We start from the raw sequence: 72,089 nt of genomic DNA on the forward strand, positions 1-72,089 counted from the left end.
CTCAGAGATAAGCTACCATCGCCCTAGCTGGTTTATTTCCATTTCTGGTTGTAAGCATATTTCAGTGTTTTCCATTAATGAAATGAAGCATTATTTCCACTGCATCTTTTTGTATATGGTTATCTCGGTATTGTGTGGCGTTCCTGTTTAAATCCAGATCAATCGGTTTTAATAAAAAGTTTCTTTGTGGTGTTGCTTTTTGGGCATTCTCCTATTTTTCTTCTGGCAATGCAAGTTTTCAGATCTTGGGGGTCTCTTCCCCAAGATCCATTTCAATCTTTCAGATCTTGGGGGTCTCTCTACCCCAAGATCCATTTCAATATTTTAGATCTTAAGATATTCGATTTGCAATAATGAATTAGCCAAGTGATCTCCTTTGTTTTATATAGGCAAGCTTCTTCCTACAATCATGGATCAATACCATAGATAACCAATACAAGGGGCCATTTTCCATTCGGATCAGTGGTATCAGAGCAGGTTATGATTCCATGGGAATGAGGGTTTGATGCATATTTCAGTTTCAAATTTTGCAGCAATATTCAACAAACTTCAGGCATGTGCTACAACCTCCATAGAGCACTTTCTTGGGTCAAGCAGGAAGAATTTTTCTTTTTTCACTTTTTGCAGGAATTTTTTTTTTTTGGCGGCGACTTTGCAGATCAGATCTGAAAAATTTGGTACAAAATTTGCAAAAACAAATACCAGATCTGGATTCCTCACGAAAAATCACCCAATTTCAAAAAAAAAATGGGTCAAATCGGAGTCCGGATGTGGGAGATATCGCTAATTTAAAATCAGCTATTTTATCAGAATTTTTGTGACGGCGGAACTGTTGCAGCGTGAATCTGAGATCTCAGAGTGTCCAGATAAGGATTTCCAACTCATGGGAAGATGCAAAATGATCCTTCTGCTTCTAAAAACAGGTTATAATAAATATTCTGAGTTATATTGGCCGAGTTATGTCCATTTTAACTTTGGAGCAGCATTCGGAGTGGGTTTCCCCCTCCGACCCCACTTTAGTAGGCACCTGCTTCACATTCATCAGTTTCAACATAACAGCATTCGGCTTGGGTTATTTGGAGACGTGCCCTCCCACCCCAGGCTATGTAGGCACCTGCTACTTCATCAGCAACCAACATCACGGTTATGGGTCATCCACAAACCCACACTTCATCGAAGTCCATTTGCTAGGCCGCACACTATCAGTATCACAGTTGGTCACAAGCATTACAGGGTATCTCTATCCTTGGATCTTCATTCGTAATGGTTATGGGTCATCCACAAACCCACACTTTATCGAAGTCCATTTGCTAGGCCGCAAATGTTTGAGCTGTTCTGCAATGTCGGATGTGTCTAGCAATGGTGGAAAGTATGGCCGAAGGCGGTCCACATTGAATACTGGGTGCAGGCCAAGGAATGGGGGAATGCTGAGCTCAAATGCATTGTCTCCCATAGCCTTAGTAATGGTGTAAGGACCATATCGGAGTGGTCTCAATTTCCGATTGGCTCCAGTAAGGCGTTCCTTTTGCAAATGCAACCAGACTTTGTCGCCCACCTGAAACTTATGTGGCACCCGATGTTGATCATGTCGCTGCTTGTACTTGCCATTTGATTTCTCAAGAATGTCATGGACCTGCTAGCGAATATGTTGGATGCGCTCAATGAAGCTGGTGGCCTTATCTGTTTCGGACTGGACATGCGCTGAAAGTGGAAGTAGGGGTCTTTTAAATTGGGAAGGTGTATTGGGTTCGTATCGATAGGGGATTAAATAATGTGATTTTTAGGGGTATTTTCCAATGCATAGTCAAATTAAGGGTATTGTTTAATATGTCATGAAAGCAATAGATAGATTAAAAATTCTTGAGTGAAACCCTGTGCCAAGGCCATCTGCACCGCCGTCACATTTTAGCCCACTAGTGAATCGTGGAAATAGAAATGCAAGTGTCTTACCTTCTCTCACCCAAATTCACCTTTGCCCACGCCTCCGCTATGTACAGGGAAGCCAACAACAATACAGCGGCGGAGGCAATAGTTGCTACTGAATAACCCTGGGTCGCCATCACTCAAAATAGAATGCCTCAATGCATAGGAGGTAAAAGATATGTATGGCGATGACAGTTTGCGTTCCATCTTTACAATATGGATGCCCGTGAGGAACGCAGCTTACTTTGTACTACTCTGTTGAATACTTTATCATTATCTTGTTTTTGATCGGACAGTCATGTGTGAGGTTCAACATTTTCCTCATGGGTACTGATTAGTGTAAGCCACCTTTTCTGTTACAGGACCCAATGGCTTTCCACCACGGATGCTAAGCGTACCTTATGCGACAAACTGCAGTCTTCAATCAGTTTTTTGGTTGTGAGAAAAGATCATGATCATGGGATTTTCTTGTTGAATACCTAGAAATTTCTCGGTGGCACAACAGAGTTGAATAACTACCCTGTGCATAAATAATAAAGAAATGTAAGGTCTTATGTAAGTCATGAGAGTGTAAGAACTTTCGACATGGTTGATCATTGATTGATCGTTTCTTTTTTATTTTGACAGAAGCTTAAGTCGTCAATGACAATCAGCCTACGCTGGATTGCAAGTATTTAGATGCGATTTAAAATTCTTATTCAAAGTGGACTATGATTATGATTATGAGAGACACCTAAAATTCGCAGAGTAAAACAAAGCCATCACACAGCTCATTAGCATTGATGGTATAGTGGAAAAATATTAGTGGAAAAATATTATTATCGTAATGTAAATTATTCATTATATTAATATTTAAATAAAATTTATTCTACGTGATACTTAGTATTTAATACTTATAATCAATAAATAATTATTATATAAATTTAGGGTGAGTAATAAAGTTATTAAAGCAATTACTAATATAGCATGGGTTGTATAGACATGCATTATGTATGCAGTTTTTCCAATAAATTTATGGTTTTAACATTGATATATCTTTTATCTAGTTTTGAAAGACTTCAGAGTATGTCATTTTTTAAATAGAATTTTTTTTGGGTTTGTGACATGTTAGTTTTTGCCAAATCATAATTTATAAGTATATGTAGTTTGTAAGTTATTAAAAAGACATCTTTTTTCTATGTCAAGCAATTTCTTGAATGTAATTCCGAGTTTTGAAAATATTCATTCAAGAAAATATATTATAGTAAGTGACTACTCAAATCAAGTCATTGGTACGCATAATTCATCATAGGTGGTGGACTTTATTACATAAGGTTGTAAGGGTCTATTAGCATTGATGGTAAAATGAGTATGGTGGAAAATATTATTATTTAATGTAAATTATTTATTATATTAATATTTAAATAAAATTTATTCTATGATAGTTAGTATTTAATAAATATAATGTATAAGTAATTATTATATAAATTTAGAGTGAGTAATAAAGTTATTAAAGAAATTACTAATATAATATGGGTTGTATAGGCATGTATTATGTATGGCAGTTTCTACAATAAATGTATGGTTTTAACATTGTTATATCTTTTATCTAGTTTTTAAGGACTTTAAGTATGTAGTTTCTTATATAGAGTTTTTTTGTGGGTTTAGGACACGTTGGTTTTTGCTAAATCATAATTTATTGGTATATGTGGCTTGTGAGGTATTGAAAGGGCATTGCTAACAGCAATTTTTTTTTTCACTATTCCATCTCATACAATTCATTAATAGATACAATTTGACTTTTGAAATTTACATTTAATTAATTTGTAAATTTTAAAATTTAAGCTCAATTAATTAGTACACTTTATCAATATGGGTAATAATAAAAATTTAGTTATAATAATAATAATAAAAGAAAATCCACAAGGGATAGCTCAGTTGGTTGAGTTATCGTTGCTAAGTACCTTGTCAATTGGGAGGTTACGGGGTAAACTCTCCTTGACGCCCTTGGGCTTAGGGCCAACAAATTAGGCTGGCAGGTAGATCTCTTCGGGTTTATTTGCCCGAATTATTACCAGTGGATGTAGGAGCCACTTGGTATCTGTGAACCACAGTTAAAATAATAATAATAATAATAAAAGAAGAATTAGTATGTTATTTTTTACCCAACAAACCTATAAAAAATAATCTATGTAAAACATATGCTTAAATATTATAATTCATATTTTTCTCTATTAATTTTTTTATCTTATTCTATAGATTATGCCACTATCACAAGGGATCCATTCCCTTCTTTTTTAGGTTTTTGTAGCTATTAAAGGGTTTTGCTCCCTTGTCTCACTTGGCAATGTTTATCTCTCCATCTACAACATTTCTTTTCTTTACATTCATAACACGATGGTTACTCTAACCACCAAGCATATTAACCAGATCCATTTTGATATATATCAAAAACTCATGAACCTAGCCCGATATACCTAAACATCTTTGTTCTCAACCTCTATTGATCCGGACTTAAACAGGAACGCAACAAATTACAGAGATAACCATAAACACAGATATGTAGCGGAAATAATACTTCACTTCATTAATGTAAAATATTGAAATATGCTTACAAACGGTAATGGAAATAAACTAGCTAAGGCGATGGTAGCTTATCTCTGAGGAGAGATGTGGTGGCTACATGCCTCTGAACTGTGTTACAATGAGGCTCGGAGGCCTATTTATTGTTGAAAAACAATGGAAAACCCTTAACATTCCAAAACCTAACCCTAGAAGATGAAACGCCAAATTGTGGGCCCCGTTTGGGTAAATTGGTACACCAACTTCCCGGGGTCGTAACTTTGGCATACGATCTCCGTTTGACGCGTACAATAGCTCGTTAGAAAGATCTATCCGAGCACTGCCACTTTGGGAGGCAACAACGGTCCGTGGACCCATGTTGCCCCAGATTTCCCAAAAAACGTCGTTTAGGGCCTCAAAACGGCTCCGGAAGTTCAGGACCCGAAAAACTGCTAAAAATAGTAAGTTGTGCTACCACTGAAAATGCAAAGAAAAACAATGGTGGGGGTCCAGGTGGACTTGGCAGGTGGCCACCAATATCCACCTGGATCATTCCTCCCCCCTTAGGAAGCAATGGTCCCCATTGTGTTGAGTTCCTCCATGAGATGAGGAAACTTTTGCTGAACTTGTTCCCTGGTGAACCACTTGCCCTGGTGAAGGAGTTGGCCTACTTTGACAACTCGATACAGTTGGATATTCTGTTGGCGAGTGTTCTTGATCTGTGTATCCATGATCCGATCAGTTGTAGCTTGTTCCATGCAATCTGGATTTAATTCTGTGGGTGTGAGCTGTTCTGCAATGTCGGATGTGTCTAGCAATGGTGGAAAGTATGGCCGAAGGCGGTCCACATTGAACACTGGTTGCAGGCCAAGGAATGGGGGAATGCTGAGCTCAAATGCATTGTCTCCCATAGCCTTAGTAATGGTGTAAGGACCATATCGGAGTGGTCTCAGTTTCCGATAGGCTCCAGTAAGGCGTTCCTTTTGCAAATGCAACCAGACTTTGTCGCCCACCTGAAAATTGTGTTGCACCCAATGTTGATCATGTCGCTGCTTGTACTTGGCATTTGATTTCTCTAGAATTTCATGGACCTGCTAGCGAATATGTTGGATGTGCTCAATGAAGCTGGTGGCCTTATCTGTTTCGGACTGGACATGAGCTGAATTTATGTGAGTAGCTGCAAGTGGCATGGCCACATCAATGGGGCATAGTGGCTGGAATCCCAAACCCACCTGAAAAGGGCTATGGCCAGTGGAGCTGTGAAGAGCTCGGTTGTAGCTGTGCTGAACATAGGGGAGGCTCTCGTCCCATGTGCGTGGATGCTTTGAGTTATACATGCGCAGAATGTGCACAATCATCTTATTGACAACCTCTGTCTGGCCATCAGTTTGAGGATGGAAGGCCGTGGACTTCGTGAGTTTGGTGTCCAGCATTGACCAGAGACTGGACCAAAATGTGCTGAGGAACCGACTGTCCCGATCTGAGATGATAGACTGTGGGATCCCAAAGTGCACCCACACTCGTTCAAAGAAGAGTTTAGCAGTGGCTTCTGCTGTGATATTCTTCTTGCAGGCTGCCATAATGGCCATCTTCGAGAACCTGTCGACGACCACAAAAACACAGTCATTTCCATGCTTAGTGGAAGGAAGGCCTGACATGTAGTTCATGGAGATGGATTCCCAAGGTTGACTAGCGGTAGGCAACGGGGTATAGAGGCCTTGCTTCTTGATGGTCGGTTTGGCAATGGCACAGGCAGTACATGATCTGATGTACTTCCCAACATCCTGTCGAAGATTCGGCCAATAGAAATAATTTTGCAGTACTGCCACTGTTTTCTCGACCCCGAAATGCCCAGCAGCCCGACTGTAGTGTGCTTCCCAAATCATCTTGGCACGCTCGCTTGAAGGAACACAAAGGTGACCCAGGTGGCATAACAGGGCATCCTGGAGGTGAAAATCTGGAACATGCCGACCCTCCAAGAGTTTCTGGTATGTGTGGCCGAATTCTGGGTCGCTTTTGTAGAGAAGTGGCCAATCAGAAGTCTCGTGCCCACAAGAGTTGAGCACGGTGGTTAATGCCATGATCGGTGGTCGACTGAGGCAATCTGCAACATTATTGGTGCTGCCCTTCTTATACTTGATATTCAAGTGGAACTGTTGCAGGTATGTAGACCACTTCTGATGGCGATCATTCTGCAATTTCCCTTGTGTCTGTATGAACTGCAGGGGTCGGTGGTCTGTGTGGATGACCGTTTCCTTCCCCAAAATGTAATGCTTCCATTGTCGGCAGGCCTGTACAATGGAGTACATCTCTTTATCATAAGTGGGGTACTTTCGGACTGTGTCTGAAAGTGTTTCACTGTGATATGCCACTGGATGTCCATGCTGAGTAAGGACTGCCCCAATAGCATAGTCAGAGGCATATGTCTCGACCTCAAATGGTTGTTGTAAATCTGGTAACGCGAGCACTGGTGCCGTGCAGAGGCGATCCTTCAACTCTATGAATGCCTTCTGTTGAGATTCAGACCAAAAGAATTTTGCTTTCGCCCCTCCCTTAGTGACTTGACTCAAGGGCCAAGTAATATGAGAAAACCCCAACACAAACCTGTGGTAGAAGTTGGCAAGACCTAGAAAGCTGCGGAGCTCTGTTAGAGTGGTTGGAGATGGCCAATCCCGAATGACTTGGATCTTGGCTGGATCGACATGCACCCCGTGTTCATCAATGATGTATCCTAGATACTGAACCTGGGTCATGCCAAAAGTGCATTTCTCCAAATTGGCACATAGCTTATGTTGCCGCAGTGTTTGGAGAACCTGTCGGATGTGGTGGAGGTGCTCTTCCCAACTCTGGCTGAAGATCAGAATGTCATCCAAGTATACTACTACAAAGGAGTTGGTGAACGGCCGCAAGATGTCATCCATTAGCCTCATGAAGGTTGCAGGAGCATTCGTCAATCCGAAAGGCATAACCAACCATTCGAAAAGGCCCTCCTTGGATTTGAAGGCAGTCTTCCACACATCAGAGGGTTCGATTGGTACCTGGTGATATCCTGACTTCAGATCGATCTTGCTGAAATATTTCGCCCCCTTTAGTTGGTCCAGGAGGTCATCAATCCGCGGGATCGGGTACCTATTACGGACAGTGATCTTGTTCAGCGCCCGATAGTCAATACAGAGTCTCCATGTCCCATCCTTCTTCTGTACCAACATGATTGGGCTCCCACAAGGCGATGAACTCGGACGGATGTGACCTTTCTGCAAGAGCTCCTGAATCTGCCTCTTGATTTCATTGTTCTCCAGAACGGAGCGCCGATAAATTGGTCCATTGGGCAACGGCACACCTGGGGTCAAATCGATGGAGTGCTTGACCTGACAGTGTAGAGGAACCCCTGCAGGGGAGGTGAAGATGTCCTCGTACTCCTCCACAACCTTGTCCACCTGTAGTTGTCGTGCAGAGGGACCCTGTCTGGAGGCCGTGGCCACCGTCTTCTTCTTTCCTTGAGGGCGTATCATCAGGAAAACAAATTTCCTGGTTTTGGAAATGATCTTACTGCATTGTTTTGCAGTAATCAAAGAGATGGCAGTAGGTGGTGCTACCTCTAGTATCCTGTACAACTTATTTCCCAATGTAATAATAACAACACGGGGCCTTGATTCATACACAGCATGTCGCTTCCACAAGTATGGTTGTCCTAATAATACATCACAAACTTCAAGGGGAGCAATGTCACACAATACCTCATCCGTGAAGGGCTTGATGTTGTATGGAAGGCAACACTGCTGGCTCACGGGAAGATCTCGTCCTTGGTGAAGCCACCAAATGGTGTATGGTTGTGGATGTGCTGTGGTCGGTAAGCCCAACCGCTTCACGACCTCTGCCGAAACGAGGTTCTTTTGACTCCCGCTATCAACAATGAACTGTATCGGGGAGCCCTTTACCCACATCTGGGAGTGGAAGAGACGCTCCTCCTCCTTCGGGTTCATTTTTCTGGATCTTGGCGGTAGCAACAGTGGCGTTGGGATCCGCATCAATGATCTGCTTCCCTTTGTCATTCTCGTTATCAGTTTCTGACTCAGAGTCGGAACATGCATTTGATTCTGAAACCTCTAGCTCAGCCACCAGTGACTGCTTGGCCCGACACTCACTTGTGTTGTGAGTGGAGCTCTTGTGGAACTCACACCATTTTCCCGTGTCCTTTTTCGGCTTCGCGGCGCTGTTCTTTGCTTGCGGCTTCGGCGGATTGTCTTGGGCTGTCCCACCTTGGCTTTGTCCTTTGTTCTGTGGTTTAGGGGCACCTTTCCCCTGCTTTGGATTCGCAGATCCAAAGTCTCGCTTCTTTTGTTTAAACTTTTGCTCGACCTTGACGGCATATCAGTATGCTGCACCGAGCGAGGAGATGTTCAGGAATTGTATTTCTTCCTGGATGTACTTGTGTAGGCAGCCACGGTATTTGAGTATCAAATGTTGCTCCGAATCCTTGATACCCAACTTTGTGTGAAGGGTATGGAAAAGATTGGTGAACTGCGGCACGTCTTGGTCCCTTCCCTGCCGCAGCATGGTCCACTTTATGTATTCATCCTCATAGCTTCCAACATGGGTAGTACTGCTCCTTGATGGCATCCCGGAATGAATTCCAGGTGGGTGCAGCTGAAAATAGTGAGCCAGTACTTTCATCCTTCTGCTCGCAGTAGGTTTCCCACCAGTCCTTGACGTGGGGGGCTGCTTTGAGAAGAGCGAAAACAATCTTTTCCCGGCTCGAAAATTCATGAACGGAAAAATAACCCTCTAGCAGATTTAACCATTTATCTACAGCATCTGCGTCTATCTGACCCTCGAATATGGGGATTTCAAAATTAACTTGTACCTTAAAGGGCATGGCGTTTCCAGAGTACCTGCTGGAAGCCGATGCGTCGCTTCTGGGTAGCCGCTGAAGAATCTGGGCAAAGTTGTCCATCTTCGCGTTCCGTTGTCGCTCGAGGGCTTCTTCGAGCAAGATTTTGATGGGATCTCCTGCCCCCTCGTCTTTCTTCTCATCCGCCATGGGAGGCCGTCGGGATTTGCGAGGCTGGTCTTGCAAAGGTTCGACCAATTCAAGCCCTAACTCCTTATATCCCGACCTTGTTGGGGACATGCAAAGAAAAGCAGAGAAAAAGCATACCGCTCTGATACCACTGATCCAGACTTAAACAGGAACGCAACAAATTACAGAGATAACCATAAACACAGATATGCAGCGGAAATAATACTTCACTTCATTAATGTAAAATACTGAAATATGCTTACAAACGGTAATGGAAATAAACTAGCTAGGGCGATGGTAGCTTATCTCTAAGGAGAGATGTGGTGGCTACATGCCTCTGAACTGTGTTACAATGAGGCTCGAAGGCCTATTTATTGTTGAGAAATAATGGAAAACCCTTAACATTCCAAAACCTAACCCTAGAAGATGAAATGCCAAATTGTGGGCCCCGTTTGGGTAAATTGGTACACCAACTTCCCGGGGTCGTAACTTTGGCATACGATCTCTGTTTGACGCGTACAATAGCTCGTTAGAAAGATCTATCCGAGCACTGCCACTTGGGGAGGCAACATCGGTCCGTGGACCCATGTTGCCCCAGATTTCCCAAAAAACATCGTTTAGGGCCTCAAAACGGCTACGGAAGTTCAAGACCCGAAAAACTGCTAAAAATAGTAAGTTGTGCTACAACTGAAAATGCTAAGAGAAACAATGGTGGGGGTCCAGGTGGACTTGGCAGGTGGCCACCAATATCCACTTGGATCATCTATGTCCATCTGGCTCAATTTCTTGTAAAAAGATACAATATTCTAAACAATGGGATTCTAATCTAATATTTACCTAAATATTAGTGTCTCTACATCACTATGTCTAACCTCACCCATTACACCATAAATTATCTAGCATTTATGCAACCCTTTATGTAATAGGAGCTAGGAACATGTAACAAATTCCACCACCTTGTGTCACTTTAGGCTATGAGAGTGCTACAATCTTGCTTTGTTACCAATCTGTAACACCTCCCACCCCCTTATTCCATCTTGGGTTGTGCGAAAGCAACCATCTTGGTTGCACTTGGCGGAATAGTGGTACAACACATCCTTCCATACCTCATAAAAAATGCCACCTTTTATGGTACTTTATGGATATCATCCTACATCCATCACCGTGACTTGAAAGGGACTATAAAGGCTCAAGCATTAAAAGACCACATGTGGAACCAACAAGAGGTCCTCAAACTATTGAAAGACAATTTAGTTATGGAACAAAATAGAATGAAACAACAAGCATATCAACAATGAAGTGAACTTTAATTTGAAGTGTGGGATTAGATATTTATGACACTACAACAATATAATTTCCTTCAAGAAATAAAATAAGAACAATAAACTAGCATTGGGGTATTATGGCCCCTTAAGGTGTTGTAGAGGATTGGAAGTATGGATTTAAAATTAGAGGTGCCTCCATCTTCATGTGTACATATAGTCTTCCATGTTTATTGTTTAAAGAAGGTAATTAGTGATAAGATCCAAGCCTAAACTATTCTATCAGAGATCAATGGAGAAGAGAAAATAAAACTAGAACCAAAAATAATTTTGGAAACAAGGACTAAGCGGTTGAGAAATCGAGCAATTATTGTGTACCTCATCAAATGGAAGAACCTACTAGTGAAATAAGTGACATGGGAATATGATTTTTCCATGCAAAAACCCCCATAGATAGTCAAGTGTTGAGGAAAACACTTCTTTGAAAGGGAGGGGCATGTTAAGCCCTATATAAACCCCATGTTCACCCTAAAAGCCCTTATTAAGCCCTTGATATTGAGTGATTACATTTTTGTTGTTATATTGTTATGGTGCCTAGAAACCCTCATGGTCCTATTTTATTATAATTGTACCCTTTCTCCAACACACACACGCACACACAATAAATACACCTAGTCTTAGGATCATTGAATATTGTCTTTGTACATTGTATTCATTGTAAAAGAATGCTTCAACCTAAAAGAGTACTATAATGATTGGTTTCTTATCATTTTTAAGGTACAAGATTTTATAAAAGTACGCCTCTTATCCTCTTGAATAAAAGCCGCTAGATGACATCATTGAGCTAGGGGCTCATGTGTTAACTAGAAATCTACCTTAGGGTGTCATATGGACCCTTGATACCACATTACCTATGATGTGAACCTTATACAGAAGGTCATGTGGCTCAAAAGGAGAAAATATTAACATTAGGGGAATTTTGAGGTTTAAAATGGGCATCCTGAAAATAATAAAATAATAGTAAAAAATAATAAAATATGAGTTATGAACTTTTAAAAGAAAAGAAAGAAAACTACATTTTTTAATTTAAATTTTTACTTTTCTCCTTGCAGGTTTACTCAAATTTCAAGTGTGTACAGTGGTTGGATGTGGAATTAGAATTAACATCCAATAAGTACTCACTCTGCATACTTTTGAGTAGATCCACACCAAGAAAAATTCAAAATACATGATAAACATGTTTCAAATATGTTTTTCATTTATTTTGATTTTTTTCTCAGTGTGGATCTACTTAATAGTATGTCGATTGAAATTTGTTTTTCATGCATTTTCAATTTTTCTTTGTGTGGATCTACTAAAAAGTATGCATGGTGGGTACTCGTTGCATGTGAAATCTAATTCCACATCCAATGAGTGTACACACTTGAAATTTGAGTAAAGATACAAGGAGATAAGTAAAAAAATATGATTAAAAAAAATCTTCATTTCACTCCAAAAATATTCTCCCCTGGGGATGACATCATATTGAATCGTATTGTTCTCTTAAAGTTGATTTTTCTAGTATATTTTTCATTTTGAGGCCCTTTTTTAACCTCAAAATTCCCCTAATGGTAGGCCATATTTTTGTGTCTAGAACTCAGAACAAGAGGAAATTTATATTATGGAAAGCTCTTATCTAGCAGAAGGAAAGGATGGTCTTAGAACTTTCTTTTGTGTGTAATGAAAGAAGAAAAATGTTTACAACCCTCATCTCCTTAAGGTGACCTAGGAGGTTGAGGGTGTTGCAATGATTCTCACACCCTTGCCTTCCTAGCAATTATTTCTCTAGGAAATATGTGTGGAAATATATAGCAACCTTAGCTATCAATTATTATGTATTTGACTCTTCAACATATGGTTCCTTTGAATAATTTAACTCCTTAGCTTCCTCTTCCTTTTTATATCCTTCCTAGGGATCTTATTCATGTGCTTCTATGGGTTGTTCTTATAATTTAGCCTTAGTTGTTGTTTCTTTTGTCCTTGATACTTCAACATGTGGTTATTTTGATTCATTTAGCTCCTTAGCTTATTCTTCATTTTTATGTCCTTCTTGGGGATTTTCTTCATGTTATTTTGTAAGCTCTTTTCTAATTCAACCTTAGACCCTTCATCTGATGTGTTAATGGGTACTACAATTAGTTTGTCTCCAAGGAATTATTTACGTTCCCACTTGAGCCCTTCTTGTTTAGTAAGAGAAATTGTTGGGTGTGGAGCCTAATTATCTTCTGTATTCAAATGTTTCAGTCGGATGTATACCCTAGGAAGACTGTACACCACTCCGCGCGGGGGGTTGTGGGGGGACTTGTCACCCCCGCGAGGGTCCGAGGGCCAACTATCCCCCGGCGAGGGTTTGGGGGAAGCGCCCCTGAAGCTAAAAATAGATGTAAAATTCCCATGTAAAAGTCTAGTAATTTCTAGTCAATCTGGGTCGTTCATTAGGTGGATGATCTGACGGTAGAAGTTATGTTTAATTTAGGGTTTTTTGCCCTAGAAGGCAACCCCTCACTATATATGAGGGAATTGTATTGCATCTATGTATATCTGGATTTTGAGTGAGGAATAGAGAGGAGATTAAGAGCGAAGAGGGTGTTACAGCGGATCTGTTGTAGGTTGTATCTCTTCAATTTGCTGGATAATATAAAAGGAAGGACTACTTGTTTCTCCATGGACATAGCCCAAACTGGGTGAACCACGTATATCTGTGTCTCTCTTGTTTTATGTGTTTTCTGTGATTATATTTCTGTAATATTTTATGTGTTCCATTGCTTCGTAATATATAATTTTCTAACAACTGGTATCATAGCTGAAGGTCTATTTGGCTGATAAACTCGCAAGAGAGAAGGGTTCCTAGTTCGAGTGGGAGCAATGGCAGAAGATGGTAGGTTTAGGGTCGAAAATTCAACGACCAAAAATACCAGCTATGGAAGATGCAGATGGAAGATTATCTGTATCAGAGAGATCTGTACCTACCATTGAGCGGAAAGACAAAGAAGCCGACGAGTATGACAGACACAGAATGAGATATTCTGGATAGAAAGGCACTTGGAACAATACGGCTGTGCCTAGCGGTGTCAATAGCGTTAATTATTTCAAAGGAAATGACAACACAGGGTTTAATGTTGGCATCGGCCAAACTATATGAAAAACCCTCGGCCTCAAATAAGGTATTTATTATGAAGCGTTTATTTAATATGAAAATGTCAGAAGGTGGATCTGTTGCAGATCATTTAAATGATTTTAATATTGTTACAAGTCAGTTAAGTTTTGTAGGGGTAAATTTTGATGATGAAGTTAGGGCTCTGTTATTTCTGTGCTCATTGCCAGAAAGTTGGAATGGTTTAGTTATGGCCATTAGTAACTTTGTCTCTGGATCTAGTACTTTAAAGTTTGATGATGTTGTCGGTGCAATCCTTAGCGAGGAAATGCGACGGAAAAGCTCCGGTGAGACATCAGGTAATGCTTTGATTGGAGAGACTAGGGGAAGAAAAATGGAAAGAGGAAAGATCCCAGGATATTGCAGTAAGTCGAGAAAAGGCAGATCCAAGTCTAGATCGGGGATAGTGTGCTGGAAATGCGGGAAGAAAGGAAACCTGAAGAAAGACTGCAAGTCTCAGAAGAGAAAAGAAGGAGATGCACAGTAAGAAACTAATCATGAAGCGAATGTAATAGGTGATGTGTTGCAAGATGCTCTGATTATTTCATTAGAAAATATTATTGATGCCTGAGTGGTAGATTCAGGGGCCTCATTCCATGCCACACCTGATAAGAAACATTTTCATGATTATGTTCAAGGAGATTTTGGACAAGTTCGATTGGGTGATGATAAACCCTGTAAAATCATTGGAATGGGTACAATTTTCATAAAACAGTGAAATGGAAATCAGTGGCTATTGAAGGAGGTAAGGCATGTTCCAGATCTGAAGAAAAAATTGATTTCAACAGGGAAATTGGGAGCTGAAGGTTGCGTAACTACTTTCACAGATAAAACCTGGAAGGTCACTAAAGGATCCCTGGTAATAGTGAAAGGAGAAAAGGTTGGTACATTGTATTTATGCAATGGTATTTCTAATTCTGTTAATGCTTTAACCTCTACAGGAGAAGATACGACATTGTGGCATCATAGGCTTGGGCACATGAGTGAGAAGGGGATGCAGATTCTTCACTCAAGAAATTTGTTACCAGGTTTGAAGCATGTTGATTTAAAATTCTGTGAGAATTGTGTTTATGGAAAACAGAAGAGATTCAGATTCCTTAGAGTTGGGAAAGAAAAGAAAAGCGAAAAATTAGAGCTTGTGCATACAGATGTATGGGGACCTGCTCAGGTATCATCTCTTGGTGGCTCTCGTTATTATGTTACTTTTATTGATGATGCAACCAGAAAAACCTGGATTTATTGTATTCGAAATAAATATGATGTATTTGATACTTTCAAGAAATGGAAAGCTTTGGTTGAAAATGAGACAGGGAAAAGGTTGAAGTGTCTCAGATCAGATAATGGAGGTGAATATTGCAGCAAAGAGTTTGATAGGTATTGTTCAGAGAATGGAATTCGCAGAGAGAAGACAGTTCCAGGAACACCATAAGAAAATGGTGTGTCAGAAAGGATGAATAGGACAATCATGGAGCGTGCAAGGTGCATGAGATTGCATGCAGGATTGCCTTTACAATTTTGGGCAGATGTTGTAGATACTGCTGTTTATCTAATAAACATAGGGCCTTCAAGTTCCTTGGATGGTGGTATTCCAGAGGAGGCATGTACAGGTAAAAAGGTAAACTAATCATTTTTAAAGACTTTTGGTTGTGAAGCTTTTGTCCACATTAATAAAGAAAATAGAACAAAGCTTGAGGAAAAATCAAAGAAATGTACCTTTATTGGATATGGTGTTAAAGATTTTGGTTATCGCTTATATGATTATGAAAATCACAAAATCATTACGAGCAGAGATGTAATATTCAATGAAAAGGTCTTGTATAAGAATCAGTTGCAGGAAAAGAAGCAAGAAAAAGAAAACAGAGAATACACAGTGCTTGACGATATCACAGGAAAAGTGATGGTGCCTGAAAATCATAATGATCAACAACCAGAACAACAACCACAATAGCAACAAGCACTTCAAACACCTGAAAGTGGTGTTAGAAGATCTACCAGGATAAGTAGACCCCCTGAACGATACTCTCCTTCATTATATTATGTATTGTTGACTGATTCTGGTGAACCAGAATGTTATGAAGAAGTAGTGCAGGTAGAAACCAGGAAGAAGTGGGAGCAAGCCATGAAAGAAGAGATGGACTCCTTAGCACATAACCAGACTTGGGACTTAGTCAGGTTGCTTGTAGGTAAAACAACATTGCAGAATAAATGGGTTTACAAGTTGAAGGAAGAAGATGGAGGAAAACAGAGGTACAAAGCTAGACTTGTGGTGAAGGGGTTTACAGAGAAGAAAGGTATTGACTTTGATGAAATATTTTCTCCTGTTGTTAAAATGTCTTCAATCAGAACTATTTTAAGTCTAGTAGCAGCTGAAGATTTGCATCTTGAGCAGTTAGATGTAAAGACAACCTTTCTCCATGGGGATTTGGAGGAAGAGATATATATGCAGCAGCCACAAGGATATGAGGTAAAAGGGAAGGAGAAACTAGTGTGTAGGTTGAAGAAGAGCTTGTATGGCTTAAAACAGACTCCAAGGCAATGGTATCTAAAATTTGACAGGTTTATGTCTGAACAAGGTTATACTAGATGTCACTTTGATCATTGTGTTTATCTCAAAAGGAAAAATGATGGCAGCTTTATTATATTGTTATTGTACGTAGAGGACATGCTTGTTGCAGGTTCTAACATGCAGGAAATAAATGTGCTCAAAAGGAAATTGGCAAACTCATTTGCAATGAAGGATTTGGGTGCTGCAAAACAAATCTTTGGTATGAGAATAACTAGAGATAGGAAGAATCGCAAATTAACATTGTCTTAAAGTGAGTACATAGAAAAGGTGTTGAAAAGGTTTAATATGTAGAATGCAAAACCAGTTAGTATACCTTTGGCTAGCCATTTCAAATTAAGTAAGGAGGCGTGTCCCAAGACTCAGGAAGAAATGGCTCATATGTCTAAAGTTTCATATGCATCAGCAGTTGGAAGCTTAATGTATGCAATGGTTTGCACAAGGCCTGATATTGCACATGTAGTGGGAGTTGTACGCAGGTACATGAACAATCCAGGAAAAGAACATTGGATGGCAGTGAAGTGGGTTCTCAAGTATTTGAGAGGTACCACAAATCAATCATTATGCTTTGGTGGTTCAAAAATTTCTCTACATGGATATGTTGATGCAGATATGGTAGGTGATAGAGATAATAAGAGGAGCACAACAGGGTATGTGTTTACTGTAGGTGGAACAGTGGTCAGTTGGGTTTCAAAAATCCAAAGTGTTGTTGCACTTTCAACAACAGAAGTAGAGTATGTTGCTGCTACAGAGGCTAATAAAGAAATGATTTGGTTACAAAGGTTTCTGGATGAATTGGGCAAGAAGCAGGAGTTGGGCAGGTTATATAGTGATAGGCAGAGTGCCATACATCTTGCAAATAACTCTGCATTTCATTCCAAGACTAAACATATATAACTCAAGTACCATTTCATACGGTCAGCATTGGAAGATGGACAGTTGAAGCTGGAAAAGATACACACTAGCCAGAATCTTGCAGATATGTTAACAAAAGTTGTAACCAGGGAGAAACTGAGAATCTGCTCAGTTTCAATTGGTCTTCAAGTATGACGAAGAAGATGAGAAGCAGCCAGGTCCAAAGTGTAGTCATTGTCTAACAAATGAAGCAGCGATGGAGTTGCTATAATCAGTCTCCAAGTGGGAGATTGTTGGGTGTGGAGCCTAATTATCTTCTGTATTCAAAGGTTTCAGTCGGATGTATACCCCAGGAAGACTGTACAACCCTCCACACGGATGATCTAATGGTAGAAGTTATGTTTAATTTAGGGTTTTTTGCCCTATAAGGAAACCCCTCACTATATATGAGGGAATTGTATTGCATCTATGTATATATGGATTCTGAGTGAGGAAGAGAGAGGAGATTGAAAGCGAAGAGGGTGTTACAGCGAATCTGCTGTAGGTTGTATCTCTTCAGTTTGCTGGATAATATAAAAGGAAGGACTGGCTGTTTCTCCGTGGACGTAGCCCAAACTAGGTGAACCATATATATCTGTGTCTCTCTTGTTTTATGCATTTTCTGTGATTATATTTCTGCAATATTTAATGTGTTCCATTGCTCTGTAATATATACTTTTCTAACAGAAATATCATATAATTTTATTTTATTTTTCTTGTACCAAAGTTTGAAAAATTCTTTTACTACATTGATATTAATTATACCAACTAAGTCCATCTAAGGATATCCTTAAAAAATAACCATATATATAACATGAAAATATGAATGCAATTCATATTTACTCATAGTAATATTAAAATATTAAAAAAATTAACATTCTTTCCCTCACCCTATGTGCTTTGAATATGTTTCATTGGAAATTGCAATCTTTTAGGAAAATTAACATTTATGAAACTATAGTTGTTTCTAAGGTTTACAGAAATAATATTTTTTTCTTGTTGAATATATTTATGAACCTATAATAACAATTTGTGTATGAAAATAAACATTTGGTGTTCTATTTACCTTTCCTATCAACATAAAAACAATTGTTTAAAAATATTTTCTCTTACTATTTATCTAAAAATGCCTTCATCTTATCATGGTTCAACCACGTATCTTGTTAAATAAAGAGAGAAACAAATTTTCCAAAGCTTTGTGCACGAGAACTTCATCATTTTTGTGTGTTCTTCAATACTAGGACCATCATCTTTCCTATAAAATGCATGTTCCTCATGGAACCCCAAAAATTAAAATAAGGTTTTGAAAAAAATAACTTACTCCCCAATGGAGTTCATTTTTATGGTTTTGGAAAAATAACTTACTCTCCTCTAGAGTTCCCTTGTTTGGTTAAGGATTAAGGTGGCTAATGTAAAATGTTTATATTTTATATGATACTTCTTGGATTGGCTATTATGGCCACAATTATAAAATGCTATAACCACTTTACAAATACTAACACTAGTTTGACTAAAATTCCATGCATCGTTAAAATATCTTTGATTTGAAAATCACATGATTCTCTCTCTTGCGCGCACACACACACAATCCCATAATCTAATTTGGATTATTTTTTTTATTAAACCAAATATTTTTCAAAAAGAACTCATATCTACTACTAATTTATTTGAAATATACATATAAATTCTCAAAAATCAAATTGAATAATTTTATCCATTTTTTTCTTTCAAAAATCTATAAAAAGAAAAGAAATATCTTCCACTTTACTCTTGAGAAAGAGTTATAAGACCATTTATAATGAATTGTGATAGATATAATATATAATATAGTCATCTAAATCAAATATCTACTTTTAAAAATCATCCACGCCATAAACAACACATAAAGAGAAGAAGCCTTAAAATATAGTAATACAATTAAGTTTTAGTTATTAAAATGATTATTTCAAAAGTCATGCTTGTTACAAAAATCAACTACTAATATATTTCAATAGAGTATACCAATGTGAATTTATACTTTTTCATGAGTATTCATAGGGTTTATGCTAACTACTCATTATTATTATAATATTTTCCTTTAAACATGTTATTATAGAGAAAACATTTGTTGTGGGGGAAAAATTCTAAGGTAACCTCTAACTGCTTTGGGATTGAAGTTGGCCCCTCAATCCGAAGGGGATCTCTCCTCAAACTTAACTACCTTAGGTCACAATGGTAGTAGGCATGTTAAACACTCTATGGCCAGATTAATGTAAAAGTTGCTAATGCTGGTTGGAGTATGGGAAAAAAGAAACACCATTGGGCAATGGAGTCATAGTGAAATTAATGAAATCTTCAAACTATACAAGGAAAACCTATCACAGAGGCATGGTAGTCCATCATTTCTAGACTTCACAATTTATAGATATGAAAGAAGAAAAGGTAACATTCAAGGCTTAAAACAGATCATCTCAGGATGAATTTTGCATGAGCCTATCATACTGAATACATTGATTTCCAACATCAAATATATAAATCATGAACCATGAATTATATATCAATGACATCCCATTCTAATACAGAAGAGAACATGTAATGTAGAGGTTGAAAGATTAACAACACTATTTTGTCAAGATGTAGAGGATGAAATATCTTACATCATCATTCCCGCACCTCTGCCCCTGCTCCTCCTAATTCTCTCCTATATCACATTCCCCCTCTTCTCCTAAAAAATTCCTTATCACCCTCTCATGCTCCATCCCTGTGAATTTTATTAGGCCCACCCCCTTTTGAACCCCTCCCTTCTTTGACCCAATCCTTTATTAACCCAGCTCTACCCCTAATAATAATATTAAGTATTATTAAGTAATATTGCTTATATAATCTAGTAACATGATTTGATATTAGGTATAGTTAAGATTCATATTAAAATATATTATCAATAAACTAATAACATAGGCTTAAAAAAATAAAAAATCAAAATATTAGTAAAGTAATATATTAATACTGCTCTTCAATAAATAGAAACAAAAAAACTTTATAATTTAATTAAAATGAAATTTATTAAAGAAGTATGAAAAAAAAAAAATATTACAAAAAAATTGAAAACATAAATTTAGTAATGAATTTAATAATATCAAGATTTATATTAATTGAGTATAATATAACTTATATCAAAATATATTAGCAATCAATTAAAGAATTAATTTATAAAAATCATTTTTAAAATAAAACAGAATATCATAAGAAGATATTAAATGACAAAATAATAAAAATTGAATTGAAATAAAATTATGTTTAAATAAAAAATTGATTATTCACCTTGAGCTGATCGACTCCCCGCCTTGACATCATACCAGATCATATTTATAACTCTCAGTTCTCTTCTTTGTAGAATGAGTCTTGTTCTAGACTCGAAACGTAGACAATATAAAAATGCAGAATGTGGAATATCCGAGCCCAGAATCTCAAAAACCACACCACAAAAATCTACAAACCATTAAATATATGATTATTTAAGATGAAAATAGTGAATTAACATCATCAAAGTTTGCATATCAATTATATCTTACTTTTTGTATTTCGTATTAATTATATAAACTTTGAGTTTGTATAAACATTTTAGAAATTTAACTTTGATTTACAAATTTTAATTAAAAATATAAGTTTTGTACTCCATATTAATTATATGAATATAAATTTTAAATTTATATCATGTAAACCTAATAAAGTAGTTTGATTAAAATTATTTTTTGAATTTTAATTTTATATAATATAACAATTGATTGAAAATATTTTAACTATTTATGCTTTTTTATTATATTCTTATCTTCCCAAACATATAATTAATTAAAATATAAATTTTGTAAAATTTCATATTTACTATATACCTCAGATGGGGGTGGAGGCACAAAGTTATGTTAGGGAAGGGGGGACAGGAGGGGGGCCTTATCTCTCCCTCATAATTGCATCATCACATATGTGTCATTTCAGCGGCATGAAAATGATTATGAGAGGAAGCTTTCAGATCTTGGGAGTTATTTTTATGTGTGGGTTGGTAATGTTGATCTCGGCATTTGCAAGTCTGGTTATGGGTGTGAGCGAGGGTTGTGAAGAAACTGAATTAAATGCATATGTCATCAACCTGTGCATGCTCCTTAGGGCATGGTTTCTAGTGGTGGCGAACTCTATGTGCAAGCGGGGATTCATTTATGGTATTGTTGGAGGATAGGAGTGCCAAGCCTAGGACCCTGAAGAGGTAGATAGTTGAGGTTGGCTTCGATGTTGGGAAAGCTCATTCTCAACGAGGTTAAAATTGGATTCGAAGGATGATGGGGTGATTATAAGTGGTATTTTTGCAATGGTTACCCTAGTATGCTCCCTCAACCCCTTAAATGGGTTATCCTGTGCTTTTCTTGATTCAAGACAAAGTTTTGTGTTTTCAAGATATATTTCTATCTCAACATTTTCATTTCTTATTATTGAAAACCTTGTATTTCATGGCTATAAGTCCAATTTGGCTAGTAATTGTGGGTTTAAATACTGTGCATGGCTTTTGTGGTCTGAAATTGGGTAATTAGTGACTTGTCTGAACATTTGTGGCCTTTTAGCTAAAGGTGGGGATAGAGGCAAATGGTATTGTGGGTGTGGATAGCCCAATGATTTTAATTTGTTATATTATGGTCTTTGTGCATATGTTTTGAACCTGATTTGTCAATTTGTAGCATTCAAAGGTAGGTTCACTCTTAAGTCGAAATGAAATGGGTATTTTGACCCTTATGTTGAGTTTCTAGAGAGATGTTTACACTTTGGGGTTTAGGGGCTACTAGTGCTATCATAGGTGAGTCTCGTAAATTTGGCAAGAGATGAGGTTGTTGAGGGGTGGAGAATATTGCTTTACTGTGAAAGCAGTATAGTAACCAAGGGAGGTTTCTCTTGGTAGGGGTTGCTTTGGCTATGAGAGGCTTTGTTTTGGCCTTGCGAGAGCGGTATTGCAGAGTACTAAGGTATGGTTTGTTGAGAAATCTAAAGGGTTGCAACTAAGATGATTTCTCTTAAACTTGATAATTGTTCGTGATGTATTTTTTTTTTTGTTTTTTTTAGATTCTTCTCTTGTTATTATGTTTTTCTTATCATCAAACAACTACCCGAACAACAAGATCAACAATACATAAGAACATAGGATGTAGGTTGCAAGCCAGGGCCAAAACCTCTCCACTTGAGAGGAAAACCCACAAATCTCTTCTCTTCTTATAGATTCTTCAAATGGCGAATTCCAAGATCTATGGACCAAGACCAATACCCTTCCAATACTAAGTATGACCTTCTTGATGATGTCCTTCCTCTATCCAAGTCAAAACTCAGTCAAATCTCTTCCAGCTACACAACTTTGACCCCCAGATACAGAATTTTTTCCTCCATTGTAGGTCTAAAATTTACGGCCCTTGCAATAGTAATTGCTTGCATAATTGTGAGAAATTTTAGGGCATCCTAGGATTCCTTTGACCTTCGCTTGGGTTCCTCCTTTTAGGGCTTGTATGTGATCTAATAGACCTTCCTTTGACCTTCTTTCTACAATTTCCTTAACTTTGATATTGCAGCATCAAAACCCTAGCCATCCTTCTTCGCAGGTGTGAGAAAGAGAGTGAGAAATAACGCAAACCTTCATCCTTCCTCCTTATTCCTTCTTCGCTAGCCTTCTTCTACTTCTCCTTCTCTTAGATGATGCGAAGTGAGTGTTTTCATAGGAGGTTGAGTTCCCTCCAATATATAGGCTTCCAAGGAGGACAACATGCCCTAATGAGGCCAACTTCTTAGCTGTCAGGCTGACTTCTCCTTGGAGGGCATTTCAACACTTTTAAATACAAAAATAATTCTTTTTACATGTTACAATGTGCCCAATGGGGTCTTCTTCATATGACAATGACTCTTTTTACTTCTTGACCCTAAGACAAAACCTAGAAGCACTCAGCGGGTGCTTGAACTCTAAATAAAAATACCTTGAGCATGAAACCCATGCTACAAAAATAGCAATAATAAATTTTATTTCTTTTTACAATTTGCAAGAATAAAAAATACATTTCATATTTATGAAGACCGGACCTAGTTACACATTATAACACTCCCTCTTAACTATGGGGCTATTCATAATGGTACATGGACATTCTCAAACTGAAGAGATCTCATAAGAAGAGTCAGATTGGTAAGCCACATAAGCTATCATTTCAACTTATCACTTTGGATCATACCAACCAACATTGTCACATGGCAAGGCCTTGACTAACGACTCTATCTCTCCATAAGATCATATCATAATGCTGGGAAGACTAATGACTGATAGACATCATCATCATTGTCTCTCAAGGCACATACACCACCTAAGTGTTCACAAGGCATGTCCTTTTAGGAAAATTTCTATCTTGGAATAACACATCCTCAAGGAATTTCCTCTTTGACTACTCTTACCTCTTCGATTCCCTACCTCATCCTCAAAGTGTATCAGAAACCAAATGCTTACCCAATCCTCCATTCTTTCTTCACAAAGTGAAGACAAGAATGACGTGTCTATCTCTCCCTCTCAATTAGGGGGGATATATCAACCAAGCCAAGCTTGTCTCTCAAATACATAAGATTCTTATTAGGAAGATATTTTGTCAAGATGACATATACCTACTCATTGGTGGAGATACATTGTAGTTGCAACACTTCATCTTTCACCATCTTTTGTATGTATTGATACTTGTTATTTATGTGCTTTGTCTTTCCATGGAACACTAGGTCTTCAGAAAACCTTATGTAGTTGGTTTTTTCACAATGTATCACCATATCGTCCATCGGTCCTTCAAACAAGTCGAGCAGCAACTTCCTCAACTACAACTTCTTTGCTTACTTCACAGGATTCAATGTATTTAGCCCCATTACTACTCAAAGCAATCGATTATTGCTTTCTTCTCATCAAGGATATTATGGAGGATCCCAAACTAAAACATCCTCCAGTAGTGCTTCTCCCATCCATTTCACTACCTCCCTTGTCAGAATATGTATATCCAATCAAGTGGACATCATTATTTCGATCATACTCTAGGAAAGATTGGATTGTTCCTTGCAGAGATATCATTATATGCTTGGTTTCTATCCAATGGTCATGCTTGGGCTCTACCTAGAACTGACTGAGAATATTCACTACAAAACAAATGTTTGGTCGAGTATTTACCAAATACATCAAAGAGTCAACCAATTTCCTATACCTTGTCAGATCCACATGGCTTGAATCGAAAATTATTAGCTTCTTCAAGTTTGTGACCATAAGTGTTGTCATAGGTTTGAAATCCATCATGTTAAACCTTTTCAACACCTCAATTACATATTTACCTTGACCTAGATATATCTCATCAGGTCCTTGCCACACTTCCAACTCCAAATAATAGTGCATCAGTACTAGATCCTTCATATCAAATTCTACTGCTTGTTGCTTCTTGCACTCTTGAATACGACCTTCCATTCCTATCATGAGAAGATCATCCACATATATAATAATTATTACCGGCTCATCCTTCACAACCTTGATATAGAGATTCATATTAGCATAACTCTTCGAGAAGCCCAATCTTTCCATATATTTGTCCATTCTAGCACACCAAGACCTTAGAGCTTTATTAACTCCATAAAGTGTCTTCTTCAGCCTACAAACATGAGTCTCTTTATCATTCACTTGAAATCCCAAGGGTTGATCTATATAGACTTCTTCATCACTAGTACCATTCAATAATGTTGTCTTGACATCCATTTGATGGATGTTCCATCCCATTGCTACTACCAAAGAGACCAGCAAATGTATAGTTGTATACCTTGAAGTTCATGCAAATATCTCTTCATAATTGATGCCTTCTTTTTGGGAGAAACCCCTAGCCACAAATATTGCTTTATATTTATCAATACTTCCATCTGGTGCATGTTTAATCTTGTAGAGCCACTTGGAAGTTACCAAAAAAATGTCTTCAGGCCTAGGAATGATTTCCCAAACTCCATTTTTCATTATTGATTGATGTTCTCAATTCATGTAATATTTCCATTCTTGATGTTTGATAGCCTCTTCAAGGTGGAAGGTTTTTCTTCAATTAAATTTTTCATATAGGCTACATACCGTGAATATATTTTAGGCTTCTTACTTTCCCTAAATGTACTCTTGCTTTCTCCATGTACCTCCACGTCTAGAAGAGTAGACTTTAACTAATTAGGTCTCTTTCTACTCTCGTGGATGATGACTTATTGCACAAGTTCATTGGGACCTAATTCTTCATGATTTGAATCCTCTTCCTCCCTAGTGCATTCTTCTTCAAATATTGGAAGTTATTCATCATCAGAGTCAAGTGGGAGGTCCTTAGAATTCTTAAATGCAATACTTTCATCAAAGATCACATCTCGACTTACTTTTATTCCATTCCCTTCCTTTATGTAGATCCTATATGCCTTTGAAGTGATACTATAGCTAAAAAAAATTCCCTTCATGCTTGTAGGATCCAACTTCTTTCTCTTATCTTTCGGAATGTGAATATAGATAGGAAAACCAAATATTTGGATATGGTCTACGCTTAGTTTCTTCCCAGTGAATTCTACCTCAGGATTCATGTTGTATAGTGATCTATGAGGACTTGTATTTTGAACATACACATTAGTTTTTGTTGCTTCACCCTGTTAGCCTTGCTGGAAAAAGGCCCAAAAATGGATCCATTAATGCTCTTGAAATCTTCAATTTTTGCTCAAAGATCGTCCAATGATCAAAATCAAATTAAAGGAGAGCCCTTGGAAGGGTGGAAATACACTATCGGGAGGCAAAAATGCTTGAAAACCATGAAAAAACCACAACCGCAGGCTTAAACAGAGGAATGAACAGCTGCCATTAGATCTGGCCGATCAACAGCCCTGATCTAGGTAGCTAATCGCAATCGGCTGAGCAGAAGGGACAATTTAAATAAGGGCGCATGACACCGCCGATCAGTGATCGCCAATGATCGGATCGGCAGGGAGCCTATGTTATGTTATATAAAGGCCCTGGGAGCGAGCAACGCGTGATTGCAATTTATCACATCGTTGATATCGCATCGGCAATATACCACGGGCGGGGCCTATGCACATACATATGGGTGACCCGATGAGTCGGACCCAACGACGTTAGAGTTGGGAATTAATAAATTTTGAGATCCGCACCCAAACAATTTTCAACGTTTTTTGTGTATTTTCGTTGTTTCAATGAAATGCAAAGGGACAGTTGGCCAGTGTCGATTGCAATGAAGCTCGGACCCGAAAGGGTCTGGGAAGTGGAATATATGATATCTGAAGCCCGCCAAAGCCATTTTTTCATGCATTTTTCAATAGTTTCGCATATTTCATTATATAAGGGAAATACACAGGCCAGGCCAAATGCGACTTGCGATGGCGATGAGGGCGGACCTGATGGATAATTAAACCATATTTTAAGACTTTTGAAGTCCAAAATACACAGAAAGGGTGGGATTTTTATAGTATTGATGAGTTTTTTGTTCATAACAGAACGCAGTCACTATCCGCATTTTAAAGGGATTTCATAGGCCCAAAGAGCCATTCCACCATAAAACAGAGCCCGAAAATGGAAACAGAAGGGCCACAACACGCTGCAACCCGAAACAGAAAGATTAGGGAGCACAGACAACGCAACAGCCATCATGGAGCATCTCTGGCACAAGAGAACGCCCAGATAGTGCAATAAGCTACCAAAAATATCTGAAAACGGTTACTCTGCTGTCAGAAGCAAAAAAACTCCGATCCCATGCTTGCCTAGAGGGCATCAAATCAGTTAATAATGCAGATCAGAGAGATTAGGACTCTGAGCCTCTTAGAGCTCAGGATCATTGTAAAGAGCTATAAATATCTGAAAGAAAAATGTAATAAGGGTTCAACTTCTGGAGATTATTCCTCCTTTGTTTTTCCAAGCTTCTCATCTTCATTCTAGCAATATAAGCTTCTTTTGTTGTTACATGTTCAATTCCATTTTCTCTGTTGTTCTATGCTTGCACATGAATAGGTTATTCATGTTTTCTGCTGTGTCTAATGCCAGATAACTGTCATCTTATCTCTACATTGATAAACTAGATTTGCAAGTTTCATTTGCTTCCTGTAGCTGGCCATTCATATATGTTTATGTATGCATCTACTGGTACAGTCAGTATTCTCCATCTTTCCATTGAATCTATAAACTATTGAGCATTAGTAGTCTAAAGCCTTGTATTGTTGAGGGTGTTCATGCATGTCTTGAGTGAGAATAGAGCTGAAATGATTATCTGACTTGATCCAAACCATCATTCATTCCAACAGTTCAGAGAAAAATATTAAAGATTATATGCTACCAGGCATCTCTGATCTGCAACCTAGGAGAGTTTCCTGGAGTGATAACATAATTTGCGCCATTGCCGGGGATACGAAACTGAAGCTCAGCTTCCCTGGGAAATGACACAGGTCCATCTTTGATGATAGACAAAGTATGGGTACATTTTTGGTTGTAATCATCTATCTGGTGACTCTACTGGAGGTCGAACCTCTTGGCGACTCCACTTCATAGTTCGGGCTCAGTTTGTGAGGCATTCTCGGAGAAATCCTCAGAAGCTACAAGCTGACCCAGTACCTAACCCTGAAAAAATTATCAAAGAGAGAAAGGTTTTGTAGAAAGGAACATCAGGTTCTGGTAAACCTAAACAATCTCCTATATCTCTTCAAGAAAGGCCTGTAATAGAACAAATACATGTTGAGAGTATAACATCTAACACTAGCAGTGAAGAAAAACTATCAGAGATTCATAAAGCTCCTTATTCTTTAAGTTCTCCTTTTGTTGTAAGCCCAAAGGAAACCTCACCTCCTACCCATCATACTCCTTTAGTCTTATCAATCACTCCTCAGCCCTCTATCATTCAGACTACCAGTACTCTTTTAGCCACCACAGCTATGGCAGGTCCACAAGCACCTACCAAAATGGAAAGAATCATAGCTGCTAGGTATGGACCTCTAATACTGCCCACTCCTTTGAATGCCATGCCTACTGGAGAATATCATAAATATAGGCCTAAGTTCACTGGGACTGAAGGTGTTACTGCTGAAGAACATCTTGAGTCATTCTATAGCTATGCTGATAATCTGGACATTAGTGAAGATGATGTGTGGATGAGAGTCTTTGTCCAAAGCTTAGATGGAGAGGCTAGAAAATGGTTCAGAGAACTAACCCTAATATCTATAGCAAATATTGAAGCTTTAGATGATGCATTCCTAAAGCATTGGGGGGATAAGAAGGATCTCCTCTACTACCACAATGAGTTTGGTAACTTAAAGAGGGAAAATGGTGAGTTGTTGTCTGATTTTAATAAGAGGTTTAACCGTATGTACAACAAGATACCAGCTGAAGTAAAACCCACTACTACATCTGCTAAACTCACCTATGCCAGTGCTTTTGATTCTGACTTCTACCTCCTGTTAAGGGAGAGGCAATGTGCTACTTTGGCTGACATGCAGGATGCAGCCTTGGAAGTGGAATCAAGCATCATGGGTGCAGAGAAGCTCAAGGGAAATGCTGATAGAAGAAGACAGAGGGGCAAATATTCGTCCTCCTCTGATCCTAAGATCGATAAAATGACAAAAATGATCGAGTCATTAGCCTCTGAAATCCCCAAATTGAACTTTGAACAACACCTGGGGAAAGGAAGAGTGTCTAATACCTTTGCTCCTAGAAATCCAAATCCAAATCCATATAGAAGAACTAATGAGTAGTTGTAGATTTTGCAAAGAAACAAAGATGCTAATGAAGACCAAAGGGTGAAGGCTCCTTTTCAAAATGCAGTCATGGAAGAAGAGTAGTTTGAAGAAGATGATGAGATCCATTGTCTAGAAGACAAAGGCAGTGCTTCCTTTTTGACCTTAACTGCCTATGAAAAGTCATTATGCAATGACTAGATTAGCCAAGAATGGGATGGTAAAGCTATTCTACAAATTGTAGATCAACAAAGATATAATTTGAGGTCAAAGATAAATAATGCCAAGGAAACTCCTGTTCAAAGAGTTGTTGTCCCTGCAGTACAGCAAGCTAATAAGCAAAAACAACTGATAGTTGATCCTGTTGTCCTCAAGGCTCCAGCTCATGAGGTAAGAGACCTTGACAAGTCTCCTTCTCCTTTCAGTTTTCAATCAGAAATCCAGAAGCTAAGAATACCTATGCCTCTAATTGAACTAGTGAAGAATGAGTCCTTCAAAAGATCCATCCTCAAGGCCCTTGAGCCTAAAGCCATCCAAGCCTCCACTGACTATGTAAATCTGCAAGATGACAAGCCAGTTGTTATTCTCAGCCCAATGATTGGAAATTGTGAAGACAACTCCCCATCATTCTATGTCTCTCTAACTATTCATGAAAAAATCATTCAAAACTGCCTTCTGGACACTGGAGCTAGCCATAATCTAATGCCCAAGGCTATCATGGATAAGTTGGGCCTTGACATCACCAAGCCTTATCATGACCTGTTCTCTTTTGACTCTAGAAAAGTGAAGTGTATAGGATTAATCAAGGACCTAGCCATCACTTTGTCTCAGCTGCCTATGAAAAGCATGATGATGGATATTTTGGTAGCAGATGTACCTCCCAAGTTTGGCATGTTACTTCCAGAGGTTGGATCAAGAGACTAGGTGGATCATTTCAAAATGATATGTCCCATGCTATTGTCCCAATTTTCGGAGGTGAGAGTAAGAGATTATACAAAGAGGCGCAGTTGGCTTATATCATCAATGATGAGAAGAACCCTATTAATCATCCCATCTATGCTGTTGACACTGATTTTGGAGCATGTATTCTTCATATTGAAGAATCCCAGTTGGCCACCACGCAGCTTAAAAAACCAGTTTGCCAAATCACTGAGAAAGAAGGCCCACAAATTTGGGACGTGTTCTTTGATGGAGCTTGCTATAAGGAAGCTGTTGGGGCAGGTGTAGTCCTTGTGTCCCCCACACATGAATACATTCATTTATCTTTCAAATTAACCTTTCAAGTCACAAACAACATAGTAGAGTATGAAGCTTTGACTCTGGGCTTAAGCGCTGCTAAAGAAATGGGCATCAAAGTCCTGAAAGTGTTTGGAGATGCAGACCTCATTATTCAGCAGGTAAATAAAACTTTCCAAGCAAAGCATCCAAGGCTGAAAGCATACAGGGATGAGGTATGGAGGCTCAAGGATTCTTTTAATGATTTCAACATTTCTTATATTCCAAGAATGAAGAACCAGCTTTCCGACTCCCTTGATGTGTCTGCTAGCACGTTTATTCCTCCTTTGCCTCCTAAATTGACATATGAAGTTCAGGTAAAATATAGACCATCTCTTCCAAGCAATGTCAAATATTAGGGAATTTTTGAAGATGATGAGGAAATTAATAGGTTTTTTACAAGTCGTTGGGGAATTTGGCAAAACGCACATCGACCAAGAAAATGAAACCATGGAAGAATGCAGTCAGTCCAATCTAAAAAGCGAGATCGACCGAGGAAGCATCGTCCAGTTGCCTAGTAATCACATACCAAAAGGATGGGTGCCTCTAGAAAAGCTTTTCGATCATAATGACATGCCCTATAAGTTGGCCAAAACAGAGAATGAGTTTGTCGTATGTAAACATAAATAGGGAGCCTAGCCCATCCGAAATTCATCAATCTGTCCACTCATTTGTCTTCTGCCCAGAATTCCGAGTATTGCACTCTCATGAAGCAATTCACTGATATTTTTTCCTGGGAATATAGTGATCTTAAAACCTATGATACAAACATCATTCAGCACAAGATCCCACTGGAAAAGAACACTACCCCTTTTAAGCAGAAATTAAGACCTATCAGCCCTCTCTTATTGCCTTTGATTGAGAAAGAGATCAAGAAGCTGTTGGATGCCAAAATTATAGTTCCCCTAAGGTATTCAAGAAAGCCATCATGGAAGCTCCCACTCTAATAAGCCCAGATTACACTGAGGAGTTTTCTCTATTCTCTTTTGCCTCTTATGATACACTTGCACCAGTTCTGTTGCAAAAAAATGATGAAGGCATAGAGCACCCCGTGGCCTTTTTCAGCAAGACTCTAAGGGATGTTGAACTAAGGTATGACCTTATTGAAAAACAAGCTTATGCTCTCATAAAATCTTTAAAAGCATTCAAAATTTATATTCTGCATTCCAAAGTGGTTGCATATGTACCTTTAGCCTCAGTAAAAGATGTCTTAACTTAGCCAGATATTGATGGGAAGAGAGCTAAATGGATTCAAAAATTCATAGAGTTTAACATAGAGGTGAAGCCCACTAAGCTTTTCAAAGGCTAGGGCTTGGCTAAACTTATGGCTGAAGAAAATTGTAGCTTGTTAGACATAAACTGCATGGGTCTAAATTCATATGATGAGCAGACAGAGGGAGCAGCAGAAGAGCAAAAGCAGAATCAGTCTTTGGTTGAAAATCTAGCCACATGTGAATGGTACTACAACATAGTTCATTTTTTGCAAAAGCTAGAAGTCCCTCCAGGGCTTAGCTCAAGTCAAGCTTGTGCCATTAAACTCAAATCAGCCAAATTCTGCATAAATAAAAATCTGCTTTATTGGAAAGACCCATCAAGAATCCTCTTGAGATGTCTAGATAAAGAACAATATGTTGAAGTCATACACAAGTTCCATTCTAGCATTTGTGGAGGGCATCATTATTGGAAAACCACATCTCACAAAATCTTGAGGGTTGGATATTATTTGCCTACTATGTTCTCTGATGTCTTTTATTTTGTGAAAGCTTGTGACAAGTGTTAGAGGTTTACAAGAATACAACAGCTAAAATCTCTGCCCTTGAGACCAGTACATGTCAATGGTCCCTTCCAGCAGTGGGGCTTGGACTTTATAGGTGAGATCAACCCACATTCCAGTGGCCTACACAAATGGATCTTAGTAGCCACTGATTATTTTGCCAAGTGGATTGAGACTATACCCACTAAGAATGTCAATCATCAAGTTGTCATAAAGTTCTTGAATGAGAATATTTTCACTAGATTTGGTTGCCCACCAAACTAGTCACTGATAATGCAGCAGCCTTCAAAGCAAAAGAATTGGTGGACATGACTGAATCCATGGGAATTCATGTGGTGCATTCTACCTCATATTATCTTCAAGGAAATGGCTTATCAGAATCATCTAATAAGAGTCTGGTAAGGGTAATCAAAAAACTATTATAGGAAAACAAAAAAAGCTAGGATTCCAAGTTCAAGTTTGCACTATGGGCTGACAGCGTTACCATCAAAAAATCCATAGGGAATTCTCCATTCAAACTGGTTTATGGCGCTGATGTTGTTTTCCCCATCCAGCTAATTCTCCCTGTGGCTAAGTTCATGCAATAAGAACAAGATGAAGAGAATGACATGGTAAGAAGAATGAATAACCTGGTTGAACTACAGCAGATCAGAGATCAACTGGTTGAGAAGTCAAGAGCTCATCAGAAGAAAATCAAAGAGACCTTTGACAGGAAGGCAAAAGTGGACAATTTCCAAGTTGGTGATTGGGTGCTTAAATGGGATGCATTTAAGGAAAAGAGTGGTAATCATGGCAAGTTTGACTCCTTATGGACAGGTCCTTTTGTCATCACTCAAGTTCAGTAGAACAATACATTCATTCTGCACAGTCTGGAAGGAGGAGATACTTTTGGTAGCCCAATAAATGGGCAGTTCTTGAAACTTTATTTCATTTAAGGCTTTAAAGCCTTGTCATTGTAAATATGTTTTTCCAGTTTTTACTTTTATTACAAAATAGACTGCATGCCCAATGGAACACTAAAGGAAGATTTTACTTTGTTTTTTCAGGAAAGGCATTGATCTGTGATCCTTGAAACCTCACAGGGACGATTTCATCCCCAGAAGGAGCCAGTGTTAGCCTTGCTAGCAAAAGGCCCAAAAATGGATCCATTAATACTCTTGAAATCTTCAATTTTTTCTCAAAGATCGTCCAATGATCAAAATCAAAATAAATGAAAGCCCTTCGTAGGGTAGAAATACACTATCAGGAGGCAAAAACACTTGAAAACCATGAAAAAACCATAACCGTAGGCTTAAACAAAGGAATGAACAGCCGTCGTTAGATCTGGCCAATCAACGGCCCAGATCTAGGCGGCTAATCGCAATCGGTCGAGCAGAAGGGACAGTTTAAAATTGGGCACATGACACCGCCGATCAGCGATCGCCGATGATCGGATCGGCGGGGAGCATATGTTATGTTATATAAAGGCCCGGGGAGTGAGCGACACGCGATTGCGATTTATCACATCGCTGATATCGCATCGGCAATATACCACGGGCGGGGCCTATGCACATACATATGGGCAACCCGATGAGCCGGACCCAACGGCATTATAGTTGGGAATTCATAAATTTTGAGATCCGCGCCCAAGCAATTTTCAACTTTTTTTTTGTGTATTTTCGTTGTTTCAACGAAATACGAAGGAACCTTTGGCTAGTGTCAATTGCGATGAAGCCTGGACCCGAAAGGGTCCGGGAAGTGGAATATATGATATCTAAAGTCCACCAAAGCCATTTTTTCATGCATTTTTCAGTATTTTCGCATATTTCATTATATAAGGGAAATACACAGGCCAGGCCAAATGCGACTTGCAATGGCAACGAGGGTGGACCTGATGGATAATTAAACCATATTTTAAGACTTTTGAAGTCCAAAATACACAGAAAGGGCGGGATTTTTATAGTATTGATGAGTTTTATGTTCATAATAGAATGCAGTCACTATCCTTGTTTTAAATGGATTTCATAGGCCCGGAGAGCCATTCCACCATAAAACAGAGCCCGGAAAGGGAAAGAGAAGGGCCACAGCGCGCTGCAGCCTGAAACAGAAAGATTAGGGAGTAGAAACAACACAACCGCCATCATGGAGCATCTCTGGCACAGGAGAACACCCAAACAACGCAACAAGCTACGAAAAATATCTTAAAATGGTTACTCTGTTGTCAGAAGCAGAAAACTTCGATCCCATGCTTGCCTAGAGGGCATCAAATCAGTTAACAATGCAGATCAGAGAGATTAGGACTTCGAGCCTCTTAGAGCTCAGGATCATTGTAAAGAGCTATAAATCTCTGAAAGAAAAATGTAATAAGGGTTCAACTTTTGGAGATTGTTCCTCCTCTATTTTTCCAAGCTTCTCATCTTCATTCTAGCAATATAAGCTTCTTTTGTTGTTACATGTTCAATTCCATTTTCTCTGTTGTTCTATGCTTGCACATGAATAGGTTATTCGTGTTTTCTGCTGTATCTAATGCCAGATAATTGTCATCTTATCTCTGCATTGATCAACTATATTTGCAAGTTTCATTTGCTTCCTGTAGCTGGCCATTCATATATGTTTATGTATGCATCTGCTGGTACAGTTAGTATTCTCCATCTTTCCATTGAATCTATAAATTATTGAGCATTAGTAGTCTAAAGCCTTGTATTGTTGAGGGTGTTCATGCATGTCTTGAGTAAGAACAGAGCTAAAATGATTATCTGACGTGATCCAAACCATCATTCATTCCAATAGTTTAGAGAACAATATTGAAGATTATATGTTACCGGGCATCTCTGATCTGCAACCTAGGAGAGTTTCCTGGAGTGATAACATACCCCACAAAAATTTAGGAACATCTTGATCATGCAACATGGCTCTAACACTTTCCTTAATCAATCAATTATTTCATTCATCAACTCCATTTTTCTCAGGATTATATGGGACTATCATCTCCCTCTTAATCTCAACCTCCTTATAGAAAGCTATGAGTTCATTTTATGTGTATTCTCCTCCATTGTCAGATCTTAGTATCTGTATCTGCTTTTCTGTAAGGTTCTCTACTTCAACTTTGAATTCTTGAAATTTTTCAAATACTTCATCCTTAGACTTTAGAAAATAGATCCAAGTTTTCCTTGAGTCGTCAACGATGAATGTTACATAATGTAGATGACCTCCAAGAGACCTCATAGACATAGGACCATAGACATCAAAGTGAATGAGGTCCAGGATTTCTTTTGACCTTGAAGCACTACTTCCAAATGGTCTCTTAACATTTTTACCTAATGCACATCCCTTGCATACTCCTTCATGATCCTCCTTGAGTTTAGGGATGCCATTCACCATCGAATTTAGAGTTGGTAAGGTTTTGTAGTGAAGGTGTCCAAACCTTCTATGTCGAAGTTCACATGGACTTACTTCAATGTGAACCAAAGCTTAAGAGAGAGGGGTTGGTAATCTATAGAGTCTTCCTTTACGAATTCCAATTATTTTTGCATTGTCGATGTTAGAGATTTTATTCCATACCACAACCTTTCCATCTATAAAGGTGACTCTATCTCCCTTATCTTCTATACATGAAATAGAAAGTAATTTCTTTTGCAAACCTGGAGCAACATAATGTTATTGAGATGAATGTTTCCTCCATTTTCGAGCTCCATCGAAGTTGATCTAATTCCTCTTGTTGGATATCTCTTCTTATCTACAAGTTCAACAGAGTAGGAAGGTTTTCCTCTTGAAAAGGTATTTAGTTGTTTGTGCTCAGCTGTCATATGTCTTGATGCTTCATTGTCAATTACCAAGAATATTTCATCTTCAAACATACCTGTAAGTGTCGAGGATAACCCTTTGTCCTTTGTAGAAGTATTGGTCATATTATTCTTGATGGATAATAGGAGATTCCACATTGCCTTGATACCTTTCCTTAGATGACTTGCCACCATAGAACATTTCTTCTATGAATTATTCAAGTATGTAGTGATCTTCATCATGCCCTTAGCCAACCTTAGCTCTGATACCATGTTGAGAAATCTAAAGGGCTGCAACTAAGATGATTTCTCTTAAACTTGATAACTGCTTGTGATGTATTTTTATTTTTCTTGATTATTAGCTTCTTCTCTTATTATTATGTTTTTCTTATCATCAAACAACTACGAAAAAAAGAAGATCAACAATACACAAGAACACAGGATGTAGGTTGCAAGCCAAGGCCAAAACCTCTCCACTTGAGAGGAAAACCCACAAATCTCTTATCTTCTTATAGATTCTTCAAATGACGAATTCCAAGACCTCTAGACTAAGACCAATACCCTTCCAAGACCAAGTTTGACCTTCTTGATGATGTGCTTCCTCTGTCCAAGTCAAAACTCAGTCAAATCTCTTCCAACTACAAAATTTTGGCCTCCACTATAGGTCTGAAAATTTTGGCCCCTACAACAGTTTTTGCTTCCACGTGTGTGAGCAATTTCAGGGCTTCCTAGGCTTCCTTTGACCTTCTCTTGGGTTCCTCCTTTTAGGGCTTGTAAGTGACCTAATAGACCTTCTTTTTGCTATTTCCTGAACTTTGATCTTGCAGCATCAAAAACCTAGCCTTCCTTCTTCACACGTGTGACAAAGAGAGTGAGAAATAACTCAAACCCCTGTACTTCATCCTTCTTCCTTCTTTCCTAGCCGTCTTCTGCATCTCCTTCACTTAGATGATAAGAAGTGAGTGTGTGTCCATAGGAGTTCCAGTTCCATCCTATATATAGGCTTCTAAGGAGGACGACATGTCTTGATAAGTTCAACTTCTTAGCTGCTAGGCTGACTTGGCCTTGGATGAAAGAGATTTTCACATGTGTGATCGTAAGAGGATTGAAGATGAAAAGTACTTTCTGTTACATTTTCATCTTATACTGAAATTCTATTAAATTTTCAAAATATTTGTTAGACTATCAATCTTCTTGACTTTTTAAGTCAGCAAAACTATGGTGATCTGCTAAAGCTTTTCTCACTACTTTTTCAACAGAAAAATAAAATGTTAAAGAATTTTGATTTATTTCTTATTTTTTTAAGATCTTGTAAACCATATAGATCTTAACAGATGTTAATCAACATCATATAAAAAGATCACAATCAAATATTTCATTATTAATATTATTAAAAATACTTGGCAAAAAATAATAAACCATATCAATAAAATTATAAACCATATAGATTTTAATAAACATTAATCATCTACCATCATATAAAAATATTACAATCAAATACTTCATTTTATATATGATTGAGATTATTAAAAATAATAAACCCAAGTCAAAATAAATAAAATAAAAACATAACTTTGTAAAGCAACAAATTTTTAAATAATTATATTATAATAAAAAATAATATATATTTATTTTAATTTCAAATTTATAATAATCGAGAAAAGCAACATTTAAAAATATATTAATATAAATTTTATTTATTAAAAGTTAAAGAATGCGATAAAACTGTACAATAAAGATAAACGAAGGCTGAAATTTTTCTGCCCACAAAATTTATCAAATCGCCAGCCACAAAAACAAAAGGAAAGTTATTATATAGTCCCGTAAAAATATACTGTCTATCAAACTATTGAAATTCCCTATGAAACTCAAATTGCAGATCTCGCCATCAACTAAAATATAACTAAGGAGACAAGTTTGGAAAATTTAAAAAGCTGTTGATATTCCATCGTTACATGAAAAAGCGTTTACTGTAGCAAAACTTGAAATGGAAAGAAAATTTGCCGCTCCTCAGACAGGCACGACTACAGAAGGCCTAATAATGGAGCACGGTTACATTGTATTCAACGACTGCGTTGCCGGTCTTGAAATCTATGGAATGGGTGCGGGCGAGTGCGTAGCCTCGAGCAAACCGAAACAATCCGCTTCCTCCCACGATTGGCATTTCTCTCACTTGTTCCAGCACCGCATTCTTTCCCACCATAGCGAGGGTGCTGCCGTTGTACTTCCCACTCTCGAAAACAAACGTCGTTGCCATCAACAGATGGAACTTTTCTTGGCACGCAGAAACATAGATACCTTGCGCTCTGCCCAACATTTTGGATGTTCCCTCCGGCCTCTCGGTAAGCCAGTCGTCCATAACCCTCACCATGCCGAACTGAGTAAAGTAATTGTTGGTCGAGGGAGCCGAGGCCACCTGCACGGCCGTCACATTTTTGCCAACCAGTAAATCATGGAAATAGAAATGCAGGTGGCTAATTTTCTCGTTCCCTAATTTCACCTTTGCCTGCACCGCCGCTATGTGCAGGCACACAAACAATAGTACAACGGCCACAGCAATAGTTGCGGTCGAATAATCCTTCCCCGCCATCTCTGAAAAAAAGGAGAACGAATGGCTCAGTACAGAGAAAGAAATGTGTGGTGATGAAAGTCGAGTTCCACTTTTATAACGTGATGCCCATAAGCAACTTTCTCGCTTTCGGTTGAATATTTGATTACTATTTTGTCTTTGGTCGGGCCGTCTGTAACCAAATCCTTTCAGTATTACAGAATTCCACCGCTGGACGTAACCAATGGCCTTTCACCGCAACCGTTGGACGTACACTTTTGCAGCTTCCGTCCGTTTTCTGATCATGGATTCTGTAACACGGCGACACAAGTCACGCCACTACCGTGGGGTTGAATAGTGACCCAGAATATAATAATACAGAAATCCGAAAGTTGTGGCATGTTCGTTGAACGAGCTTAAGTTGGCCACCTACCTTCACTATCGATTTTTGTTTCTTTACTGCAATTATTTAGATGTGGATTTCCACGCGTGAAATGATATTCTCACGACTATGGACTAAAATGCCATTCTAGAACAACAACATCACGATGAGGAGACCGACCTAAAACACCGGAGATAAAATAGAGTCTAAAAAATTATGATAACCGCGCGCGGAGCTGCAATAGAATTTAGAAAGTAAGACATAAAAGGTCCCGGCCCGACCCAGCCACCTATCGAAATTGAGTAAACAATAATGAACTCCAATTGTCTGTGAAAGTTATAATGGACCGTGTTGGTTTGTTTCCATAATAATTTAATTTTTAAATCGCATGTTCCAAAACCGAAAATTAATGTATAATATCTTTTGAAGGTTCTTTATATTGGTGTGATTTTCATGTTGGAGTCCTTTATTGCGTCGGGTATACGGCAATCTTTCAATGGTTTGATTTTCAAAGATATAGTGTCGGATCTATATTATATTATACTTCAACTTTTTGGTTTTTTTAGGAATATACCCGAGAGCTTTTTCAGTTCAGGGTTTACTTGGGCTTTTTATTCCAGTGTTTGAAATTTATGAGACTTCTATAAATTATATTGGGGCATATATATATATATATGCGTCGGGTATACGGCAATCTTTCAATTCTTTGATTTTCAAACATATAGTGTCGGATTTATATTATATTATACTTCAACTTTTTGGTTTTTTTAGGAATATAACCCGAGAGCTTTTTCAGTTCAGGGTTTACTTGGGCTTTTTATTCCAGTGTTTGAAATTTATTTATGGGACTTCTATAAATTATATTGGGGCATATATATATATATATATTCCAATGGTAGCAGGTTAATAAAGGTTTGGCTAAACACGAAGAGATCATCAAACACTATTGCTAAATTGATTGCAGCATGGGAATCACTGTTTATTTGCTCTTCATATGGTGTTAAGGTCTTTCAAGTTTTAGGTGATTCTATGTATGATTCTATTTATGTGATAAATGGGCTCTGGGGGCGCTCTTCTCTACGAGCTCTTTTTATTCACAGTGGGACGCAAAAGATCCTACTACTAAAATTTACCTTTGCTTTTTCATTATATTTATCGTGAATGGAATGCACAAGGGGATTATCTCTCAAAGAGGGCCATGATAGTAGAGGGAGGATACATTTATTTTTGAGGAATTTCAAGGCTTATCAAGGATTAGATGTGGCAGAATTGGAATTCTGACAAGCCATCAACACTAGGTCTTTCTCTAGGAGTAGGTAGTTTTTGTTGATATTGGTTTATGTTAAGTTTTTGTTTTTCCAAGTTGATCTCAAGGGTCTCGTCTATTTGTATCAAATGGGCGGTCATTTCCTCTGGTGTGATGTTCTGTATTTTGTATAGTTTATGCTCTTCTGGGTGATTGTCTTTATTTCTATTGGCCAATACTTATTAGTTCAACTTTCTCTTATGAGTTTGTTTCTAAGCATATATAGATGTCCCTCCTCTATATGATCAATTTTATAAAATGCTCTATGGCATCGATACAACATTATGAACAAGCTTTCATGATACCTTGATGGTAGATGTATTCCAATTGTAAATATTTCATTTAATCAAATTAGTTATTTTCCTTTTCTGGAAAAAAAATCATATGGTGTTAGCCTAGTTAAATTATTTTATGTTTTAAATTTATTTTATAAATTTCTTTGAGATCTAATAGAAATTTTTTATAACTATAAATTGTAAATTTAATTGTGAATTCTGCACACTTTAAGTATTTCAAAATTTCTCAAAATTCTAAATTAGCATATCTACCTTATTAATTCCTAACATACAAAAAATTTCAAAATTTTCCTCTCAATTCTGAAATTTCTATTAAGTATTCTTTGTCAATTTTTCTCAATCTCCCAATCTGGTTTTGTTGCCATGATTTTTTTTATACATTTGACACAAAATTCAGCCCACAAAAACATGGTCACCATGTGAACCCTTTTTTCCTGAGTAGTGTGGCTTTATACTTAATGGGTAATTTTCTTATTTGTTTAATATCTTGGATGAAATACATTAAATATTATATAATAAATCAATTTATTACTTTTTTATATGAAAATATTGTTGACCTAGGTTGTCATTGATGTCAATATGGCAATATTCTGGATACTAAAGGATGACATGAAGCCAAGGGGAAGCAGAGTAGATTCATGAAGAGACAGGAGCAAGGCCATCAGGATAGCCAAGCCATAAGCAAAGCGGAGTTACCTAAGGAGGCAGATCAAAGCATATCACAGGATATCAGAGCAAGAGAGGTGTTCATATATGCAAGGAGGTCTTTGAAAGACACTGCCAAGCCAGAGGAGCAGATGGAGAACAGAGGAGTAGACAGAGCATCAGAGGAAGCAGATTACGCAATCGGGAGCTATCGGAGGCAAAACCCATCTATATATGCATTAACAACGATCAGAGCAACAATCCAAAGGAAGACCGATCAAAGGAGCATAGAGGAAGAGCGAAAGACACAGCGATAGAGCAAACAGAGCCATGGGACGCAGCAAACACAGCTGTCGGAGCCACAGAGGAAGCAGACATAGCTATCGGGAGCCATATATCCACAGATAACACTATCAGGAGCTATTGGAGGAGTAGAGCTATCACATATGCCAAGAGTAAGGCGCATAAGTGGAGGAGCATATAAACAAAGTTAAAACAGCGAAGCAATATATATAAACAACGGAGCGGGATTATGTATCGGGAGTGGTAAAGGCCCTGCCACATTAAAACCTCTGATTACGATATACAATTGCGGACCCGATGATCCTATTATATCGCGCCTATTGTAATGTCGCGTCCGTCGCTATATCGCAAGCCGTAAAGCCTTGCCACATGAAAGCGCCGATTGCGATAGAACTGTGGACCCGACGGACTTATTATAAATAGTTTAATATAATATCGCATCTGGTATCAGCCATCGGCCATCGGCAATGCTTTAGGCTCAACTTATAGAAGAACCTCCAAAAGTGGCGATTGCGATAATGTATATGGACCTGATGGTCCTATTATATAGCACCCTATTATTATATCGCATCCGCAGGAGGATCGGCCCATCGGCCATTGGCGATGTCATGGGGTCGATATATAAAAGACCCCCGGAAGCCTCATCTCGCCGATTGCGATTGTAAGACCGGACTTGATGCAACATTGAAAGGTGGCTTAATGTCTTATCACGTCCATCGGCCATCGGCCATTGGTGACTGCCGATTGCGATTACAAGGCGGACCCGATACATTATAGACTCAAGTGAATTAAAATTGAAGTCCGCCCTTAGCGCTTCACTCGTGTTTCTTCTCTGATTCCCTGTGTATTTGATATTTGCCGTGCGCTGGGTTTTGAGGCAAAAATACATTAAGGAATGGTCCCGATAGTTCAGGAGGCTGAATCATGGCGATTATGATTGCGATAGAATGTGGCTGTCCGTTAAATGAAGTGGTCCCTGTGTATGCCTGCTATCATGAGAAAATAGGAGCGTTGTTACAGTTTTCTGAATATGTGTCCTCTGCGTATGACTCGGTCCTCACCATTGAATCAACGTGTCCTGTGAGCACGAATAGATAGAGGAAACCGAAAGCTGGGAAGTTGAAGAAGCAAGCGAGCACAGAGGAAGTCTAAGAGGCGGTGTAAGCGGAAACGAATGGACGAAGGCATGGGAATGTATAAAATAGTAAAAACAGAGGACTGTGGGGGCTGTTGGTGTTGCGAAGAACCAGAACATGAGGTAGCAGAAGCAGCAGAGATGGTTAAGCATTGTATGAAGTTGCTGGTGAACACTGGTGAAGGCTGCTACAGCTGTTGAACACTATTGAAAAGTTGGAGAAAACAACAGAACAGAAAGAGGGTCCAGCAGAACAAAAAGAGGGCTGAAGGACCAACAGGATAGGAGGAATTCGAAAAGTAGAAGTTCCCAGAAGAGAAGCAGTCTTGCTGAAACATTCACCGTGACATTAGAACATATGCTTGAACTGAAAGTAGGTTCTTATGCAGAGTTTTAGTGCAGTTGTAGTGGACTCACTAAAGTAGTGTGAAGATATGATCAGAGGTCAGCTATTGGAGACTCTGTGTGAATGGTAGGAAGAGTTGTAAAGACTCCTTCAAGAAAATATTAGTTGTCATTGATGTTGTAGCTTGGAGACTACAGAGAAACTATAACCAGACAGAACTCAGCAGAGAAGAGTTTTGAGAGTAGAACATTATTATCAAAAGTGCCTTGACAGGATTGGAGTCCTTGGGGCTAGTGCCTCAAAAGCAAGAAGGATAGGAGTCCTTGGGGCTGGTGCCTCAGAAGTAAGTAGGATTGGAGTCCTTGGGGTTGATGCCTCAGAAGTAGGAAGGATTGAAGTCCTTGGGAGTTTGTGCTCCTAAGTCCAAGATTGGTGTCTTGGCGAAATAGAGTTGGTGCTCTGGAGGTTGGAGCCTCACCAAAGTCCAAGTTGGAGCTTGGCAACTGATTGTAACCATCTATATATTGTATCTATTTTACTGCATAGTTTATATTAATAAAAGCATTTATTCTTGTTGTTCATCTTGTGTTCTGAATATATATGTTTTAACTGGTAAAACAATAGTGGGAAAAAGAAACACTGATTCACCCCCCTCTCAGTATTTCCAACAATTATTGTGATATTTGATAAAGAGGTAGTCTAAGATCAAATAATTTTTTTTGGTAAAAATATAATTTTTAGAGAGATTGTGATTTCTTATTATTTAAAATGCATTTATAAATATATAAATAGATCTAACAGCTTGAAAAATCTCAAAAGTACTTCAACTTTACAAATTAAACAATCTAAATTGATTATTCTTAAAAATCTTTACCAAATTTATTTTAGAAAAAATTACCAAAAAAATAATAATAATAAATCTTTCATCCATTAATTAAACTATACATTTAACCAATAATATAAAAACATAAAACTTGCTGCATAATGCTTAGTATTCACTCAGTGTACATATAATATATCTCATTTTTTTACCCAAAAAATTATAAAATGCAACCATTTATTGAAACTGCATTTATTCCTTGATTAAAATAAGAAAATTTAACGTTTAAATTGATCCATTTTCCCACTAATTTTTTAATCAATAGCATGACTTTCTTTAGCTTAATAAATTTGGTCATGGATTTTGTTTGTGGTTGATAATTCGACCAACAAGCACATTCATCAACCAATATACCTCATTTAGTCATCCAGCAAAGAAGTCATTGCGAGATCCTATATTTTAAGCGATTTGCAAATCTTTCAAACATTAATTTACCTTTAATTTATTCATTTTACATTATTTACACACATTAATTTACCTTTAATTTATTCATTTTACATTATTTACACGCGGTTTTAGTCTTTGTTAAGCGAATTTCCACGTATTACTTTGATTCTCATCCATATCCATCCGACGAAGAAAGTAGCAATTCAGAAAAATATGATAGTTAAAGATGTAAAGAGAGGCGGATAAGTTTTTTAAATTTGAAAAATGTTATGAAAATTGGAAAAATGGTATGAGGAACACATTTGTAGATATGTATGCCATATGCCATTTGTAGATATGTATGCCATATGCCATATGTATTGGCAAATTTAAATTCTACATAAATATTGTAAAGTATGAGGAACACATTTGTAGATATGTATGCCGTATCCCATATGTATTGGAAATTTTGAATTTTATATAAATATTGTAAAAGATGATATATTTGATAATTAATTACAAATTACATTACAAAGTATTTTTATCATTTATATTTATAGGTATAAGTTATGTAAATTTTAAACCACCCTCGACCTGTCTTAATTCGGAATTTACCAAGAGATTAAATTTTCTTTCACTTTAAAAGAGGTTTGCATATCAAGAGATTTGATCCTTCTTGGTTTGGTAGATTCAAAGTTATGATGGATCTAAGCTGGTTTAATTTCTCCCTTTAAATAAGCTTCATTCCACATGAATATTATGGATTCTCAATGCCATGAATAATTTGTATTTTTATTATTATTTTATTCTTATAGAGTTAAAATATTTACATTACATTTATGTTATTATTTAACTTTATTTTATTTTTATATAATTTGACATAACCAAAATAATAAATATTACATTACAACATCACTAAAAAGACATAAAAATAATTAATAAATGTAAAAATATTATCATTCTTAAAGGACCTTTTTCCACTTTAATTTATTTGTTAAAAGGACCCCTTCCACTAATAGTAGATGTAACTGATCCTTTGTTCATAATGACCTATAAGTTAATGACCATAGGAAGGATGGTCTTCTTAACAAAGAAACTAATGTGAAAGAACGTTAAAACGTAGCATTGTAAGGTCTCGATTAACTTCTATGTCTGCTAAACTTAATCTGCAAGTGATTGATGCATTTTGAATGGTTCTTTTATATTTGCAATATTTTTTTTCCTTTTAATGTGAAAATAAAGTGTGATGAGGTGTTCCCATACTCGAGGCAGGAACTGGATGAACTCTACAGGTAATTCATTGTTAAGATGGGAGGCAACGAAATGGATGAGCCCTACAGGTAATATAACAAAACAAAGTGCAATTTTTAAACAACAATCTACAATAATTTGCAGTACTCGAGTGATTTTCAGCCAAACATAAAATCAAATAGGGTTTTGATCGAAACCAAAAGTTAGAAAAGGGCTTTAAGCCAATTTTTCTGCCTACTATTTAAATGAATTTTTAGCTGGTCAATTTTTTTTATAACATGTTGGGCTGGACCAAAAAATCAAAGAGTATTTTAGAACAGGCCCGGAATTCGGGTCGCAGTTCAAAAGGTATTCTACAAAGTTAAAACAGAGTTTGGACCTACAATTCTTGGGATTAGGTTCTGAATGGCCATTCCCATTGGTCACCGAACTCGGACTTGGCGAGGGATGATCGAAAAGACCATCGACTGGAACTGTGAATGTCTTGGACTTAACCTAAAATAAATACTTAATCAAATTACAAATGATTAAGTTATCCATTATACACAAGCAGGGCCTTGGTTCAGTGCCCACAAACACGCGTTAGGGCACACATAGTCGAGGGTCATAACAAGTAAATAACTATACAATTACATACTCTATAAGCAAAAGTTCAACACGGGTGTCCTGACAAACATATCATGACAAGTTAAAAAGGAGATCCTCTTTCTCAATTTAAGCAAAAGTTCAACACTGGTGTCCTGACAAAAAACATAAAGCTGCCTTTTATGCACTGCGTCTATTTAAAAAGGACAAAATCTATTGCACCTTTTCCCATGCAGAAATACTAAAATTTATCAGAGACGTTCAAGGCCTGAAGTCGTGAACAACGCCTATCATCATTAGAATTATAAACAACTTCAAAGGAAAATTAAAAAAACCCTTCCAAGCCCACATGCTTTAAAATCATCTATCCAACAGATCCAAGTTGAACTTTGAAGTCAATTCTTCTCTACCCTTCTAGCTTTCCGACCAAGAACCAAGGAAAACACATTTACAGAAGGATCATATAGGATAATGAAACAGAAACTCTTTATAAATCTTCTCTTTTTTCCTTTTTTGGTGTATATTTAAAAGGGATATTTGTATCCAGGGAAAATGATTCAACATTCTCATCAAAAGGCAAAATAGATTCTACAATCCGTATGATTCAGTTCTCCAATTTCTAGTGATCACAACATACAAACAACAGGATGGCTACAGAAGTTTCCTTGCTCTTCATGGGTAGCTTTTCAAGGGGTGCATAAAATTCAAAAACGGTTATAATACAAAGCATGCTTATTTAATTGCATAGAAATTCTCTGACCCCTACAATTAAACAACAACATTATGTACTTCTTGCCTTCTCTTTAGATGCTTGTCCAGTTGTTCAACTCTCTCACGCTCCAATTCCTTCTCTAAGGCTACTTCTTCCTGTAACTGTTTTAGCTTGATCTCCCTCCTCTTGTTGTCATGCATTTTAACAAGTTCTTGCCTCTCACGTTCATATTCTTCAGAATCTTTGAAGCTGCCTTCAACTATCATTTTTCTTCTTGCAATCTCTTCATCAATTCTGCAAGACAGCAAGATCACAAGCAACGCTTGACACCATTAAAAACAGAGAAGACATATATCTGGTAAATTAAAAGTGATGCCTACAAATAACCATATCATAAGAAGTGCAGAAATCCATAACCATATCTTAAAAAGTGCAAAGATCCTTGAGCCCCTCAATAGGCAAAAATATTTTCAATGATATCTTAAAAAAATTTCCTGGCCTCTGCCTTCTAAGAAAACAAAAAAAGTTAGTATAAGAATGTCACAAATGATGACAATAGGAGAGAGACATGTGGCCAAAGCATAGCTATGAATACTTCGATTTTAATGGATCTAACAAATGTATGGGCAATTATAAAGTATCATTGAAAAAATCTAACATATTATCTTTACCTTGCAATCTTCTAGTCGGTTGTCAAGTAATTACGATGGTACAGGACCCAAGCAAACGATTCCAAAACTTATTGAACTCTAAATATTTATGAAATATTTTAGCATTTTAAACTTTTAAATATTTTAAAAAATATTAGAAATATTGTTTTCTTATTTCCTAAAATTTTGAAAAGTTTTGTTTCCAAAACCAAAATCGTTTCCCCGCTTAAAGAGTGTTTGCCTTCAATTTAATTTTCACATTCCGATACTATCCATCACCTTGTTCTATTTTTCACCTTCGGGTGCTATAAGATTCAATAAAAAATGGGGAACTTAAGATACCAAAGATGAGTCAATTTAACAGGCTAAAGTTGCTTTAAAGAATGAAGTATTGGGTTTGTTGGTCTCCCATCACATCATAGAGGTTAAGATTAAACTTCAAAAAACTGTACTCTCAAACTCTTGTATTTGATTGTTGGTTCCGCATCACATCATACAGATAAAATTAAACTTTAAAAAAATGGCCCTTAAAACTCTTGTATTTGATTGTTGGTTCCGCTTCACATCATAGCAGTTAGCAGTTAAAATTGAACTTCAAAAAATTGGCCTCTCAAACTCCTCTTGTATTTGATTGCCAATAGGAGGAAAGTCAGGGACACGAGATTATGAGTGTCCAACATGGGACACATAGACCCCTAAAACAGGCACATCAGAACAAGGTCACATTTTTTAATGTTCTGAGATTTTTTTTAACATTTATTGGTGCCCCAAGTCTTAAACATGTCGAGGCTTGCATTATCCGAGTGCCAAACCCGCATGGGCATGTCTTGCATAGGGCACATTTCCCATGAGTGTCCAATATACTAGGGATGCAAGGCTGCGAGGACATTTCTTGCCTAAAGGGAGGTACTTTTAGGTATCCAATGTTCAAATCAAGACCATATAAAATATGTATATATTGGGTGAAAATATTCACATTTTCTAAGCATTCATCTCCATGGGTAGTGTATGGAAACTACGCTAAAAGGCATGCGTCTACATACGAAAGGCCAGCAATTGATTTCCAAGGAAATTTTCATTATTAGTGGAGTAACCAGCCGATCAATTTCATCTAAATCTTGATGTTTCCCTTTCCTCCATTTTGACTTGCATTATAATGTATACATGTCAGTTTCAGATGAGAGGCCTACATCAACTAATTGATGGATTTGTACAGAAGGATCACTTGTGCTTCCTTTGTTGGACCAAGTTCAAAGTCGGTGCTTCCGGCATGAATGTTGCCTATATTAACTTTAAACCAAACTCGTGACATATATTTCCAGCAAGGATGTTGATTATGCTTAGCCTTGTTTGGTTGTGTATGAAAGTGGTTTGGACCAAGTATGTAGCTGGTTGGAGCTGAGTATGCAGCTAGTATGGTACTATGTGGTTGATTATTGGTGAAATCTCAAGGCAAGAGTACTGAAGGAAAAATGGCTTCTATTTCGCAGGCATATACAGAGGACAAGGAAGTCCAAGCAATTCTTTCCCCAAGAGTAAATGATTCATACCAAAGCCAAAAAGAATTGTTTGATCGCACAGCATTTTTAATTTTAACGCTTGACTAGTTCACTCTTCAAGATCTAAGTAGTTCGACAAAACATTTTGCAAGCCTGTTACAGCACTGACCACTAAGAATAAGTGTATTCTACCCTGCTAGCACCCTGAACAAAGCAAGGTATTATTACAATAAGATACAGGCCAAAACAAACATGTTGGTTGCTCTAAACTTTAGGAACTGAAGGGAAAAAAAGCACTGTGCACAGATGACATATAATAAGTTATTTCCTAGAAAGAGTAAATAGATGAAAATCAAAGAAAGGTCCAGAATAGAAAGGAAATTTACTTGATCTGTTGTTCCTGTTGTTCATCATTCACAACTTGTGCACCTTTTGGGAGCTTTGCAGAGTTAACTTCAAGTTGGTGACAACGATCTAAGTGTGCTTTCTTGAACTCCTCTTCCATCTCTTCCATCTCTGATTCTCTTTTTGTAATATCGACATTCAGCTGATCAATTTGTTCTCTATAACTTTGCTCCAAATAATCCACCTGCCCGCAGTTTTCAATTAGCATAGCACTCGTGGGAACCTCAAAAAAAACAAAAGAAGATCAATTCTGAACAAGACATATATAGTTAAACATATTGGGTTTTAACATTAAAACTACATGTCCAAAGGACAACAACAGTTTAAGCCTCACATAAAATTATACACAAGGTGCAAGTCCAAGACACTAACTGAACTACTATAGGTTGTTGTGTTTCAACTTCCATGTGCTCTAGTCTCAACCATAAATTAATCATACTTCTTTCTTACATTCCTCATGCTGCTTTGTAGCCCTCTGTCTAATAATCTTAATTTCTTCATCTTTCATACGCAATTTTGATGAGACTATGCTAACTGTCTCTTCTAAATTTTTACTGTGCTCCTGTTGTTTAGCAACTTTAGTCTTAAACCAAGACAACTTTTGATTGTCCTCATCCATTTGTTTCATGGGTTCCACAACCATTTTATGATATGATCTCATCTCATACTTCAACCTTGCTTTGCCTGCAAAATACTCTTGCACTTTTATAATAGCTCCAATAAAAAATAAAAAATTACTCACTAGCATCAGAGTACATGAACCAAAAAGCATCTCCCACCTAATGCGTCTTAGACATTACACAATCAATCAAAGAATCCTCCTGTGCGTAATCAGACTTTCCTAATAAATAATGTGTCTATGCTTAATGAGCTGTAACTATGTTAGGAGACACCCAGAAATTTGTTGCACGCTTTAGAAACAAAATTTCTGCAATCCACACCTTTGTGATACATGTCATATAGACTTCAAAGAAGTAAGTAATACAAACCTTTTGAATGTCTGTTGAAAATCTCCATCTCTTCTTTTGTTGCAAAGTAACCATATAGTACACGTTTTCCACCTGGATAAAACAATACACGACGTCGCTCCCAGTCATCTTTTCCTCTCCCTTCCTTTAAAAATTGTTTCTGTAACCGCTCTGCCTCCAAGTATCCCATTGCAGATTCCTCAAATATAAGAACACTCATTCCACGATGTCCCTTTGGGCCATATGCATGTCTTGCCTTCATGGCTTTATATCCTTTGAAATACTCCAGTAATTATTTATTTCCCATTCCAATCCACTGGAAAAAATAAACAATTTCATGAAACCAAAGCATAAGAAAATAAACAATGCACGCAAGGACTACACTGCGGCCTTCTCTGCGGGAATCGATCCCAGAACTCGCTGAAAAATAGATTTGCCATGACTTTCTCGCGATTAAGGGATTGAGCAGAATTTAAATCAAACCCATCACCATGCATATCCTCCACCACAGATTCTGCACCCGTCGAACCTCCCCCTCTTATCGATTTTCCAGCTAATATGACATCTACCATTTCTTGCAGATTAACAAGCTCATAAATTACCGCTTTCCTTGATTCCCTCACAAATGAATTCATGCCCTGCAAATCAAAATGTGTAATATACAATTTTCTGCCACAATCTAAAACATTAAAAATGTGACCAGACAGTGAAAAAGATGTTAAGATCACTCAATGTTGTTGAACTCTTAGCATTCAAGATATTGAAAGAGTATAAGCTATAAAGAACTGATATAGAAACTAAAATAGGGGTTTATACGAAAATTTAAAGAAGGTTTTGATCCATAATTCAAAAAGGGTTTTGACCCAAACAGAAATTCACACTGGGTTTCCAGCCAAACATAAAATCAAATAGGGTTTTGATCGAAACCAAAAGTTAGAAAAGGGCTTTAAGCCAATTTTTCTGCCTATTATTTAAACGAATTTTTCGCTGGTCAATTTTTTTTATAACATGTTGGGCTGGACCAAAAAATCAAAAAGTATTTTAGAACAGGCCCGGAATTCAGGTCGCAGTTCAAAATATATTCTAGAAAGTTAAAACAGAGTTTGGACCTACAATTCAAACCGAGTTTTAATCCAACATAGGACATTCAAATACATACTTGAATTGCGTCAAGTTTAAGCAACAGTGACATTATGCCCTCGGTGATCTTCAAGCGTTCCTTCTCATTCTGAAGGATCGACTCACCACTTCACGATCAACAAAATGCCATCATATATCTTCGGCCTTTGCCTTCACATCCCGTATAACCCTTAAATTCTTTAAAGGTGCACCCTTCCTGGTGAAAAACCCTCTGAAATCCGACTGAATTTTGTTGGCTGTAGAAGTCTCATCCAATAGAGGAACCAAAACCTTCTTAATCCCTGAAGACGATACGGGAGTCTCAGAATTGACGGGTATCGAAATAACCTTCTTGGGATTAGGTTCTGAATGACCATTTCCAATGGTCACCGAACTCGGACTTGGCGAGGGATGATCGGAAGGACCATGGACTGGAACTGTGAATGTCTTGGGCTTAACCTTCGGAGCGCCCCAGAAATCATATTCGGGTTTTGTTGGAGTCACATTGGATGCAGCGTAGGGATGAGAAATGTAAGGACTACACTGCGGCCTTCTCTACGGGAATCGATCCCAGAACTCGCTGAAAAATAGATTTGCCATGACTTTCTCGCGATTAAGGGATTGAGCAGAATTTAAATCAAACAAAATCCTGGAAATGTTGTTGTTATCTGGATGCCTCTGCAAAGTAAATATTTATAGAGAATGAGTTCGATTCTGGAACTTTCTGGAGGCTCATTTCGCTCAGGTTCAGTTCAGTTCGTGGAAGAGCAGAAAGCGGAAAGCAGGTCGTGGTGAAGGAGCAGAAATCGGGAAAGCAGTTTTGGGTCTGAGATATTTAACCAGAACAAAAATCGGGAAAGCAGTTTTGGTGAGGGAGACGATATAAAATGTGGACGCCACGTGTCAACGTCAGAAACAAAAGGACGACGAAAGTCTCTTTCAAAGGAAGGCCTATCGGCCTAATTATGTGAAAGTTTAGAGACCAAAGCAAAGCCGTACAGAATTTGAAAACCACAATTAATATAGTCGAAAACTTAAACATAAATGGTTAACTAAACTACCCATATTTAGTTAAGGCAGTAACGAATTGCATGATAATACATACATTACTAAACTGAGGTATATCAATTTATTACGAATTTATTATATATAATCTTTTATATGTTATTTGGTATTAATGGTTTTTTTTAATATCATATTTATTAAGTATTTTTCATGTTTTGTCTATTAATTAAAAGAAGAGATTTGTATTTTTAAATTTCGGTAATTTGGATTTATATATATATATATATATATATATATATATATATAATGGTCATTTTTAAGGCATTTTTCTAGTTAATTTTAATCAATATCTAGATATTTTTAAAAATTTGAGTTTAAGTTGTTTAATTTTTAGAATTTTAGTGCCCAATGGATTTGAATCTATTTATGCATTCAAAAATGTATTTTAAATAACAAAAAATCACAATCTTGCTTGAAATTGTATTATTGGTGAAACAAACTATTTAGTCAAGTTAATATATATATATATATATATATATATATATATACTAGAGGTGGTTCACGGGTGGCCGCTACATCCACGGAAAATCTAGGCAGATCAACCCCGAAGGGAATCTTTTAAAGCTCGTCAGCCAAACTAGCAGGGCCTAACCCCAAGGACGTCGAGGAGAATTGAACCTGTGACCTCCCAATCGGCGAGTTACTTAACAACGGGGACTCGACTAGTTGAGCTAACCCTTGGGGCTAGTCAAGTTAATATCTATATATATATAGATGTATGTTTTACCAAAGGAGTTGGTTCCTTGATGAGTGGGTTTGTTAGCATAGAATTGGTTTGGATTGCCATGTAATTAATTTCAATTAGATAAGTGTTGGGATTTTGTTCATTTTCACTAAATTGGCTCATTCTATCTTATTTCTATGGATATGGAGCAACTTGTAGAGATGTATTTATTTAATGATTAATTTAATAAAAATAGTCACACTGTGGCGAGAGTGATTTTCCTAATAAAGTATTGTAATTGGTCCTTCTGCAATCATTTCCTTTTAATTCATTCTTTACACATATACATATATATTGACAATATCACAGGGGTTTGTGTTACGCATTGGCTTTGTTTTAGTTCTCGTAACCAGAGACAAGACAAATTGAATCATTTTTTTTAGACTGTGTGAGTGGGAAGCTTGCAAGAGTGACAAAGGAGCATGAAGATCCTTAATAAAAGTGAGGTCGAATTATAGAGGCGAAGCATCCAACAATTAGTTTTTTGAAAGCATCAACAGAAGCCATCAATTAACGAAGGTTGGGGAGACAGAACTAAGTTTCTGTAGAGACAATCTCGCCAATTGACATGCACCGGGGTGACATGTCTCAAAAGGTCTTCCCTGGAAGATCAAAAGAAGAGCGCACAAGGGAGTAACTGAGGTCATCCTTGAGGGTTAGCTCAATTGGTTGAGGTCTCGTTGCTAAAGCACCTTGCTATTGAGAGGTCATGGGTTCAATTCTCCTTGATGCCCTCAGGGTTAGGCTTGGATTTTTTTGGTCGAGTGGTGTGGTCCCTTCGAGTGGACCTACTCTGATTTCCACGAAAAAAAAGGGGAGAAATCGGGGTGACAATGACCGAGGTTGACATGGAAGCTAGCTGACGTGAAAGAGGATGGGTGATTTGAAGTTTTTTCATTGGACAACAAGGCTGACAAGGGGCCCACGAATAATGTTGACTCCTCTCAAAAGGATGAGGCATGCACGTTTCTAAAAAGGGACAAAAACAACCTTTGACAGAAGCTGGAGATGACATTTAACGTAGATATTCATGTCTAGAAGTCTGTCTCCCATAAGGTAAAGTTATTGTGCACTTTTGGGATAGGTCGATGTGACGTAAAGCCGAGAAGACTATGTCTTAACAAATAAAGAATTACACATTAGTTAGAAGCACTAGGGTGACCTGTAGAAGTCGAAAAATAAAAAGAGTGGGGACCTCGATGTTATGATTCAGTCATATTACAATAGAGTAGGAGGATAGTATTAAGTGTTGAGGGCTTACAACATAAGGTCACACAGGTTAATCACACATGTGGTTTTTATAAAAAGGTAAGCCCCCTCCTCCTTTGATTATTGTTAAAAGGATTGGCTATGGTGTTTATGGCTTGGACATTTGGGGCCTTAGTGATATTTTTAGCCTAGCCACCATATAGAAAATTTCAAAAGGTTAAGGCCCTCATTAGTTGGTATCAGAGAAGATCTTGCATTTTCTCTAGGAACAATTAGTTGACCATGGTGCACAAAGTTGGAAAAGGTGCTAGCGGAGACCAGAGAGGAAAAAGGCCTGTAGCCAATGCTGATGTGATGCAAGCTATGCAATAGTTAGAAGAGAAAATGGCGGCCATGTAAATTAGCAAACAAAGTGAACCTGAGGCTAGAGATATAAGCGAAGAAGAAGAAGAGTCTCCAAAGAAAGAAACAAATGAAGAGCCTATAGAAGCCAACATATTAAAATTAGTTTTATGATCTGTCACAAAGGAAAATACTGATTTATCTCCTTACATCAATAACATGAATCCAAAGGAGCTCATAGACTGGATTATAGAGATGGATAAGACCTTTGAGTCTGAGGAGATGGATGAGGAGAAGAAAGTTAAGTTTGTTGTCGCTAATTGAAGGGACATGCAACCTTATGGTGGGATGGTGCATAGGCTAAAAGGAGAAGGAAGAACAAGCAAAAGATTAAAAGTTGGTAAAGAATGGTAACGAAGCTTAGAGGCAAGTTTTTTCCAAAATATTATTGAGAGAGATGAAAAATATCAGGAAGAGATTAATGGCTGTGAGGGAGTATACAAGAGAGTTTCATTAGGTGAACATCATGGATGGATATACAAAAGAGTGTATAGAGAAGAAATACAGATATATTAATGGCCTTATATTAGACATCCAAGATGAAATTAGTGTTTAATCGCCTAGAATAGTAGAGGAAGCATACCAGCTAGCTTTGAAGCCTAAGGAGAATCTTGCAAGGATGTAGTCTAGCAAAGGAAAAAAGTATTGCTAGATGAAAAGGACAAAAGTAAAGTATAGGAAGATCGAAAACACAAAAAGGAGTTAGTATCTTATGTCCACAATGATAACAAGAGGGAGACTTCAGAGGCAAAAGATACTTTTTCAGAGGATGAGGATGAGGCAAAGGAAGAGAGGCTCATTGCTACAGGTCTGGAAATCTTGGACATATGGCATATGAATACCCAGAAAATAGAGATGTAATCCAATGAAGTGTTTTTGTTGCCCCAAAAGAAGAAAGGGAACTACAGGTAAAAGAGGCAAAGAATGTACTAGAGATAGGAGACTCTTTATTTCTTAAGAAAGGGTTGTTGAAACCAGAAAAGGAAGTTGTTGAACCAACCCAGAGGAAGGCGTTGTTCACGATTGTTTGAAAATCCCAAGGGAAACTGTGCAAGGTGTTGATCGATTATGGCAACACAAACAACTTGGTGTCTACAAAAGTGGAGGAGAAATTGAATATGAAGAAGATGAAGCATCCAACACCTTATAAGGTGTCATGGATTTTCAAGGGTCGTCAATTGTTAGTGAATGAACAGCCTGAAGTGGAGTTGCATATAGGCAACTACAAGGATAAAATCATGTGTAATATCATGCTGATGGATGTGTACCACATTCTATTGGGGAGACTGTGGCAGTTTGAAAGTGGCGTTGTGCATGGACAGAAGAAGAACATTTATAAATTCTAGAAGGATGGCATCAATAATACAGTATTTCTATTCCAAGAATAGGGGATATCAGGAAACAATGATTACAAGTCATTGTTGTTAAGTGGGAAAGAATTTTTGCAGAAGATGGAGGATAACGAGGTGAGTTTTGCTTTGGTTTGTAAACCCAAGGGTAATTCTTACTTCCACTATTGTGACTGATTTTCCTTTTGAGATTCAAGATATGATGAATGAGTATAGTGATATCATAGTGGATGACTTTCCTAATGAGAAATATAAGTCACTATATTGACCTGATACCAAGAGCAAGTCTACCAAATAAAGTTGCATATAGAATGGACCCTTAGGAGAGTGAAGAAATTAGAAAGCAAGTGTGGGAGCTAGTAGATAAAGGGTTGATCACATAGATCCTTAGTTCATGTGCAGTGTCAATAGTGTTGTGTCCTAAGAAACATGGACATTGGCGCATGTGTACAAACTCCAAAGCATTGAACAAGATCACAATCAAGTACAAATTTCCTTTATCTCGCAAAGATGATTTATTGGATTGTTTGGGTAGTGCTATTTATTTCTCCAAGATTGATTTGAAGAGTGGGTACCATCATATTAGGATTATAGAGGGAGATGAGTGGAAGACAACCTTTAAAACCAATGATGGTTTGTATGAATGGTTGGACATGTCATTTGGGTTGTCCAATGCACTGAATACCTTTACGAGATTGATGAATGAGGTGTTAAATGAATTCATAGGGAAGTTTATGATTGTGTATTTAGATGATATCTTGGTTCACATCCACTCCAAAGAAGAGCACTTGAGGAATTTGAGGTATGTATTAGAAAAACTGCAACAAGAGAAATTGCTTATTAATTTGAAGAAATGTACATTGCTAAAGACAAAGCTTATTTACTTGGGCTTTGTCATATCCAACAATGGGTTGAAGATGGATCCTAAGAAGGTAAGAGCTACTGCTTATTGGACCTCTCCTAAAAGAATTTTTGAAGTTAGAAATTTTCACGGTTTGGATAGTTTTTATAGAAAATTCACGAGGAATTTTAGTAAGATGAGTGCTCCAATTGTGGAGACCATAAATAAGGATAAACAACCATTCCAATGGAATATTGAAGCAAAAAATGGCTTTCAATTATTGAAGAATAATATAATAGAACAACCTGTGTTGATCTTGGGCTTTGTCATATCCAACAATGGGTTGAAGATGGATCCTAAGAAGGTAAGAGCTACTGCTTATTGGACCTCTCCTAAAAGAATTTTTGAAGTTAGAAATTTTCACGGTTTGGATAGTTTTTATAGAAAATTCACGAGGAATTTTAGTAAGATGAGTGCTCCAATTGTGGAGACCATAAATAAGGATAAACAACCATTCCAATGGAATATTGAAGCAAAAAATGGCTTTCAATTATTGAAGAATAATATAATAGAACAACCTGTGTTGATCTTGCTCGATTTTAGCAAACCTTTTCAAGTAAAGTGTGATGCTATTGGAGAAGTGATTGGCTTTGTGCTCAGCCGGGAGGATAAACCCATAGCATATTTCAACAAGAAGTCGAATGAGTCAAGAAGGAAGTATACTTCTTATGAAAAGGAGTTTTACGTTGTGGTTCAAATTCTAAAGAGAAGGAGACATCCTTTAATGTATAAAGAATTTTTTTTGTACATAAATAATCATGGCCTACAATACATTATGTAGCAACCCAAATTAAGTCAAAAAGATGTAAAATGGATTAAATATCTCCAAAGTTTCACTTTTTTTTAAGCACATTAGTGGCCAAGCTAATCAAATTACCAATGCTTTGAGCAAGAGGAATTTGATTATGTGGGAAATTCAAGTCGAAATCATGGGGTTTGACTTCATGAAGGAACTATATAAGGAAGATGTTGATTTTAAGGAGGCCTATAAAGCTTGTAAAAACCTAGCAATCCAAGATTGGAATATTTGGCTTGATTACATGCTTCAATAAGGATTATTGTTCAAACACAATCAACTCTATGTTCCAAAGTGCTCAATGAGGGAGAATTTAATCAAAGAAAAGCATAGTGGAGGTCTTACAATACACTTTGGCCATGACAAGACATATGAGCAGCTGAAGCATTTTTACTATTGACCAAATATGAGGACTGATGTGTAGAATTTTCTGAACAAATGTATAATTTTCCAACATGCAAAAGGGAAGAGCCAAAATACAGGGTTATATACACCATTACAAATTATAGACAGGCCATGGGATTCGGTAAGGATGGACTTTGTTTTCTGAAAACTCAAAAGGGTAATGATAAAATCTTTGTTGTAGAGGAAATATTTAAAAAAATGGCCCATTTCATTCCCTATTTTAAAACCAACAATGCTACACATGTTATCATTTTTTTCTTGATAGAAGTGGTGAAATTGCATGGAGTCCCCAAGAGCATTGTCTCTAATCGAGATACCATATTCTTGCGGAATTTCTGGAGGACTTTGTGGAAGAATTCAAGGACACAATTGAACTTTAGTTTAGTCTATAACCCTCATACTAATGGGTAGATTGAGGTAGTTAATAGGAGTTTGGGGAATAGATTGATGATCTTGGTTGGATACGATCCCAAATAATGGGATTAGGTGTTTTCCCAGGTTGAATTTTCCTACAATGACTCTCCAAATAGAAGCACTACTCAAATTATTGTTCATATTATGTATGGAATGCATCTAAGAGGATTACATGAACTTAGAAATTTGGGGAGAGAAGAGAAAAAAAGTACAGTAGGAGAATACTTTGTTTCGACTATGCAAGAGATCCATGAGCAAGTGAAACAAAGATTACAAGAAAGCAACATCAACTGCAAGACCAAAGAAGATCTCAAGAGGAGAGAATAGAGATTTGAAGTAGGAGAATTAGTATTGGCAAATTTTAGGAAGCAAATGTTTCCTAAAGGAGATTACAATAAACTAAAATGAAAGAAAATTGATGCTTGTAAGATCCTTAGGAAATTTTTGTCTAATGTGTATAAAATAGATTTTCAGCCACGGGTTGGCATCTTTCCCATCTTCATTGTTGTAGACCTATACAATTATCAGCCAAGAGAGGAGGTAGAGACAACAAATGATAGTGGACAACAACAAATTAAGTGGTAGAAGTAGTTACCAGCCGCAAAGCCTTTGCAGCTAGAGAGGATTTTAGACAAGAGACCGATTAAGAAGACCCGAGGCAAGGAATATTATGAGTATTTGGTCAAGTGGAAGGACCATCTAGCAGCTGATGCAACATGGATAAATGCCACATTACTACAAAAAAGTGGTAGAACTCTTGAAAACATCATGGGCAGGAGCTCATAAATTATTTTTTCCTTCGGAGTATGATGCAGGGCATCCATAAAATCTGACTGATCGAGAGATCAAAAGCTTTTACCAAAAGAGTTGGTTCCTCAATGAATGGGTTTGCTAAGATAGAGTTGGTTTGGTTTGCTATGAAATTCATTTAAATTATATAATTGCTGGGATTTTGGTTCATTTTCCCTAAATTGGTCCATTCGATCCCATTTCTATGCATCTAGAGCGACTTGTAGTGATGTATTTATTTAATGATTAGATTACTAAAATAGTCAGAGTGTGGTGAAAGTAATTTTCTTGATAAAGTATTGTAACAAGTCCTTCTGCAATTGGTTCCTTTTCATTCATTGGTTAGACATATACAAATATATTAACACTATCACAAGGCTCTGTTTTACGCCCTGTTTTTTTTTAATTCTCGTAACCAAATATAAGACAAATTGAATCGTTGATTTTATATTTCCTCAATGGGAAGCTTGCAAGAGTGGCAGAGGAACATTGAGAACCTCAATAAAGTTAAGGTCAAACTACAGTGATGGAGCATCCAACAATTAGTTTTTTGAAAGCATCGACAAAAGTATTCAATTAACAAAGGTTAGGGAGATGGAACTCAGGTTCTATCGAGACAATATTGCTAATTGATAAGCACTGGGGTGACATTTCTTGGAAGGTCTTCCATGGAAGATCAAAAGAAGAGCACACAAGGGAGCATCTAGGGTGACGAGGACCCGGGATGACATGGAATCCAACTGACGTGAAAGAGGTCGGGGTGATGCAGACTTATTTCATTGGATGACAAGGATGACAAGGGGCTCGCGAATAATGTTGACTCCTCCTAGAAGGATGAGGCGTGCACATTTTTAAAAAGGGATGGGAAAAAACTTTGACGGAAGTTGGGGATGAAATTTAATGTAGATATTCATGTCCCAAAGTTTGTCTCCTAAAAGGTAATGTTATTATGCACTTTTGGGATAGGTCAAGGTGACATAAGGCTGGGAGGACATTTCCCATTAGATAAATAACTACTCATTGGTTAGAAGTGTTAGGGTGACATTTAGAAGCTGACAAATAAATAGAGTGGGGACCTAGGCCTTATGATTCAGTCATATTGAAATAGAGTGGGAGGAAAGTATTAAGTGTCGAGGTCTTAAAGTTGTGTGAGCTATTAACAAATGTTAAAAATGGTCAGACTTAATGGCTATTATAACAAAAGGATTGAGCTGATGGTTTTTATGAATAGGTAAGCCCCCTCCTCTTTTGATTATTGTTAAAAGGATCTGCGGCTGTGGTTCTTGCTTGGACATCTGGGGCTTTAATGATATTTTTAGCGTAGCCACCATATAGAAAAATTCAAAAGGTTAAGGCCTGCATTAGTTGGTATTAGAGCAGATCCTGCATCTGCTCTAGGAACAATTAATTGACCATGGTGCACAAATTTAGATGAGGTGCCAAAGGAGGCCAGAGAGAAGAAAGGCATGTACCCAACCCTGATGTGAAGCAAGCTATGCATCAGTTAGAAGAGCGAATGGTGGCCATGGAAATTAGCAAACAAATAGAACCTAAAGCTAGGGATATAAGCGAAGAAGAAGAATAGTCTCCAAAGGAAGAAGTAGCTAAAGAGCCTATAAAATCTAAAATATTAAAAGGCAAACCCTAATTTATCTCCTTACGCTAGCAGCATGACTCCACAGGATCTCATAGATTGGATTGCAGAGATGGATAAGTTCTTTTAGTATGTGGAGATGGATGAGGAAAATAAATTTAAGTTTGTTGTTACCAAATTGAAGGGACACGTACCCTTATGGTGGGATGGTGTATCGGCTAAAAGGAGAAGGAATAACAAGGCGAAGATTAAAATATATAGAATGGTCGCGAAGCTTAGTGAAAAGTTCTTGCCAAAATATTATCAGCTCACTTTATTCAGACATATGCAAAATCTCTAGAGGATATTAATGACTATGAGGGAGTATACATAAGAGTTTTATAAGGTGAACATCAGGGTTGGATATAAATAAGAGTCCACAGAGAAGACATCCAGATATATTAATGGTCTCAGGTTGGACATCCAAGATGAAATTAGTGTTCTATTGCCCAGAATAGTAGAGGAAGTGTACCAGCTAGCTTTGAAGGCTAAGGAGAAGCTTCAGTAATACACACGGGTAGAAAATCCGATGAAGCAATATGATGGAATGAATAAAATCAAAAAAATTGTTAGAAGTTAATAGTATCTTTATTTTATTTTTAATCCCGACGGTCGTCACATATCCGATGGGAGTTCCTTTATCGTTGGATATCCGACAGGAGTTCCTTGACCTTCAAATATCTAACAGGAGCCCTTTACCATCTAATATCTGATGGTTAAGGAACTATCGTCAGATGTCCGATGATTGTTAGGATTTTAAATCAAAATGTAATAATATAATAATTGTTTCAGTAATTTGGAATTAGAGCATGATTCAAAAATACAACAAACACTATAAACCCTACATCAAACATAAACCAATCATGAAGCAAGGCATTAACTGAGCAGGGCAATTAAAGTAGGGCATAAGGGCATGAGTGCATTCGACAACGCGAGGGAAGGTGGTCGTGGCAGGTGTGGGCAGGTGGTGGCATAGAGGCACTGAGAAATATGGTAGTAAGGTCTAATATTTTTGTCAATGAAGGCTCCCTCTTGTTATTGTATAGATTTGGACATCATTCAAGGATTTCTTCCACTCATTAATTGTAATGATAGATTCTTTAATAAGGGGTAGAACCACTTGTATGGTGGGTCATATAGGTAGCGAAACCTAGTTGTTATGCCAGCTTGGTCCCATATAAATATTTAACCTCTATGATGCCCTAGATTCTTCTCTGAACATGGGAAATTTATTGAAAAAAAAACACAATTATTCATTCTTCTAACCATTCATGGTTTCACACAACACAACATAGATTGATACCATAGCATTCCATTTCGATCTATATTTTGTCTTAGGTACAGTAAAATGCAACAAGTTGTTGGATTATATTGGAATAGTTTAAGTTGCGGGCTTTGATTTGATGTTAAAGTCTTCAAGAATATGGAGGCGGGGAGAAAGAGGTTTTGTTCATCCATGAAAATTGTTGTTCTTCTCCCACAAAGTCTCACCATCCATGAAAACCACAAAGTCCTCCTCCCAAAATTTTCAACTAATGAACCAATAGTCAATCTAGTAGTGCAATTCATCCCTTCTCTCAGGGAATGTTTGGGTCGATGGCGATTGTATGACCAAAAGGATTTCTTAGAAGCTTTGATCTAGTGGAGGCAATCTTTGCTAGAGTTTTCCATCAGTTGGTTGTCTTCCCAGGTCTATATCTTCTACTCATTGTTTTTTTCTTCTCTTGAGCTGAAACTTTGGACATCGAGAGGGCGGGTTCAAATTCTTTTAATTTTTATTCGAGAAACATGTAATGGTTAAGAATGATAAATTTATATGTTTAGAAGCTGGATTCTAGTCCAACAGGCTCCAAACTAGTTGAATGTCTCTGTAAAAGGTAAAAAGATGTTTCATTTAGGAGATCTAGCACATTTATTTACTGTGATATGTTGTTTACAAAAAAAAAACCCATTATTGGTTTCACTGAACTTGGTTTGCATTATAAAGAGCCCCTCATACCCTGCACCACTTTCGACACCTTCACCTTTCTACATCCATAGGACAGGAATTGTTCACAACTTATACCCACTATGTTGCCATACTAGATCTTACCTTTGGGAAATTGTTGGTACCTTCACTTGAAGAAATAGAGGCAATAAGGTTGCTTTAGACCAAACGTAGACAAAATTATTGTTATCTAATATAAGTAAGATCTCTCTAAATGGGAAAGTAATAATCGATGAGTTACCTTAGTGGGCCTATGCGCATTACTTGCACCACTGTCCTAAGATCCCTTAGTTCAAAGATTCCCTTGTTGCTTATCGCAAAAACCTAACTACAATTATAGCACTTAATCAAGGATGGTGGCAAGGAAAAAAGGGAAAAGGCCATGTCATCATTAGTCAAATGTTACTTTGTTTGCACTGAATAATTTTCAGGAGTATATGAAAAAGGTAAATACATTTTGTTTAAAAAATCTATCCATGAGGCATGATGTCTGTTAATGCATGTATATATTGTTTCCAGTTTGAAGAAGTATATAGCTCGTTTTACATTGATTCCTTCAAGAACCATTCCCTTTGGAGGTGATATCTGAGATGTAAATTTTATCTGTGTGGCAGATATACCATGTTTGGAACAGAGTAAAAAGGAGGTTTATGACTTGAATGGAGAGCTTCTAATACATATTTATGGTACTTGATTTATATCTGAAAATTTGGCTTCACAATGCCCAAAAAATATATTTTAAGTAAAACATTTAAGCAATTTGATTTTAGATGCCTACCCCTTGCTCATTCAATGTCACCTTTTTTATAATGGCTATGCAGTCAAAGGAACATTTCTTGTTAAAGGAAGATTTCCTTGTAAACACTGAGATTGGTACACCCGCTGAACCATAATTTGAAGTAATCTTTCCTCGATCTTCTAGTGTTACTATCACAGGAACACAACCGATTACACTTTTGGTAGATGATGACCATGTCCCCGTGAAACTAGAGAAACTTCCATGTATTTAAGAAGTGTTTTAAATAATAAGAACAATCTAATTGAAATTAATGGATATTCTGTGATTATTTTAAACTAATGATAATATTGTTTTGCAGGAAATAAATGCATCTGATGTTGTAGGCAATCAATTAGGATTAGAAATCAACATCTACACTGAAATTAATGAATTTAGTGCTAGCAATCAAATAGGATTAGGAATCAACATCTACACTGAAATCACTACATCTAATGCAAGCAATGAAATAAAATTAGAAATAAACATCTACATAGAAATCAATGCATCTAATTTGCAAGAAATCAAGTAGGATTAGAAATCAACATCTATACACTTAAATCAATGCATCTAGTGAAAGCAATTTTCTTTCCTTTCTCTCCCCCTCCATCTATGTTGATATATCCCTCCATCTCTCCTTCTTTATCTCTCTATCTCACCCCCCCCCAAGAAACACACACACTCTCTCTCTTCATATATATCTATCTCCCTCCCTCCCTCTATCTCTCTTTTATTCCCTCTCTTCCCCTTACATCTATATCTTTATCTCCCTCTATCTCTCCTTCCTCATCTCTCTATATCATGCCGCAAACATACACATTGTTTCTCCATATCTATCTATATATCCCTCTCTCTCTTCCACTTCTCTCCCTTTGTCTCCCTTTCTATCTCTCTTCCCTCCTACTGTCTTCTCTCCTGCTCTATCCATATCACTTGTCACTCCCTCTCTCTTTCTTCATCTCCCTTGCCACTCCCTCTCTATCTCTCCACCTTTCTCTCTTTATATGTCTTTCTTCTTACCTCCCTCTCTCTCCCACTCCAAATCCATATATCTCTCTCCTTCCCTCTCAAGTACTCTCTCTCTTCCTCTCTCTCTCTCTCTCTCTCTCTCTCGCGCGCGCTTCATCCTGCAACTTTGTTGACTATCTCACTCCCTCTCTCATTCTCTCTCCCCCTTTGTTATCACTCAAAATTAACCTCAAGGCTGAGAAGAGGTAACTCTGAGGTAACCACAAACCAAGTTTTCGATCTAGCATCTAGCCCTGCCAGACCAGAGAGGGCTCTCTCTTTGCCAACAAGATGTGGCTGCAATAAATGAAATTTTAGGCTAGCTATGGAGTGTGAGGATTTGTTTGAAAGGTTTTGGGTCGAAACAGCTAGAGAAAGGCCGATTGGGCTATGAAGTCAATGCCAGTTTTTGCCTGCAAACTTGGAGAAAATTAAGTGCCATGTTTAGCTAGATGGAAGATTGCAAATGTGAGAAGAATAGAGGGGAGAAAGCCCGCCGCCTTGCAGGCATCAAACAGGGGATGGATCTCTAGTAGCAGCGTTAGACGAAAGAGAAACACGAGGTTGCTCAAGAGAGCATCTAGAAAAGGATGAATTTTGCAAAGACAACCATTACATCTAACGGCAAAATCATCATGAAAGGAGCATCATAGGGGATGGATTCCTAACACATCTATTAGATAATGTTGTAACAAGGTAGAGAAAACAAAATGTGTGAGTGAATTACACGAAAACATACTGAACAGTAAACACCGTGATGGATCCTAGGTCCAAAGGGCAAAAACTGCTTTATTAAAATGATATTTAGGAAAACTTTACACAGTGCCAAGCAGCCTCTCTTTGCTACAAAAATCGAACCTCTATATTTTAAAAATAATTCTATATATACTAAATTACAAATCTATTTTGATTCCTATTACATATTAATTATGAATTCCTAAACATAGGAATCAAAATAATTAAAATAGAAAAAACAAACAAACACCTAAATATATTTTTATGCAGTCAAATAAAATAAATCTAACTTATAACTAAGGAATTAAATCACATCAAAATAGAACAATTGATTTGCTACCACAAGTCGAATTGCCAAAGTTTGTTTTGGAACCATCGCTGGAAATCTGGAAGTTAGTTTTGAAACCATCGCTGGAAATCTAGGATACTGATCAAATCATCTTCCACCTGCGCCTTGTAAATGCCTCGAATGCCCAAAATCTTTGCCATCTTTTTATTAAATGATTTGAATGCTGCCACATATTCTATATTTATTAAATAGTTATCCTCAATTTTTGTATAAATAGGAGTGCACCCTTCATACAAAGGGTGCAAGTTAGTTGCTAGTTGTTAGGTTGTTAGTAGAGGTTGCCAAGTTGCTAGGCAGTTAGTTGCTAGTTGCTAGTTGGAGGTTCCATGTTCCATCAAAGATGTGATTTGTAAAATGAGGATAGAGAATTCTTGTAATATCTTGTATCTCAATTTATGAAATACATACTGCTACTTTGATCTCCAAGTTGTGATAGTTGTTCAGTGTGCTTGCTGAGGAATGGAGGGTCCCCATCAACCACGGTTTGCATACCTTTGTACATATTGGTAAAATAGTATAGTTATGATATTTCATTTCTTTTAAGCAAGTGTGTTTTCATTTTATGTAAGTGTTCTTTTCCTTTCAACAAGTGTGATTTCATTTTAGGATGTGTGGGTGTGATTTCAATTATGCAAGTATGGTGTGATTTTCATTTATGCAAGTATGGTGTGATTTCAATTCTGAAAGTATGATTTCATTTATGCAAGTGTGGTGTGATTTCAATTATGCAAGTGTGATTTCATTTTCAAGCAAGTGTGATTTCCTTTATGTAAGTGTGATTTCAATTTCTTTATGTTTGGTTTAATTTGGATTAGATTGATTTAATTTTTTTGTAATTAGTTTTAATTTCATTAGATTAAACTATTCTCATAAATAACCACCTAGTACATCTAGTACATGCAAACCTCATCAGTTTACGAACCCCGGGTTGACAATTAATGATAGGGATTTAACTCACAATTAAATCACCCAACATTTTGGCGTCTTTGTCAGGGAGATATTCATAGGTGTTTATTTTGAAAGTTTAGACAACTCATGATAGTTGCATTCATTCTAAGATGCATGGTTAAAAGTATATTAAAATCATTTTGCATATTTAATTTAAAAAAAATAAAAAAAATTGTATTAATCTATGTGCATAACAAGAATTATCAAATAGTTGGAAGAAATTTATCGAATATTAGCAACAACTGGGATATATGCCTCTCAGGAAGAGTATATTTTAATTGCATGCAGAAATTTGTCTATCTCTCCACTTCCACAAGAAGATCTTCAAGTTTCTTTCAATTCCTCTTGTCAATCAGTTGAAGAGACTAAAGAATCATGTAATACTTTTGATGGGGAAAAACCACTAGAATCTAAGATTGAGGAATGCATAATAAAGGAGGATATTCAATGTGATCTAAAGCAAGAAAGGAATCAAGAATGTCATGGCCTTATTGAAAGATGGTTTCAATCAAGGATCAAGTCACATCACTCTGCCATTCTTCCTTACTTCTTGATTGTATTATCAAAACAACTTGTCTTTCATACTTTGATGTGTGTTTAATGCATATTTTTCAAAACTAAACATGAATATCTCTGTTCTCCTATTATACACATGGTTACATCGGAAGTATGCATACACTTGAATTTTTTTTTCTATTTCCAATAGAGTAGAGTAGGATAGAATCAATGAATAAAAACCAAGTTTAGTGATGTGTGTGTGTTTTTTTTTTAAGTTTTTAAGTTAGATTTCATTTTATTTGCAATTTTATTTATTGGTGGTGTAGTAAGAGCCACCCAGCTCACTAATCAATTGCAAGAAGATGTAGAAAGAAAAGGAATATTTTAGAAGAAGGAGAACAAATAGAGTTTTGAGAGCCACAATTTGAAGTTAGAGATCAAATCCTTTCACTTTGTCCTTTTAAATTTCACATTCCAAATGAATAAAGAGTTTCAATATTATTGAGTATGCTCTCTGCAATCTGGAAGACCAGAAGAGAAAATTGAACAAAATTAGTTTTAAAATTTTGCAATAAAAATTAGATAAGAGATCTAAATTCATACTCAAAAGTATAATTACAGGGTTTTACAAATCTAAAGTATCGAAACTGATGTCTCTAATGGATCCAACATTGTTGAAAACCCCTGTTTTGACTCTTTTTGCACCTCATTTGGCCAAACATTGAGTAAAATATCATTGTTTCAAGTATCTACCCAATTCCGTTGTTAATAATCCTACAATTCAACCTAAACCCAGCATGTGTGCCCTGAACGTGGAAACAACACACAAACCTGGCCTATATTCCCGATCTGCAGTCAAATTTGTAGGACGGTTAAAACTGCCATTAAGCCCCAATTTTTCCGTCGGTGTGGTCATATGGAGGGCCATACAATCCGGGGTTAGTCCCATTCTCTGTCGCACCCACTTTCATTTTTGTGCTAGTTAAATTTGTGGCATGGGACCATGACCATGGGTCAAGCTAAGTCCTAGCCCTTGACCTATGCATGTGGTTCTATGGTGCTGGAGTGGCTAGGGGATAGGCCTTAGCCTGACCCCTCCCCCAAATGGCGCGCATGGTAAACTTAAATACATATTCGAAAGGGTTGTTTAACAAGAAATATGGTAGGTGGGTTGGTAAAATGATTTGTTGGGAGACATGAGGTCCTAGTTTCAATTCCTGTGGAGGCAATTCAGCCTCACCTAAAATTTTGATCCTCCACAAGGAGGCCACATGGCAACCAATGGTTGGCCCATGTGGCACTCCCTCATTGGTCCACCACAGAAAATTGTAACCAATGAAAAACATCCACATGTCAACCAGTCAAATAGTGCCAAGTGTCAACCATCCATTGGCTAATGAAGGTCCAATCAAAATTGCCAAGTCATGACCCAATCAGCGTACAGATTGCTAACTAGGCATTCCTGCAACTCAAAATTCTTTTTTTTAGTTGTTTCCCAAAATGAACAGAACATGATTTCAGGAGAAACCGAAGTCAGATTTCGGTGAAACAAATTGCATTGGATTCAGGGCGACGAGATCTATGCTTTGGAGTTGGTTTCAAGTTGATCCAATCATTTTGAATTTAGAGCATTTTCTTGATCCATGGGATCATGGATAAGGGTGGATCTCTATAGAAAAAGGACAAACGCAGTTACAGGCTTCAACCTTCATAAAAACTTGCAAATATTAAAAACCCGACTGTGATAATTGACAAACCACCATCCAAGTCTAATTGCAAGTTGTAAAGCAATAAGGCAATGCAATGATCCATGTTTTTGGTAGCGGCAGAATCGACACAATTCAATAGCTTATGCAAATTTGGTTCATGGTATAGTGATAAATCATTAAGTGTATGGAGAAGAGGTCTCAAGCTCAAAATTGGTTAGAAACACAATGAAGAAGTCACAAACAAAACAATAACAAGTGATCCATGGTATTGTTTCCAATCAGGTAAAAGTACATTTAATTTTTCGTCCTTGAATTTATTTTATTAGTACTATTTCTAAGTTTTTTTGTGTATATATCATATGAAGAGAGACTAATCATCTATCTCTCTATATTCTTACATTTTATTGCAGAAATTGCTAAATTTTTGCACATTCCAGGACGATGAAAGAAGATCACTATATGCACGAGCGTCTTTTAAAGACCAAGTTTCTTTCAGAAAAGCATGATCATTCCATGTCCAATCAAATACATTGCACCATTGCCACTAAAAAGGATACCAATTTTACCATTGCTACTCATTCTAAGCCTACATTCGATCCATAAATTTCCATCTCCCTACTACCAAAAACTCATTTCCCTTTGCAATCTTCATACTTTCCTGCCTCATTTTCACTCACCTTAACCCAAAAATAAAGTCATTCAGCTCCCTTACAAAGTAGAGTCAGCCCATTTTCCTTTTTCTTTCTATCAAATCAACCTTCATTCAATGCAAATTTTCCATCTATAGTCCTTCAAATTATTATGTGATACTCGTGTTACATGATGGAGGATTCATTAAAGCTCCCTTCTAACAAGTCTTGACCCATCAACTCTGACACATCATCTAGGATCAAGACTAGAGATATCTCAAGTACCTTGAGGCTCACATGCCTTAATGGAAAGTTCCCTCACTGATAAAAAGTGGAAATACATCAATGTCCCATGTTTGTCGGATCTTCTAGTTGACTCGACTACGACACATCTATTCATACCTAGTAAGATGTACTTAGGTATCTCGACTCTCATTGACATCAATGGTGAGTAATCTTGTGTTGATTAATGGAATTCATTAATGGCCAGTAATATAACAAATTATTTTCTATGTTCGACATCGAGACATCTATTAACATAGATAAGAATTATGCCACTAAGTGGGAATGAATGAAGACTACATGATTTCAGCAGTTTGCAGAAGGACTCAATTTAGAATTCAGCATCTGTAGCAATAAATATTTCAATCTCATCCTAAATTCATACAACTAAGAGAAAGCAGAAGCAGACTAGATTATTTTACTTCATATTCCATGATTTAGCAGCAGCAACCACACTCTTCTATACATAACTTGTCCACTTTTCAGGTAAGTGAAGGTATGTTATTTTCTAATCTTTAATCATGTAATTCCTTAAATGCTAAAATTGTGATTTTGGAAAATCCCTCACCACATTCATATTCCCTTTCTCATTTGCAAAAAAATAAAAACACCTTTAGTTGAGGGGTAGGGATATCAATTCATATTCACATTTCATGTCACATGTCACATTTCATTTCATCCTAACCAACATATTTTTCTCAAATCAACTATTATTGCATTTTGATTCCAAAAGTTTATATGTTTTGCAATGATCAATTGATGTGGACATTAAATGGTTGACAGTCACTATGAGACTTAAAAAGGAATTCTTAATGTTTTCAAGTATTTTGATGCAACAAAATAACAAAATAATTTTTACACAAGAACCAATCATAAAAAATATATGTTGCAATCAAATGTATTTCAAAGTACACTTTGCAAAAAGAATAAAATTGTCAAATGATATGATTATGCAAAGTTAAAAGAGAATCAACACAAAGCCAAAAATCATATAGAAGCAAAACATTTCAAAAACATCAGGGAATCAATGCAATAGTTGCATGAGGACATGCAACATCTTCAATTGGGTGGTATGTCGGGCCTCAAAAATGTGATCCACTTTTACCCACATTTCCATGATTTTACCCTCATTCTGTAACTTTGTAACTCCATAACCCTACATTAGTAACTATTTTCATGATCATATGGGTTTATCATTATTATTTTCCAATTCATTGATTTTAAGTATTTTAAGAGAATTTGTGATTAAATATTAGGAAATTAACATGTTTTCATATATATCTAAAAGTGTTATGAGCTTTGTGATATTGTAGGCCTACTTGGAGATTCTAGAAAGGTCCTATTTGGTCACTCAATCACAAAATCCAACTAATGAAGATTTTTGGAATAATTGTAGAAGATGTGGATCATTAACTGTGCACATTCAAAGGAGAAGAATCATGGATGAGAGAATTTTGAGAGGATTTGTATCTTATATTTTTAGGAGATTGGTTGTAACCACAAGAGATAAATGTGGATTTAGGAGATATCTAAGGATCTATATTTATTGAATAGTTATCCTCAATTTTGTATAAATAGGAGTGCACCCTTCATACAAAGGGTTGCAAGTTAGTTGCTAGTTGTTAGGTTGTTAGTAGAGGTTGCCAAGTTTCAAGGTAGTTAGTTTCTAGTTGCTAGTTGGAGGTTCCAAGTTCCATCCAAGATGTGATTTGTAAAGTGAGGATAGAGAATTCTTGTAATATCTTGTAACTCATTTTATGAAATAAATACTGCTACTTTGATCTCTAAGATGTGACAGTTGGTCGGTGTGCTTGCTGAGGAATGGAGGGCCCCCATCAACCACAATTTGCATACCTTTGTACATATCAGTAACATAGTATAGTTTGTTATTTCATTTCTTTTTAGCAAGTGTGTTTTCATTTTATGCAAGTGTGTTTTTCCTTTCAGCAAGTGTTATTTCATTTCAACAAGTGTGAGTGATTCAATTCTGCAAGTGTGATTTCAATTATGCAAGTTTGGTGTGATTTTCATTTATGCAAGTGTGGTGTGATTTCAATTATGCAAGTGTGATTTCATTTACGAAAGTGTGCTGTGATTTCATTTATGCAAGTGTGATTTCATTTTCAAGC

At 37.2% G+C, this 72,089-nt stretch overlaps 2 pseudogenes; both read right to left on the reverse strand.

Moving 5' to 3' along the window:
- Positions 1–37,750: 37,750 nt before the first annotated feature.
- LOC149187289 (dirigent protein 22 pseudogene) lies at positions 37,751–38,631 on the reverse strand (annotated as a pseudogene).
- Positions 38,632–46,768: 8,137 nt separating this feature from the next.
- On the reverse strand, positions 46,769–59,546 carry LOC149187290 (protein SUPPRESSOR OF GENE SILENCING 3 homolog; annotated as a pseudogene).
- Between the last annotated feature and the right edge of the window lie 12,543 nt (positions 59,547–72,089).

This window comes from Pinus tabuliformis, chromosome 3_1 (assembly GCF_031772625.1).
Source record: "Pinus tabuliformis cultivar Carrire ecotype Pingquan chromosome 3_1, CPIR1, whole genome shotgun sequence".
NCBI classification, from domain to species: domain Eukaryota; kingdom Viridiplantae; phylum Streptophyta; class Pinopsida; order Pinales; family Pinaceae; genus Pinus; species Pinus tabuliformis.